This window comes from Cimex lectularius, unplaced genomic scaffold (assembly GCF_000648675.2).
Source record: "Cimex lectularius strain Harlan isolate CLEC.00 unplaced genomic scaffold, Clec_2.1 scaffold2, whole genome shotgun sequence".
Taxonomy (NCBI): domain Eukaryota; kingdom Metazoa; phylum Arthropoda; class Insecta; order Hemiptera; family Cimicidae; genus Cimex; species Cimex lectularius.
This window is the reverse complement of record NW_019394219.1, coordinates 3,830,627-3,892,169: the sequence shown is the minus strand read 5'-3', so window position 1 is coordinate 3,892,169 and position 61,543 is coordinate 3,830,627. Positions and strand designations below refer to the sequence as shown.

The 61,543-nt window shown below is 33.4% G+C and overlaps 2 protein-coding genes across 5 annotated transcripts; one reads left to right on the top strand and one right to left on the bottom strand.

The window, feature by feature from the left end:
* Positions 1-903: 903 nt before the first annotated feature.
* Positions 904-17,211, top strand: LOC106666743 (trithorax group protein osa). Of its 4 annotated transcripts, none has more exons than XM_014394141.2 (10): positions 904-1,813; positions 8,740-8,826; positions 9,206-9,296; positions 9,347-9,478; positions 9,533-9,774; positions 9,842-10,021; positions 10,358-10,685; positions 10,798-10,969; positions 12,687-13,180; positions 17,079-17,211. In XM_014394141.2, the coding sequence occupies exons 1-10, from the start codon at positions 1,259-1,261 to the stop codon at positions 17,108-17,110; spliced, it is 2,313 nt and encodes a 770-aa protein (XP_014249627.1). In that variant the 5' UTR covers positions 904-1,258; the 3' UTR covers positions 17,111-17,211. The 4 variants fall into 4 exon arrangements, with proteins under 4 accessions (XP_014249627.1, XP_014249626.1, XP_014249625.1 ...); XM_014394140.2 differs by lacking the exon at positions 17,079-17,211 and adding an exon at positions 13,510-14,925 and having other exon boundaries at positions 910-1,813; positions 9,353-9,478; XM_014394139.2 differs by lacking the exon at positions 17,079-17,211 and adding an exon at positions 13,510-14,925 and having other exon boundaries at positions 916-1,813.
* Positions 17,212-19,221: 2,010 nt separating this feature from the next.
* Positions 19,222-43,820, bottom strand: LOC106666745 (fatty acyl-CoA hydrolase precursor, medium chain-like). Its single transcript, XM_014394143.2, has 11 exons — positions 43,584-43,820; positions 28,132-28,293; positions 26,397-26,547; positions 22,305-22,493; positions 22,055-22,245; positions 21,812-21,998; positions 21,620-21,709; positions 20,028-20,131; positions 19,811-19,961; positions 19,630-19,750; positions 19,222-19,571 (listed from the first exon to the last, which is right to left on the bottom strand). The coding sequence occupies exons 1-11, from the start codon at positions 43,803-43,805 to the stop codon at positions 19,349-19,351; spliced, it is 1,791 nt and encodes a 596-aa protein (XP_014249629.1). The 5' UTR covers positions 43,806-43,820; the 3' UTR covers positions 19,222-19,348.
* Positions 43,821-61,543: the final 17,723 nt, after the last annotated feature.

The window sequence follows — 61,543 nt, the reverse complement described above, 5'->3', positions numbered from 1 at the left end:
TTGAAATTGGCACAAGAACGTCGAAACGTTACAAAATCAAGATTAAGTAAATCCCAGGCCCTGAAGATGATCTCAATAAAGATCGAAACGTTGGCACGATAAAGAAAATGTTTTTCTGAAACCTACATCACACCAGACCGCATCTCATGATTTCTGAATAATTATGCTTATAAAGCTAAATTTATTTCTAATATATGTATTTTATAAGCTTAAAGCCCTATTTGTACCTTTAAAATAAATAAATGAAATTTCGTGCAACTCTTGGTAGGAAGATTCTGTCCATGCCTATTCGTTTTGTAACGTTAAGGTTTTTGTAACCTACATTTTTCCAGACTCCATCTCACGATCTCTAAATAATCTTTATTTTTGGTATATTTCATTATACGTTTTATTATTATTATTATTGCTGCTATTATTTTACTATGCTTATAAAGCTATATTCATTTCTAATATTATATTGTAAGTGGTTTTAAAGCCCTATTTGTATCTTTAAAATAAATAAATAAATGAAATTTTATACAACTCTCGATATGAAGATTCTGTCTATGCCTATCTGTTTTGTAAAGTTATGGTTTTGGCTGAAGAGATGCAAAGCAAGAAAAAGTGATCCAGGGATTGCTGAAAATTTAATACTACTGATGAGTAAGAAGTGGAGTAAATTTGAAATGAGAGTTGGTTTGGTGGCGGAGCGAGAGATGGCAGTTGAGCCCGTTTTGATATCGATAGCCGTATCCAGTTTTTCCAATTATACAATAGTTATCGTTTAAAAAGTTGTAACCGATCGGTTTTCCAAAAGTTGTTAATTGATTTAATTTGAAGGGTGGAGTTGTTAAAATGTCGGAAGAATTTTTTTTATCACTTTTCCTTCTCAAACGTTTCGGATTTGAAGTAAATGAAGATCGGAGGGCGGCTGAAAGGTGGGCCGGTGACGAGACGGCCAACGTCGGGTTGATCATGAAGGCATTCTTCACTGTAGGACACTATAGTTGGTTAAGAAATTTACTTTGAAGTAAAAATAATTGATATCTAACATTTCCCGTGTCCGTGGCCGGTTTGGAATTGGATAATCGGGTTTGTGCAGTTGAAAGGATATACCTTAAATTTACCCGTGGCGGTAACGAGAGGGAAGATTGTGATTATCGGAAGAGGAGAGAGGACTCGACGAGAGGAGTGCCCACGGCTCGCCTTTCCTAATTGATAAGAAAGGAAATAAGAAACTGGGCCTTCCACTCCAACCAAACATCAATGATTGCCGGCGATGGTTTGTAAAAAAGATGTCCTGACATGGTTTAAAGGATTGAAAAGCTACAAGCGGACTGATCTAATGTGCAGCCTGCTCAATCTCTGCCTGCCAGTCGAGCTCAGGTTTTTGGGCACATGCCTCGAGCACCTCGGGAAGAGGGATTTCCACGAGTTGCGGCAGGCGGAAAGCGAGGCGAACAGCAACCAAGAGCTCAGCTCCCCTGAGACACAGTGTCTCTCCAACCAACAGCTCAGGACGAAGCTCGCCGTCTATGTGTCCGTCTTGTATTCCTGCAACTATTCCTGCAGCAACAACATCTACAAGATCCTCACGAAGAACGAAGACGTAGCCGCCCTGCTCAAGGCGAGCGCCGGAGACGAAAACGCCCTAGACGACCTACTACTCGTTTACATACTCGCCATAAATCACCCGGCCTTCTCCTTCAACCAGAAGCTCAATTTGGAAAAGATATTCAGACAACTGCACGAAGAAGAGGCGAAGAGGCTCCACAACAGGTCGAAATCTTTCAATCCATCGCCTCAGGAACAGGAAAAACCCCAGAACCTGACTGTGAGTACTTGTCAAATTAAAAAAGTCGACACCATTAAAAAAAAATGAAAATAACCAAAAAAATGACCACGAATGAAGAAAAACCCAAACTAAACAATATTTCATATCAGATCTGTTAAAATACGATTTTCCCCACATACCAATTGATAATTAACAGATGTAACTGATAAACGAAAACTAATCTTTTTCTCTCTCATATGAATTTTAAACCGCCTAAAAAAATTGTGAAAACGGATCGAACGGCCGATTAACACAATCAATAACTGATAAATTAATAGAAGAACCCGTCCAAAACTTACTCCTCGTGTTTTTTAAAATAACCTTTGCATGTGGGGGAGGAAACAAGCACGACTATATTTTAAGATTTGTGTCATCTAATCGATGAATTTTTAAATATAAATTTGTTTAAAAAAAAGACCTACAAAATTGATTAATTTGGGTTATTTGCGCAACTAAATATAAGTTAATATAAATTTTAAAACGCGTACTAGCCATACTTTAAAATATGGGGTCGCATATAACTTTGAACAAACACATTTAATTTAAAATAACCAATTATATCCCCGTTTTAATAAAAAATCATTAAGACAAAATACAATAAACTCGGGGAAATTTGGATAATTTTAACTCAATCAATAACATAAATTATTTTAAAACGCAAAACTTGTGTATTATAAATAGACTTTGAATACATATAACATATTAAACGAATTAATTGTATTTTTATCCCATTGTGATGTATATAAAAATCGTGTAAAAAATAACTCGGATCAAATGGGAGAATGGGGTTTATGTTCACATTTGAATACATTAAATTTAGCATAACATGTAAAACTTGTTGTAGCCATGCTTTAAAATATGGACTAGTATATGGCTTTGAATATGCCAACAAAACTAAAATAACCACGTTTTTCTCTCTTTATTTAATAAGTTTTAATCACAAGTTGTTTTAGTCAAGTTGATAAACTCTGAAAACTTATGATAACACACACTCACATGTCACTTTGAACGCATATAATATATTAACCAATTAACCATATTTTTAAACCAGTTTATTTTATAACAATTATTTAAACAAATTACTCGATTAAATGGAAGGAACAATGTGGTTTATTTTTAACATTTGGAATGATTAACATTTAACATAACTAGAAAAGCTTGTTCTAGTCATGATTTAAAATATCTTGTCTAGCATATAACTTTGAATATATTAGCAACACTAAAACAACCACGTTCTTTTTCTATGGATTTAATCAATAAGTCTTTAAGGCAAAAAATAACAACAAACTCCGTAAAATCTGGATTATTTAAACACAATCAATTGAAATTCAAATTATTTACAACATAAAACTTTGTATTATAAATAGACATTTAATACATATAAAATATTTAATGAATTAACAGGATGCTTATCCTATTGTAATGTATGTAAATCTTCTAAAAAATAACTCAATCAAATGGGAGAATGTTTTTTTTTTCATATTTGAATGCATTAAAATTTAGCATAACAAGTAAACTTGTTCTAGCCATGCTTTAAAATATCATGGACTAGTGACATCACATGTGACTTTGAACGCATATAATATATTAACCAATTAACCATATTTTTAAACCAGTTTGTTTTATAACAATTGTTTATCCATTTTACTCAATGAAATGGAAGGAACAATGTGGTGTATTTTTAACATTTGGAACATTTAACATTACATAACTAGGAAAACTTGTTCAAGTCATGATTTAAAATATCTTGGTCAAGCATATAACTTTGAATATATTAGCAACACTAAAACAACCACGTTCTTTAGACATTAATACATATAAAATATTTAATAAATGAACCGGATGCTTATCCCATTGTAATGTATGTAAATCTTATAAAAAATAACTCAATCAAATGGCAGAATGTGTTTTTTTCTTATTTAAATGTATTAAAATTTAGCATATCAAGTAAAACTTGTTCTAGCATGGCTGTAAAATATCAAGGACTAGTATATGACTTTGAATATGTATACAAAACTAAAATAACCACATATTTCACTCTTTATTTAATCAATATTTAATAAGTTTTAATCACAAGTTGTTTTAATCAAGTTGATAAACTCGGAAAACTTATGATAACACAACTTACATGTGACTTTAAACGCATATAATATATTAACTAATTAACCATATTTTTATTCCAGTTTGTTTTATACCAGTTGTTTAACAAAATTGCTTGATGAAATGGAACGGTGTAGTTTATTTTTAACATTTGGAACGATTACCATTTAACATAATAAGTAAAACTTGTTCTACTGATGACGTAAAATATAATGGACTAGCATATGATTTTGAATATATTAGCAAAACTGAAACATCCACGTTTTTCTCTCTTGATTTAATAATGGATAATCAATATTTAATAAGTTTTACTCACAATTTTTCTTAGTCAACTTGATAATCTCAGAAAACTTATATGCAGTAACATACACATGACTTTGAATGTATGTAATATACTAATTAACTGTATTTTTATTCTAATGTGATGTATGTAAAAATTGTGTAAAAAATTATCTCAATCAAATGGGTGAATGTGGATTATTTTTACATTTGAACATATTAAAATGTAGCATAATAAGTAAAACTTGTTCTGACTTTGCTTTAAAATTTCATGGACTAGTATATGACTTTGAATATACCAACAAAACTAAAATAACCATGTTTTACTGTCTTGATTTAATTAGTATTTAATAACTTTAATCACAAATTGTTTTAGTTAACTTGAGAAACTTGAAAAACTTATATGCAGTAACATACACTCACATGTGACTTCGAATGCATATAATATATATTTGACTAATTAACTGTATTTTTATTCCAGTGTGATGTATATAAAAATCGTGTAAAAAATATTTCAAACAAGTGGGAGAATGTGGATTATTTTCACATTTGAACAGATTAAAATTTAGCATAATAAGTAAACTTGTTCTGGCCATGCTTTAAAAAATCATGGACTAGTATATGACTTCAAATATGCCAACAAAACTAAAATAACCATGTTTTTCTCTCGATTTAAATGGTGAATGTGGATTATTTTCACATTTGAACATATTAAAATGTAGCATAATAAGTAAAACTTGTTCTGACTTTGCTTTAAAATTTCATGGACTAGTATATGACTTTGAATATACCAACAAAACTAAAATTACCACGTTTTACTGTCTTGATTTAATTATTTAATAACTTTAATCACAAATTGTTTTAGTTAACTTGATAAACTTGGAAAAATTATGGTATATACAATAACATACACTCACATGTGAATTTGAATGTATATCATATGTTTAACTGATTAACTGCATTTTTATTCCAGTTTCTTTTATAACAATTGTTTAACCAATTTACTCGATGAAATGGAAGGAACAATGTGGTTTATTTTTAACATTAAAACATTAGTTTTGGAACGATTAACATTTAACATAGCTAGGAAAACTTGTTCTAGTTCTAATCTTGGTCTAGCATATAACTTTGAATATATTAGTAACTCTAAAACTACCACTTTAATCAATAAGTCTTTAATAGAAAAAATACCTTCATAAACTTCGTGAAGTTTGGTTAGGGATGGTTAGGGAGTTAACGAATTAACTGTATTTTTATTCCAATCATTTATATAAAAATCATGCAAAAAATAACTCAATAAAATGGGAGAATATGGTTTATTTTCACATTTATTTTAAAATTTAGCATAACAAGTAAAACTTGTTCTAGTCTTGCTTTAAAATATCTTGGACTAGCATATAACTATGTAATTAAAAACTAAAATAACCCCTTTTTTTCTATAGATTTAATTAGTCTTTGACAAAAAAAAAAAACTTCATAAACTTGGGGAAATTTGTATTATTTCAACGCATTCATTTAAAATATAAATTATTATAAAATGCAAAATTTGGGTATTATAAAATATATGTGTCTTTGATGTGATATATTTAGAAAATTTACTGTGTTTTTTCCGGTCTGGTTGTAAAACAAAACTACTCAATGGTATGGAAGTCTATTGTTGTCAAATGTCTATTTTCACATTTGAACGGATTAAAAAAAAAAAAAAAAAAAAAAAAAAAAAAAAAAAAAAAAAAAAAAAAACGAGTTCTAGACAAACATTAAAATATTATAGACTTGCACCTAGCATTTATATAATGTAAAAGTTCAATAATAACTTTTTCTTTCAAATCAATTTGTTTTAAAGGCAAATTATTTTAGAAAATAATTTTATCAACTTGGGAAATTCGTTCGTTGATAGATATTATTTGTCCGAATCTATCATTGAAGAAAAGACAATCAACCAAAAAAGGAAGAGGAGTAATAATTTATTGGGAAATTTGGGTTATTTTAACAAAATCAAGTGCTATGTGAATTTTTATAAAATGCCAAAACTTGTATTATATAAAATAGCACATATTAAATAAATGTATTTTTTTCCAGTTTGATTTGTAACAATAATTTAACAAAATAAATCAATAAAATTTTAAAATATGGTTGTTTCACATTCGTAATATTTAACATAAAATTTAAATAGCGTACTAGCAATTTTTAAAAATATGGAAAATGAAACAGTAAAATAACCACTTTTTCCAGGATTTAATCAATATGTTTTAAAAGCAAATTGCTTTAGTAAATATTTTCATAAACTCGAGGAAATTTGGATTATTTTAACACTCGTATAATATAAAATAACAAATTTGTTAATTAATGGCAGACAAAATTTCCATGTGGTTTTTAAAAAATAATAAGTAAAAACATTATTTAGTAATGTATATAACAAACGTATAATGTAATAGTAGGTAATATATAATTAACATATAACATATATTACAAAAAAACATACACCATGTCACTTTGAGCACATACAATAGACATTTGGTAACAAAATTGCTTGAAATGAAAGAATGTGTTTTATTTTCACATTTGAATGTATTAAATTTAGCATTAAAAGTAAAACTCGTTCTAGCCATGGTTTAAAATATGGATTAGGGTATAACTTTACTTAACTTATATGTTGCAAAACTAAAATAACAACTTTTTTCTCTCAATTTAATCCATAAGTTTAGACAGATTGTTTTAGGCTATGGGAAATAACTTGCTCACCTCGGGAAATTTGGGTTGTTTTAACACAATCAAGTGTAAATCAATATAAAATGCCAAAACTTGTGTAATATGTAATAACTCTAGTCACGCTTTAAAATATTGAACTAGCATTTAACTTTGAATATTTTAACAAAATAAAGTATGTATGTTTTTATCTTGATTTTATCAGTAAGTTTTAAGGACAAGTTGTTTTGACTTACTTAATCTATTCTGGGAAATTTGGATTACTTATCACAATCAAGAGCCATATAAATTATTATAAGCAAAAACTTGTGACTACGCATGTGACTTTGAATATGTATAGTATATTTCACTTCTTAATTGTATTTTTATTACAATTTAATGAAATATGACATATACCGTGACATATTTTATTTTCATAATTTACTAGTGAAACTTCACATTGCATACAAAATTAACGAAAAGAAAAAATTGGTATACTCATAATAATCATATTATACTCTTGTAAGTTTTAATTTTCATTACTTTCTTTTTAACTTTTTCATTTTATTTTTTAATTTTTGTTATCACTTTCCTGTCGGCTGTTTGACGGCAGAGAATTCTGGACCGTTCGGTATCACACATCATAAGTGAATGATTACAAACATTTAATCTATTATTGTATTTTTCCTCTGGTCTTTAAGAGAAAAAAATAGTCTAAAAATAAACCAAATGATCACACCCATTGCTAACATCACTGGGAGATGATCATATTGATCAATGTGTTTTTCTCCTTTTTTATTTTTATATTTGTGTAGATAACCCAAATTTATCAATACTCCTTAATTTTATTAACAGCAATATTAAATTGATACAGTGTTATTAATTTTATTTTCATGAACAAATTTATAAATCATTAATCTCGATTTATAAAGCATAATACGAAATGGTGTCGACTGAGTATAGTTTAAGCAAAAGAAAAAATTTAACAAGAAGTTAAATAAAAAAAAAAAATGTATTATCAAATAAAACTAACTAAATTCAAAGTCGATATTTATATTTTGACAGAAAACTGTTCATGCGCCAGGCTGTACATGCAAGGCTGATTTTATTGAATAATTTACCTCGTTTCCATGATGTTCAATATTTCAATCAATTACTCAGCCGTAAGACGCTGTCCCAAAATCCAAAAGGGGAATGCAAAGCCAGTTTTGCTTTCTTCGGGTATTAAATTGTTATAAGTTCAATTTTGGATAAAGGGGAGAGTAAAGGTATGTATGGTGTTGAATAGGATCTAATGGATCTTCTTACTGAGAACAATACCTACTAGACTCTTTATCTGTCATAATTTCTTTATTTATTATTATCTTTAAATTATATTTATTTTAATCTCAAATCCCTTTATCATTTTTAGAAGAACAAAAGTATAAATAATAAATGCTAAATTGTGTTTTTTTTCCCCAATAAATTTGTCAGATATTCAACTAAAAATAGTTCGTTGGAATGATAAATATACATTTATATTTTATTTTTAAGAATTTTTACAAGAGAAAAAATCTCCTGATTTGATTTGTATCTCATATAAATTTGTCTCTATTTTCCATAATCCAAAATTCCTCTTTTTTAATGCAAATATTCCACATCATTCTCAATACATTTGTTTGTTGTAAGTCTAAATACCAAATATGTCGAAGATTGAATAAAAGAGGAATAAAGGTAAAAATAAACCTATTGACACTATTAGTAATAAATTATAATTCACGAAATTGCATATTCTTATGAATAAAAAACAACAACAATAGAATAAACGAAAAGAAATAAAATTTACTGTGAGTATATAAGTCTATTTGAGTGTTTTCTTATAGATTTTAAATGACCAAGAGAGAGAAAGGTATCTTCGAGTTGAGGCTTGGAAAAAGTTGATATTAAAATCACTTAAAGGAAATACTTTGGTGAGCAAATACATTATTAAAATGAACAGTTGTTGATAGAATTATTAAAGTTGGAAAAATTTATTAAAATTAATAAATATTTTGGCTTTTCACTGTATTTTTGTTTTTATTTAGCTTTTATTTTGTTTGTTTTCCTTAACTAACTTGTATAAAACACAGTCAAAATGTTTATTGTTTTTTTAAATTTACAACTTTTTTCTCTCTCTCACCAACTATTTATTATAACAATATGCCATAATAAAATATTATATTCTTCTTGGTGTCACTGCTTAATTTCTAAATATTTATTTATTTTCAATCAAATAACATTTAATAGTTTAAAATCAGTAGTTAATTGTTAAAGTAGGTGCTTGTGTGTTTACTTAATATTTGTCTTCAGGGTTACCCGGCTTGTATATCACTTGAAGATGGACATATCATTGGGGTTGGGCCCCAGTTACCGAATATGCCTCCAAATCCTCATCACCCTGGTAATTTATAGATTTTTTTTTTACATTTTCCGATTCTAATTTGTGAATAGTTGCAGGAGACCAAGGACTTATAAATGTCCACGATGGAAATGGTGGAAATGGAACTGTGAGGTTAAGTTTTCCACCGGGTGCACAAGTCCCTCCTCCAGGTGCACCAGCTCCTCTCATACTGAATGCAAGCAGTAAGTAAATTTGACACTATGAAACTTTGTTTTTACTAATTAAATTTTGTTCAGGTTGGACAGTCATACAGCCGCCGGCCCCAGGGCCAGGAGGAGATTCGCCCATGGCTAGCAGGACTTCATCTCCAAGCAGTCGTGCCGGCTCTCCATCTCCTCCACATAACCAGCAGCCGCATCAGATCAGGTTGAAATTTGCTTCTCCCAGGGTACCACCGCCGGGCGATGCCCTCAGGGACACCATAGGTAAAGAAATGCCAAAATTTGCCACCCATTTGCAAAACTTCAGCACCGAACAGGTAAAGTCTTTTGTAAGAAATTTACATAACAGTAGTTACATTATCGTTAAAACTTGTACTGTTTTAGCTGTCCCTAATGTCAGATGAAGAACTCAAAGAAATTGGACTGACTCCTTGTGCCATAAATCAGTTGAGATCAATATTGTTAACAAAGCAAGTCATTTTAACTAATGGTATAGGCCCTCCACCAACTCATCATATGCTAGATGTTTCTTCCAAAAAGAAAATGGATGCTGTTGAACAAGATGTTAGTTCTTTTTCTTTAATTAAAGCTTATTAACCCTAAAGAAATAATCCTTATCACTTAAATTCAATCACATTCATTACTTTTTTGATTTACATTAGTGTATATATTTTAAATATTAAAAAGTCTCACCTTTACCATTAACTTAGAATGTAACACAATTTTAAATATATTCGTAAACTTTTAATTAAGAGTTAATAAAAATCTTATATTGTTCAGGTGTATTTGAGATTCAGATATATATTTTTTAAATTCAATTCATGAGTCGAACAGTTCAAGTTCCTCTACATTTTAATTATTATTAAATTAGAATTACTAATACAAATATATTGTTGTTAGAATATGGTAAGGCGGTACCCGATAGAAGGGATGGCAATGTACCCAATTCCTAGTGCGGGTCTTATCTGCCAGCCATCCCAGTGCTACAGCTGTTATGCTTTCGGTCCAAGGAAGTGTCTACCGATTCAACACCATTATCCTCCACATTCTGGAATCGCTCTGGGACCTCCGCCGCCTCCACCGACTACTCTGCCACAACATTTACACCAGCCACACGGCCCGATAAACGATGCAATGAGGAATCTTCGATTAGACAATGAGCAAAGCAGCGCTTCTGATACGGCATCTGATAATTCACCTCCTGATACTCCAGCACCACAACATCCTGGTACACTTTTAAATTACATTCAATTTTTTCCTTGCTTTCAGATGTTCAGAATATATTAGGAAGATAACATTGAAATTTTTTTAAGTTTATTAATAGAGGTTTAAACTTGCAGATGGAACAGTATTGCCTTCAACAGAAGATAGGCTGAGCAGCACAAATATGGATGAACGGAGGGGCGGGGTAAATTCTGGCCATGGTAGATCAAGGGGAATTGGACGCAACAGGAGTAATCCTCCAGGAATTCAAACGTTAACACGTGGACGAGGGCCTAATCATACCCAGAGGTATTTATTTTCCTGGTTTATTAATATTTATTGTCTTTTTGAAAGTTTGTATTAGTTTTGGCAAATTTAAAGATATTTTGACGGTTTATTTTGTGCATTGTGTTGGTTAGCTTGGTAAATCGGTTTTGATGTGGACATTTCTACATGTTAGAAATTGGTAGATAGACAAGAAGTATTGAGCAAGTTATTAAAAAATTAAATTAATTTTTTTTAAACCAAGCAGTTGTTCAAATCACAAAAAATAAAGATATGTATTTAGAAGAGTATGTAGTAGTCAAGAAAGAGTAGAATACGAGAAGTAAAATAGTAATTTGTGTGTACAGATACAAAGAGAAAAAATTGTGTGTACAGAGATTGCTTAATTTGGCGTAACACAAGGCAAATTTGGGGTTTTCAAACTGAAGTAGTTTATAACAACTAGTTTTTATATCTTTTGCATTTAAAAACTTACAAATACAACCAAGCGCCATTTGCACACTCTTTTTGCCTTTTTACAATGAACGAGTACTAAACTGTCAAAAAATGGGATTGATTGGTGGGAGCAGCTATTTGACTGAAAAAATAGAAACCCACTCGAATCACACCTCACTGCATGGTTAACCTCAGTACATTACCTTGAGGTTAAAAAGAAAGTTCACTACAGTATCTTCAGGAAGTAAAGTTAACCTCACTACAGAACTTTGAGGTAAAGATAACGTCACTACAGTACCTTGAGGTAGTAAAGATAATCTCACTACAGTTTCTTGAGATAGTAAAGATAACCTCATTACATTACCTTGTGGTTGGAAAATCTCACTACAGTATCTTGATGTCATAAAGTTAACCTCACTAAATTACCTTGAGGTTAAAAAGAAAGCTTACTACAATATCGTGAGGTTGTAAGCTAACCTCACTATAGTACCTTGAGGTTGTAATGATAACCTTATTACAGTACCTTGGAGATGTAAGAATAATCTCACTACAATTTCTTGAGATAGTAAGGATAACCCACTGCCTTGAAGTCGTAAAGATAATCTCACTTTTGTATCTTAGTAACCTTACTACAGTTCCTTGAGGTTCTAACGATAACCTTCGTATTATATCTTGCATTTGTAAACTTAACCCCATTACAGAACTACGAGGTAGTAAAGGTAACCTCACTACACTACCTGGAAATCGTGGTTTAGCTCTCATCAGACGTTATCTCCTCTATGGGAGGGGGAAAATTTCAGCAGCCTTACATGCTTACATATACTAATTTTTACTTAGATGTTAAGGTGAAAAATTAGTCATAGTAATACGATTTATTGGTGCCAACTATGTAGTCGATTATTGACGTTGGAAAATACCATTATCAGACAAAGTCAGTTTTCTATGGATCATTCATAATTGCAGTATCAATAGATAAGCATACTCAGAATACCAACTGGAAAATGTACCAGCATTTTTACCCCTATATTATATCAATATGTCATGAATAGACATCATGGTAATAATTTCAATTACAAGGTATATTCTACATGTCTGCACCTTAAAAACCCACAAATGATATTCTGCTGTTAACAGGTGCTTTACTTTAGTTCATTTTAAAATTTAAGACATCCCAAGTTAGAATTAGGGTTTTGGTAATTTGTTCTTTCAGTGCATGGTCGAAAAGTTGTAATTATTTTTAATGTGCTTCCCAGTCAGTTAAAATCTTTTATTATGATTTTCATAGACTTGAATTTGCTCTGTTCAGGAGGAGGGATGTAAGTTCTAATATGGTAAATGGAGGAGTGGATGAAAGGAAAATGTACCAACAGCAGGGTGGCAATGGTTCCGGTAGTTCAGTAGTAAACTCGAGTGGCGGCAATGGAGGCTCTGGTGAACCTACCGGAGCTGCTCCTGGAGGCTACTTCAGTTACATGAGTCCTTACCTCAGGCCTGCTTATCCTACTGCATACCATCACCCAGCTGCTTACGTGCGCCATGCGTACCCAACAGCATATCACAACGGTGACCTGGTATACCAATACCCTTCTGGGCCCCCTCCTCCTGGTGCCAACGCAGCAGGCACTTTTCTACCCCCTCCTCCACCACCTCCTTCTTTCTCCCCTGTTGCACCTCCGCCACAACAGCCCCCTCCTCCACCGTCTCAAGTACTCAAGCCACCTTCCTGCTATAACTGCGGAAGTCAAAGTCATGTAGCTATGGACTGCCCTGATCCTACGATAGAAGAAGTTACTAAACAAGGTAAACATTTTGATATCGTTTATTTTATTTCTCCGCAGATTCATGGAGTGCGAAGAATAAAAAAATAGTTTTACTTTCTAATCATTAGTTATAATCTCTGTAAATGGTTGTTGAATAATCTGTATTATATTTTTTAATAATATGTCTAAAAAGATGAATAATGTTTTTTTTACAAAAAATGTGTTTCAACTGTTGTTTTAAGCATCAAGAAGTAACCAGTATGTATGAAATACACCTGGAAACCTACTAACTGATTTTGATTGATCTTATGCATGAAATGTAAAAAAAAAAAATCTAAATCAAAATCAATTCGTCTATATGAATTTCAGGTCAATATAGGATAGACTTCACTACAAATTTCCAAAAGCAGCCTGGTGATGTACCAGGGACGGCTGACAAGTGACACTACCATCCGAACCCAACGTGTAACATATGTACATAGTCTAATTTTATAAACATAGATGATATAAATATATAAATATATGCATAACATATATAAACAATATAAAAAGTAAAAAAAAGTGAGACAGAGCACTTGTCAACTATTCTAGTTTCTTTTTGGCTTATAATGTTAAGGATATTTTCTCAATTTATTTAATATTTGTTTTTGTTTACCAGTTATAGACTTATTCGCTCCTTGTCATTGGTATCGTTTACCGTAACTGTTGATATTTATTGTTGTTCGAGAGAAATTGGCAGATGTGGGCATGGTATCTCGTTAAAACTACCAAAAGTAATACTCACTAAAATTAATTTTAAAAAATAAAATAAAATATCGGTTGTGTGATATATCTTAGAAAATAAAACTTAGTTGATTGCAGAAATGTAGTTAATGTATGCCAACTAATAATCTGTGACGCCTAGCTTTGTTTTCGGTTATTTATTATTATTTTTTTGCTATATTCACTACTAAATCACTTAGGCATTTATTATTTTACATTTTCATATCAAAAAGGAAAACGGTGGTTTTTAAATAAGTTTTTTATTTTAATTTTAATTTTTTTTAATTACAAGTTTTCTTCATTCTTGATTCAAAATGGTGTATTAACATTGATCTCTCATGTTCATGTTTGTGCAGTTCGCAATTTGTTTTTTGATTTAATCAATTTGTCAATGCGATGTCTAGTGAAAACATGAAAATAACAGGAAAAAAGTGAATTTATTATACCATTTTTATACCTCTGAGGCCTAGAAAATTTAATTTAAAAAAGAAAAAAAAGTGCGTTTGTAAACTTTCCGTGTTGTGGTTTTTTTAATACAGTGTAAAACATAGACAATTATTAACAAAAAAGTTAAAATATATATTATAAAGCGCTGGGTCGCTTTAAAATAGGCTTCAAATATTGCTGTAAGTTCTAAATATCCCAATAAAGAAACAAGTTATTAAATATCTTAAATAAAAGTTATTATATATTAATCGTCATATCAAACGCAAAGGCTTCAGCCTTCGTGATTGTATATATACTAAATATTATAAAAAGAAAGACATGATGAAACCTTAGTTTCATTACTGAACTGAATTGTAAACAATCATTTTCCAAATACGTGTAGTACTTAAATCGTTGATTATTAGATTTTTTGTTTTTGAGATATTGTTTTAATCGATTATATATATTACTTTAATATTTATTACATTTTTGATAATGTTATTTTGTCAATTTTCTTACATTCAGAGGATTTGTGGAAAGTGATTTTTTAAAAAAGGTTGATTTCAGTCTTTTATTTATTTATTTATATAATTTTATGTTTTGCCAGTCGAATTGCGGGATCAACTGTGTTTTGTAGTTCCTTTGGTGGAGGTTTTAAAAGCATTTTGTTCCTAATTATTTTTTAAGAAAGAATTGAAAATTGTTTAAAAACAAGGTTCAGTTTACAATACCAATATAATTCAGTCCCCTACATTGTTACTTTTTAAGTTGCCAATTTGCAAAAAGAGTCAATCAAAATTTGAAGTCCCAGAAATATACACAAATTAAAATTTGTTATATTGCTCTTTCGGAAATAATGTTCCAATGCTATCTGTTTTAAAAATTAAAATTAAAAATGCTTTCATTATGGTTCCACACTTTTATAAAAATAATAATAATACTTTATAAAAATTGCATTTACAATCAGTATTGTAAGTATTCTTTTGAGGTACAGAATATCAAAGCGACAGTTGCTACACACATAGCATTTGCGATTACTTGTTCAACAAGAGGAATATATATGTATAAAAAAAAGCAGATGAGAAAACAGTCAATCGAATGCTTAAGAATTGCTTTTATGACATACAGTTATAGCTGTTATTAAATAGGATGAACTGTTAAATTAACAAAGGCAAGTTTTTACAATATTTGTTAAATGGAAGTTGAACTTTGTCGGGAGGTACTGAAATAAAATAAGCATTTAGTTAATTATTAGTTGAAATGTGAATTTTATTAGCCTTGTTTCGGGAATATATATATATGTATTATTTGGCCTTTAAAAAATTTCTTTCCACATATGCTATTAAGAATTTTAATTTTCTGTCATCTCAATAATTAATCGATTTAGTGAAATTTTAAGTTTGCCATTAATTGTACTGGTAATTAGTGAAATTTATATTTTTAAGTAGGCTACGAACAGACCATTAATTTTTCTAATTTATTCATCAGAATTATTAATTTGAAATTTAGCCTATCAAACTGTTTATTTTTAAATGCATTGTATTTTAATTTTGAACTGACAGGTAATTGAACTATCAGAAAATTAAGTCAATAAATTCATAGGCGTAATTTATAAATGGCTGCAGAACAAAAAGTGGATAAACGAAATGGAAAATTTCTCATCTAGAGGAATTAGTGACCTTTATCTGTGTTCATGGGTGTAAATAATACTTCAATTATATTTGTGTAAATAGCTACTATTATAATAATAATGAGTCATAATGGATTATTATAATATTGTTAAGTTGTACTGTGTGGATTAAATATTTTACCTTTGTCTACTTCAGGAAAAAGTAAAAGATGAACGAAAAAAAATTTAAAAAAATAAAAATCAAAAACAATCAAACAAAGACTTTTTCTTCCAAATCCTTTCCCTTCTTTAATAACACATTTTGTGTTCAGGTGGTTTGTCTTGTTTGCTTTATGAAAACTTACCTTTTTTTAAAGTCCTAGTTATGAATTGGCTTGTAAATTAAGTTCCCAGTGTTATTCGATAATTTGATTTTACCATTTTTGTGTTTTGAAGCAATTTGATTCTGTATTTCCATATTGGTTGTACAATAGGAGTACTTTAAATTCACTAATTTCGTGGTCTGCTTGACCAATTAAATCATTACAATTAATTAAGGTTTTTAGTTGAGATGGTGGGGTTGAGATGGGAAGTCGAGCAGCGGCGTATCTAGCCGAAGATCGTGGATTCGAATCCCGCTCATGCCATTGACTTTTTTATCTCAACTAAAAACCTTAATTAATTGTAATTGGTAGGAATAATTACTTGTTGGATAATTGTATATGACAATGGGACCAAGGATGCTGCCTTGTGGGCCGGTGCACTGGCGCAACTGCGGATGTGGCAACTGGGCATCAAGCAGTTGTTGTTCAGCAATCAGGCGCGGGCACTCCCGGGGCCGGAATACAAGGAGTTTAGAGCCGAGGAGTGTGATACATTTTGGCTTGTTGCCTGGCAGCTCAGCCCTCAAAGTAACCACATGGGCTCTACAGTACACTGCCCCTTTTCAGTGTAGGGAATGGAGAGCAAGATGTTCCAATTTGTATGTGAAAGTACCTATCTGACAGATAGAATTTTAGAATATATCAGATTTAGGAGGGGAAAACTTCATGGCTAAATACTAATAACCAATATCAATAATTATGTCTTTTATAATTATAAAGAAACAATTGGAATATGGTGATTTTTTTTCTATTTACAGATGCTTGGAATTTTGTGCTCGCGAAGAAATAAAAGTTAATACTATATTACGAACTTGCATGTTTAATAGAAGATATCGTGCTATGTGAATTAAAAATTTGAGTCAATCAATTGTAATGGTAAGTTATCTAAGAACAACAATTATCCTACCTTATTACCTTAAAAAAATCAATTTTATTGTAAATTATTCCTTACTATTTAAAGAAAAATAACAGTTTTGTATATTAATTGAATTAGTAATTGTAGTTATGGAAAAATAAAATGTGTTTATGTTATGAGTAATAAATTTTTACAATATGAAGCAGTAGTTTTGCACCGTTTCTTTTTGCTGTAATAGGTCAGCAGAAGAGTTTATACCAATCACCAACGGACTATGACCAACACCAACTATGCTGAACATGCAGGTACTTGCCAAATTGCATCACGTTCTGTTAGTACCTGGATGGTTTCCTCCAGGAATACAATGTGCCATTGGATCATTTTTTTTCTTTATGTTTTTACAAATTTCTAATTTTTCTGCGTTACATGGTGCTTCTTTTGCCAATCTGTTGAGTTTGATAAGAAACACATTTTGGTGAAAGAGAGTAGAAATTTATTTAGCGATCGCAGTCAAATGATGTTAAATAAATTAAAATTTAAAAACTTTAATCAATTATATCTTTTGAGGTTTATTTAACGTCTGCAAATTAAATGATGTTAAATAAATTAAAATTAATAATACAACTACTTTACGAAATTTTATTTTTCATGTATGCCTAATGAGGTTTTTAAATGGAAAAACACCCCTGGGGGTTGAATTTTGCGTTTTTGGAAATGATTTTTTTACACTTCATAATGATATTAATTTAAACCAATCTTGGCTAAATTTCATGACTTGGAAGTAGTATATTTTAAACAGTATTTCTAGCTTATTTTGAGGTTTATGAGCTTAATTTTTGCACCAATTGACCTGGGAAGGTTAAATCTATAGGAAACAAGTAAAAATATTTAAAGATTTTTTTTTAAATTCTTGTTTTCTTGCTTTTTTGGAAGTTTATGAGCTTAATTCTAATTAGCTCAGAAGGATTAAGTTTTCAGGAAAGAAGTACAAATATGTAAAAAGAACATTTTTTGTCTGTGTTTTTCTCATTTATTTTGAGATTTGTGACCTAAATTTTCGTGCCAATTGACTTGGTAAGATTGGTTATATACGAAACAAGTACAAATACATAAAACAATTTTTTTTGTCTGCATTTTTCTCGCTTATTTTGAGGTTTACAAGCAAAATTTTTGAGCCAATTGGCTCAGGAGGATTGATCTACAGGAACAAATTCGCAAAAGTTTTTTTTTCTTTAAATTTTTTGTGTTTTCTCACTTATTTAGAGGTTTATGAGCTTAATTCTTGAATTTGAACAGAAACTGCTGGTTAAGCACGAGTTGCTTTTATATTTAACAATTTGCTCCTTAACTTATTGACATTCACTGTTTGATATTGTACTGTAAAGAAAAAAATGTATGAAGGCAAAATGTAATATTGGTGAGAACATTGAGTTTTCATTTGTTTTGGGCTGTTTTTGATATCTGATTGATGTTCAAATATATCAGAGTGTAAACAAAGTAATTAATTTCAATAAAATTGTAGGTAAAACTTGTACTTCACAGTTTGCACTCGAATCATGGATTTGCATTCTAATCCATTCCTAAGCCTATAGATTTATCCCCCTTGAGTTGGCTTCAAAACAAGAAATAAAATACAAACAAAAAATTTTGTTTAATATATTTACACTTGTTTTCTATTAATTCGAACCCTCCTATGTTTTGAGTTTATTTTAGATAGTTATGTGTATGCCTTTAGTTTGTAATAACACCAGCATTTCCATAGTATTTTATTTCAGTAATGTTATTTCTGTTTCATATCTTTTGGTTATTTTTATCCTGTTTCACTTGATGGAAGCTGCAGTAATTTCTATGCTGTGTCTCATTTCAGTTCCATTATATTTTTCAAATAGACAGTTTATAATAAATTTAATGACTTTTGCTAATGTGTAGAAAAATGTTGCTTTAATTATTGAAACCTGAAGAAGAAAAAGTAAGGGATACAAAGATACTTTTATAATTTCTTGAATTTTCTATGGTTAATTAATAAATATATATATATATACACATTTAAGGTAATAACAGTACTATAAATATATATTTACAACCCAACATTATTAGATAATTTAGTATTACCAATGTACGAATGCATCTATATATTTCTTTGTATCACAATTTGATTATAAATTATTTGACTTAAAATAATTCAATTGCTTGTATTATAACAATTGCAAATAAAATGGCTAAGGAAGTGTGTTTTATTGCTGCAGCATCAGTATCAAGGCCTTCTCTTATTGTTACTGTATACTGATCTACAAATGATGTCCCAATATGGGGTACTTTGTCGATTATGAGGTAGGGACCGTCTTGATTAACCATTGGTGGCCAATTATTTACATTCGTCGCTGGGACAGGTTTTCTAAAAATAATTATAATAAATTATCCATTATCAGACAATTGTAATCTATGCTGTATACCCATTTTTGGCGAAATTCGTCCACAGCTCAACGACAGTTTTAGCGATTTGCATCTCACTTTGTGTCAAGTTGCCATCTTTGTGAGGAAACAGATATATGAGATCATCTGAGTGGGCCACTCCTGAAAAAATGACATTATACAAACATTTTCAAGTACGGATCAGTTATAAAAAAGCAATACCTCCTGAAAATGGAAAATTGACCTCGACCCCGTAGCCAAATTTTGTCAAATGTCCTCGATAATTGAATGTGTAGAGGTATGTATTTCCATCCTTAAAATTTTGTCTTGCTTGTTTCAAAACACAAGATTTCAAAAGGGCGCTTCCGCAGAGCTGAAAAAGGCTTTTTAAGATTTCCTGATATGCACAGAGTTGCATTTATTCGTATCAAGCACGTACATCTACTAGACCTGGCACCATCGCCATGAAATTACCCAAGTCTTCTTCCTTGAAAAACTGTTTTGTGAAAATATCAGTTATCAGCCCTGAAGGATCTTTAATACCTACAAATATCATTTTTTAAAGTTTTAATGTATAAAATAATTATGTAATAGTGTTTTAGGTGAAATGGAGGAAAAGGTAATATAACAGAAACAATTTGCTTTTATTGAGACCTCTCAATGTATACATCATTATCACTATTATTGTAGACATGTAATACCACAAACCTAAATAAAATTGCTTTCAGGCCTAGACATCTTTGCAGTTGTCTTCTTCATCTGTTTAGTTCTTGTTGCTTATGTCATACGGATTCTTTGTCAGTTTACTGTCTAAGTATTTAACATGTGTCGTTCCTTGTTATAAACATATAAATGTAACATAACTTTAAATTTAATGTAATTTGAGTGATTTTACTCATGAGCTCAAGGTGCCCTTGGATATTAAAGGTGGCTTGTGTAGGTTGGAGGTTAGGTGGATAAAATTGGAGTATCATCTGTAGGTTGTAGGTATGGTGTTGAGATGTAATGCAGACCAGTAGTCTAAATAGTATAGAGGTTGGGACTAAGAATGCTCCCTTGTTGGACGGCTTGGATCAATCTTGCCGTAGAGAGCTCATTGCCATACCTTACTTTGAAGCAGAGGTCAGTTAATAGGATAATAGGAGTCTAGGATAAGTTAATAAAGTGGGTAGAAAGAGTTTAAGTTTATAAAGGATGTCTTGAGTGCCAGACCGAGTCAAAAGCTTGGGGTTTGTGTAAGAACACACTTGAGCACATTCTGTTTTCTAAGTCAGAGAAGTTTCAACCCAACCAGAGTCTCAACAACCCAACCATAAACCATTGTTGAATCGAGGAATGGCAAGAACGGAAACCAAGTTGCAAAGGAATGGTTGTATGTAAATCTCGGATAGGTATTAGGCGTTTTTGAAGAAATAATTGAAGAATTGGACATTCCTGGGAGAAGGGCAATAGGTCTATAGGAGACATGATTGAGAAGTTTGTGGGGTTAGATATGAGAGTGTTTGAAATATTTCCATAGTAGAGGTAAGTGGGAGGTTTGATTGAGAAGTGTTTAGGAAGACACCCGGACAGTACTGATTTAACTCAAGGGTGGTAGTGATGTTGTCTACAACGCTATGGAATTGGTGCGTGATGGAGTGGTAGTGACGGGAGCCAAACCGGTATCTGGGATAAGGCTTAGGGCATTAAATGGCTTCTAGTTTAATAATGGTTGTGATGGCGAAACACTGAATCAACGAGGATAGGCTGAACAAAATGATAGGAAACAATCAAATTGCATGGTTATAACCTCAAAGAACTCAAGATCTCAACCTCAGTTGAAGCTCAAGTTCAATTTCAATTCATGCCAAACTTCATCTCAATCCATATATAAAAATATCAACTCCACCTTTTCATTTTTATTTCGGAAAATATTTATCATATTAATTAAATAGTTGTAGTTAAATACATAAAGTCAATATATTCAAGTATTCAAATTAGTACATCTTTAGATAGAAAATGTTGAATTTATAAAATAATACGGTTTCTTACCACTGAATTTAACAGCGCTTTCAACAAGCATGTCTCGCAACATTTCTTCTTTTCCAGTGATGTTTCCATCAAGTAGAAAGTCGTACACATCTTAAACAAAAGTACTAAGATTATTCTGCATGAGTTAGCAGCAAAGGGGTGGCTTTTTAAAGACAAATCTTAAGAGAAATGCAACTTGGTTTCGCAACTTACTCCCCACAATGAAGGAACCTTCATCTTTTGTCACACCAATCATCGTCGGGATTTTCATGTATTTCTTCAAAGCGTAGCTTTTTCTGGGGTCTTCTGTGAGGAATCGCTTTTTCCCCGCGGTCTGTATCACAGCGTGGTTTCCTCCAGAGACGGTGATGACTTCTTCGTATTTGTCCAATACGTTACTCTAAATGATAAATGTAAAATGATATGCATTTATTTTTGCTGGAGATTCCGACTTACCAAGAAGTTTGAATGGGCTATGAGGATTTCATAGACGTTCAGATTTTTTAAACACGCGTACAACTCTGAATCAACTTCGGTGCTGCAGTTTGCCAAACGTGAAATGTTCTTCGCGTTCTCGACAGGATTATAGTCGACAGCCCACTGACAAAAGCTGGACCCGCTTTGAATGATCGCTTTGTTGAACAACTCTGAAATAAGAGAGATGATTTTAATATCTTAGAATGCAACTGAAAATACGTCTGCATACTTTCGTTGGCGAGAGGGCTCACGATCATAAGTGAAACGGCAGCAGCGCCAGAACTTTGTCCGAATATTGTCACTTGGTCCGGGTCACCGCAGAAGCTGGAAATGTGCTTGTTGACCCATTCAAGTGCGAGGAGCTGATCCAAAAGTCCCATATTGCCAGAGATATCATCATTTTGTAATGAGAGAAAGCCTGAAATAGATTTTATTTACTTTTGTGAGATTTCCTTATAAGATCTGTGGGTTGATGAATCTATAATTTGGAATGAAAAGATGCACCGAAGAATCCGAAATGCTGACATACCTCTGACAGACAACACAGTCAGGCAGAATTTATAAGAAAATAACTTCAAATTAAAAAAGGTTGACAGACTAAACTTAACGATATATTTATTAAAGTTTCCGATTTGTTCGCACCTACATCAAAACTCTTGGGACCAGTGATGCTCGACTTCGTTTAATCTTTGACAACAATGTGGCAATATCTTGTTCATGGATCCAAAAGATTTCAATGGTTAATGTTCAGTTGTTTTCATGAGAGACGGTTTAGAGTAAATTATCTGGATCGTATTTTTCTTTCATAGTAAAGAGGAGACGGAGATGAAATATATCAGAGACAAAAACCAGACCCCAGACAGTCTATTCAACTTGAGTCTTCCACTAGGATGCCAAACATAACAAACTTCTTTTCTTTAAGAGTGAGCATATCATTGACTAATAATTTTTATTTTTGTGTAATTTGCTTATCTTCTGTTAGTCGTTGTTAAATATGCCGGAAATGCCAGAACGGCATATTTATAGTCAAGATAAATAAACGAATCGCAATGTTTGAATATACAGATTCCGTATCGCTTTCAGTACAGAATTAAACTGTTGAATTGTTTTTTTATACCGACGACCGATTTCTACAATCTACTGATTGGCTTTTATTTGTTCTTTTTTTATATCGAATAAATAATAAAATAATTGTTATCACTTTTTTTGCGTGCCGTGGCGGAATAGAGGCAAAATCTTAGGTCATATCTAGTTTACATAATGGTTCCGATGCAATATCACCCAGGCTAACGGCTATTGTTTTTGTAATTATTTACAGCGGTTGAATATGAAAATATTTGTAAATGTGACGATTGAAAAAGATACTGTACAGATGAGGGGGCAATCTAATTTAACCATCATAGATATGACATTTTGGTTTATATCTTTAAGACGTTCTTCTCATCTCTGATTATTTTTTGTTGCACTTTCTGTTAAGATAAAATCACAAAAACAAAACTGTTCAGTAAAACTTAGTATTATATTGTTATATTAATTACGATATATTTATGAATAAATGAACATACCCGGTCTAATGCTTTAGAGATGTTCCCTTATAAACAATAGCCGGAGATTAATACTTCAACTCAAGGGTGGTAGCGATGGTATTTACAAAGCTATGGACTTCACTTCAGTGGTTGGTGTATGACGATGTTGAAATTAGACGGTCAGACAAGTGGATTTTTGGAAAGTAAAAGGTGATTTAGGTGTATTTAGTTTCGTTAATTTTATTCTCCATTTGCGAGGCCACAATTGGTTATGTTTTAAATAGAGTTAGAGCAATCAGGATTAAGATCAGGATTAGATGAGAGGATATCTATGCCGTCAAAAGGGCATATAATATTGTTGCGGCGATCAGGAATGTCAGCTGTGTAAATTGTGAATAGGAAAGGCTGTAGGATGCTTTCCTGGCGGACAGCCACTTTGATGGGAATGTATGAAGAAAAGGCAGTCCCTTGAGAAATGGGGCAGACTCTCTGTCATATAGGATTTAAAAATTAAAAGATATATTCACTGTTCAGATGGGTTCCGCGTCTGTTGAGCTCTTGCTTGATGTTTTTGTTTAATTGTGCTACGTATGTAAGATGAGTCGAATAATTCTTGTTTTGTTTTCATGCTACTATAATTAAAATAGAATAGATTTATTTAAAACAGTGTCCGAGGGTCGTGCAGAGGATGCAAATTACCCCTTTAAGGCTGCATAATTGCCTATTTTACAGGCATTTTACTAGGTATTTTACTTGTTTGCGGAATGGAGGATTTATTAATATATAATTAAATTAAAATTCCTTATCTCAATTTAAGCAGAATTCACTCTACAAAATATACAATGCTTGTTTAGGTCGTCCTGCGGGAAAGATAAATTTGGGGTGGTTATGATTGATTGACCTAAACCGATGGTCATTTATTTCGTACATTGGCTAAAATAATATTACATATTTATAATTATAAGTGTATAGAAAAAATATAATTTTTGCATGTTTCGTTTGAGGTTAAGAGGTGGAATTTTAGTCGGAAAGAACACATCATTTGTAATCCCCATGGGTTTGAACAAACTCAGTGCGAATAGTTTTTGGTACAGCCGTAGAAAGCTTGGATGATATAATTTGAACTTTATCCATCATGTTGGTCTGCCTTTTCTGGCTGGACTGGTCTTCAGAAGTGTTTCTGCTTTTAGCCATCTTCAGTGGTGACTGTGAGGATAATCGGAAAAGGCCAAACTATATATTTACCTCCCTAAAGACCTAAAGAGGATACAAGGGAAATATCAGTTCTTTCTGTGCGATGGACGTAATGGTAATCGACTTTTTGCTTGTGCTGTATTTTGTATTCGCCAACCTTGATTCTTCATGATTTCTGAGGATAGAGGATAGCCGGGTCATCGGCGAATAGAAATTATTGCGGTAAACGGAAGGTTAATAGTGTAGATTGTTTAGAGGAATGGTGCCTGTATTCACCTGAGAGGACCACCCTAAAAATAGCAGACGTAGAATGACCTTGGGTAACATGAAAGCGACAATCCGCTAAGTAAGATTTGAGGATATGTGGTGTATGTACCAGGTGTACATACCTGGTAAAATTCTTGAGAAATGTCCAAGAAAACAGCTGGACGGTACTATAACTCAAGAGAAAAAGCGATGGTATTTACAAAGCTATGGACTTGGTATGGAGTGGTAGTGGCGGAAGCCGAACTGGTGGTCAGGAACAAGGCCTGAATGATTTGCAATTTTATAACTGAATGTGACTGAAAGTATAAATCAGCGACGATAAGCTAGTCAAAATGATCGGAAGTGACCAAATTACGAGGTTATCACCTCAAAGACCTAAAGACGCAAAAGGCATTTCAGTGACGCTCAAGTTCAATTTACTCGTTACTTGTAGGAATAAGCTTCTCGACATCTTCAGTAGTGGGGTTTGTGTGACGGCATTGAAATGAACAATGGATTTTCAGAGAGTAAAGAAGATCTAGGTGGATTTAGTATCATTCATTTTTATTCTTTGCGAGGCTAAGACTAGATAAGTTTTAAATGGAATTAAATGTTATGACCTGCTAGGGAAGGATCAAGGTTAGATGACAAGTTAACTATGTCGTCAGCAAAAGCGTACATAATATTCTTATGGAGAACTGGAAGGTCGGCTGTATATTGTGAATAGGAAAAACCAAAGAGCTGTCTTGTTGCACAATCGCTTTAATCGGAATATAAGAAGAAAACCAGTCCTATGAATTCATTACAGAATGTATGTACTGTATGTTAGATACAATTTAAGCATTAAAACGTTTGTGAAAGGTAGCCCTTGAGCAACTACAGCAAACTAACGTGCTCCATCTAACTTTGTCTCCAAATTCAAACGCTACGGTGTATGGCATTTTCGTCAAGTTGGTTTTGTCTATGTTTTGTTATGGTCATGCTCTTCAATGCTGTTGTAATTCTTAAAATGTTGTTTGTTGAATTTGTTGTTGAGTTGTCTTTGTTGAATAGATTTGTTAGTTTGGACGTTTTGTACACAGGAGGAAATCTCACAATTTTGGATAAGCTTAGGTCGATGGAAAGGTGCTGAATAATGTATCCGCAGCAAAGAGCGGATACTGTGCTCGTGATTTAGATAGGAGATTTAGATTATCTCACCCAGTTCAATATAATTTAGCTGACTAGTTAAATTAAGAATAGAAATGATGCCTATCAATGAAACCGTAATTCAATTTCCAGGGGAGAATCGTATTCTGGCAGAATCCTAGTTACATGAGCAGTGGATAGTATTATTATTAAAGTTTGAAATTTACCTAAAGGGCCAAGTCTATACTGGATGACAACAAGGACGACGTCTTCCTCCAAGAGATAGTTCGGCCTGAAATCCTTCGCCGATCCTTGTCTGAAAGAACCTCCGTGGATATAAAACATCACCGGCATCTTTTTCGTACATTTCCCTGGAATCTGAATTCATTTTGGTTTAGCAACTATTTAAGATTTAAAAAAGATGCAAATTTTATTTTATGTGTAGAGATTAGTGACCGTTAATCGATAGTTATTCAGATATCGTGAGATGCGGTCGGGTGTGATGTAGGTTTCAGAAAAACATTTTCTTTATCATGCCAACGTTTCAATCTTTATTGCGATCATCTTCAGGGCCTGGGATTTACAAACAATGTTTACATTTAACAAATACATTTAGGATGTGGAAAAATGAATTTATACAATGCAAAATATACTTTATATTCAAACAAAGTATTTCTACTCACTCAAAGTGTTTGTATTCTGTTCCGTCATTAAACACATTTCTCTCGTCCGATAACTTCAAAATAGCTTTCAAAAATTATAAAACAATCCAAACACTTTTTTCCAAAGTTAAAGATCCCATACCAATAACAAATAAATCTGACGTCATCTACAAGATCAACTGTTTAACTTACATCGGTCTTTCATCCCAATATCTGGACAAGAGAGTAAAGCAACATATCTATGATTGCAAAAAACCCAAGCAAAATCCTACAGCACTCGCTACCCACCACTTTGAACACCAACACAATTTTGACTTCAAAAATCCAAAAATATTACATACAGAACAAAACAAATATAAACGTAATTTCTTAGAAATGGTTTATATCAACAGAGATAAACACAGCATCAATTACTGAACAGATACATGCAAACACAGTCGCAGCTACGCCATATCATTAATCAAATACAATATAGATAACATACATATATCATTACATTACATTCCACACATCAAATACTTTTCACATAGTCAAATTTTCCAACAATTTAGCTTTCCTTTTCCTATTTATCCCCTTTCTATATAATCCTGAAAGGATAATCTGGCCGAACTATTACCAACACATTGTTCCCCTTTGTCGGCTTTTTTCACTTCAAAGAAGCCGACGCCTTACACAAAATTGTCTTTTATATACCGACTTCCTTCCCCACCCCTTCAAAACCAAACATATATAAACATAAAACAGCAAAATCTCCCTGGCACTCTCAACACGACACGCAAGGATGGCACAATTACACAGAAGACAAACACTTTGAGTGAGTAGATATACTTTGTTTGAATATAAAATATATTTTGCATTGTATAAATTCATTTTTCCACATCCTAAATGTATTTGTTAAATGTAAACATTGTTTGTAAATCCCAGGCCCTGAAGATGATCTCAATAAAAGATCGAAACGTTGACACGATAAAGAAAATGTTTTTCTGAAACCTACATCACACCCGCCCGCATCTCACGATATCTGAATAACCATTTTATTTTATTTTCAAGTTTTTCAATGATAAACTATCAGTCAAAGAAATACGGAATAAAGTTTTCAACTAATCTCTAAACTACATCATACTATTAAAACGTTTGAAATGTTTAATGTCAACAGTGCATTACGTAAGGTTTAGATAAGACAAATTTTCATTGCGTGGTAATTTATAATAGACTAATCTGTCTTCTTATCTAGTTCCTCATTTCGGTTTTTGTATCTTGAATGAAAAGACAATTTTGTTTAGAAATTTTTTTCACCAACCTGAACAGTGTACACATTGAGGTGAAGACAATCTTCCAAGTCCTCGAATTCCATGCGGGACTTTATGTCGGCCATGTCCTGCTCTGAGATTATCTGAGGACATTGTCTTTTGAAGTGGGTCGCATCCAATTCTCCTTCCCATGGATCTGGGGGCACAGGCTCCTGGAAAGTTCAAATAATTAAAATTTACGACCGCACAGCCTTCTGGGAAACCCTTCAAAAAATCAAAAAGCATGGGATGGTATTTATTTTTTTGATTTATAAATATAGGTGATCAGCTGTCCTCTCAGCGGAAAAAGGCATCCAGAAACCAAGTGCAAATGACAATCAACCCCATTCATAGCTGGACACTTGAATGACATAAACGACCGGAAATCATACATGAAAACTTCACAGATACAAAATTAGTAGGGAAACTAATCGCTTTTAACGATAAATGATAACGATACACCCTAGACTTCAGCCCGCATGACGCTAATAGTTAAATTGGAAACTTTATAGTTACTGGAAAGAAATTCTTAACTATCGATACAAAATAAAATCAACCAAACTACGAGGTTTTACCAACAGAACTCCTAAACACTGGATATTCACGATGGTCTTGAAAAAAAAAAAAAGTTGATACCGCCAATCTTTGGACCTATTTTAATTCATCATCAGAGCCTATATTAATTTCACATTGTGAAAAACATATTTGTACAATTGATTTTACTATCAATATAGCTATATAGAACTTACAAAACAATTCATTATATTCGTGGTCCGATTGACCAAATAACTTCTTTCAATTAATTAATCATTATATAAGGTATTAGTATTATATTATTGGTAATAATAAGGTATTATATTATTGTACATTTATAAAAGCTAGTGTCACAAGCAGGATTCGAACCCACGACCTTCGGCTAAATACGCCGCTGCTCTACCACTTGAGCGATCGTGACTTCGATCCACTCGGACATCAACCTTTCGAATTTTCCCTCCTTTTTGCCATTTTTCAAATGTCGAGTAATCAGGATTTGATTCTCGTCGACAAACGAAATGGCCTCGGAGAGCTTTAGAGAAGATATATTTCCGTTTTACTTATTAAATCCATTGTGTTTCGTGGACCGATTGACTAAATAACTTCTTGTAATTAATTAATCTTTATGTAACGTATTGGTTGAAATGAAAAAGTTAGCCGAAGGTCGTGGGTTCGAATCCCGCTCGTGAAACTAACTTTTTCATTTCAACCAGTACCTTACATAAAGATATTAAGCACAAAACAACCTTAAATATCTAAGTTCTACATATTGATTGTTAAATCAATTGTACAAATATGCTTTTCATAATGTGAAATTAAAATAGATCCTGATGATGACCTTCAATAGGTCGAAAGCTTGGTAGTAGCAACTAGATTTGCTTTCTTTTTCAATACCTTGACCCAGAGTTTCGTGAAAAAGTGGTCGAAACTTCTAATACAGAAAAAATGAATAATGCTAGCATAATACAACTGCTTCTAAATAAAATATTAAGAAATATGATAAAATATAAGGCTATATTACGTAAGCCACCCAAACATCAGGACATCAGCCTGCCAACAGTCAGCGCACATTGTAAGACCACAGAAGACCGAGCTGTTACGATGCCACTCAGCTAAATAAACTAGGACCCCAATGAATAGATTTAAATAAGAATTCGATTCCCGCGACGCTATTTTCATGGAAGATATTTTATAAGATGGTAGAATGTAAAGTTACTCTCTCTTTTGAGAACGACAAATCCCGAACAACAAATGAAGAATATAAGTTATGGAATGTGTAAAGTAAATAGCACACATACATATATGTGTATAATAATAATCAGGATAAGCGAAAAGGTAAAATACCTACGTTTTTGAGGGAAAGGTAAAGTCCCAAACCCATAAAAATACAGAGATGATAAGATGTATCTTTCCTAAGATAAAAACATTAGCGAAAGCAAAATGGATTCTAAGCCCGAATGCTAGGGCTCTCTCTATCCCTCTCACATAAGAGGGTTGATCTGCTCATAGCCTTGTACGGAGGAGCAGCCTGGGGGCAAAAGTTAAAAAGCAAGAGGATAATCATTCTAGAACAAAGCCAAAGAATGGCACTTTTTAAAAGCAAGAACAGCGTCCTCGTCTTCACTACGCCAATTGACTTTGTCTTTGCTGAAAAATGAAGCCTGTCCATTCTGAGTTAGTCGGTAGTAGAGCGGTTTCGAGGCGCACCAAGGAATCAGATTCCAGGCTTCAACTGTGTATCGACAAGCCAAGGTAGATGGGATAGAAGCACAAATGAAGAATATAAGTTATGGAATGTGTAATGTAAATAACACACATACATATATGTGTATAATAGTAATCAGGAAAAGCGAAAAGGTAAAATACCTACGTACTAACCCTTGAATTCTTGCCCCGAAGAAGAGCGACATGGTTTTAACCAAATTGTTGGAAAATAATGGTGGACATGGGAATTTTAATTCTTACTTCTGCCATTTTTTCATAAAAGACAGTCCATTCTATCCCGGCTGGGGGATAGATGACGTCCTACAAAAGGTGTAGGAACGATCTCTAACATCACAGAATTAACGTTAATTGGTTTGGAAAGTAGTTAAAAAATAATAAAATACCCTCTAATCTTTGCCTATTTTTTTTAAATTACATGTTATGAATGAATGAATAAAGGCTTTATTTACACAAAGTATTTACATTAACTTTACATTTCAAAAGAAAAAGCTGAATTGACAATGGCCTTAGCCGTCTGTCGAGTTGCTTAACAATTTTTGAAACTTGAATGAATCCCTATGTTTGTATCTTTAGAATGAACTTTGATTTTAAAAATTGAATTGGTCAACCAGGTATTTTCGGTACCGGTACACAAGGTACACAACAAGCTTCCTCCAGTTATCCCTTCCGTTGAGGATTGCAATGACTTCTTCTACATCCAGGTTCAGTTTCCCAAAGTACCTTTGGCGGAACTCTCTCAGAACGGGGCACACGCCTATGAAGTGGAGAGTGACCTCAGGGACGTTGAGGTTACATAAGGAGCAAATGATGGCGCGGATCTGTCTCCACGGTTGGCAGTTCAGCTGAAGTAATTCACCCCTCGCCCTCAAGACCAGAGACACCTCATAGGCTGTCATATCAGAGCACTCCATGTAGTTTCGCCCTAAGTGAAAATCCAGTCTTACGTACTAGTTGTGATGTAAGCTGTTTCTCGCGCGGGTCTTTCCTTTTGCTCTCCTCCCATTTTTTTTTATCAGGTCCGTGGTATTAGAGGACTTCAGTTCTTCCCTACTTACTCCTACACCGTACAGCCTACCTAACTCTGACAGCTGCCTGTGCCATAATATGCCTTTATTTATTACTACGTCGGCCAAAAACTGCGTCAGTCTGTCAGGTGTGTGATTCAGTACTTTTCTTATATATTTCAAATGCAGGCTCAAAGTGTGACTGTAGAGTGTTGTGACCGAGCACTCAATATATAGGATGTAGTTTGGGGTACTAGTTGGCAGGCAGAGCAGTTTCTTGATGAAGTATTTCTGTACATTTTCTATTCCCTTCAAGTATAAGTAACCCCAGACCTGCGCACCATAGAATAGTACAGACCTCAGGGTGCTGTTGAATATCACCATCTTTTTCTCTAGTGGGATCTTCTTGTTGGTCATTATTTTGCGCCACAGACTATTAACGGCGTACTTAGCGCTGCTGGCCTTCTCTCTGCAGTGATGCTTCATCTTCAAGGACAGTGAAATTAATACCAAGGTGTTGCGTAGCAGTTTACGCAGTCCACTCTTTCACTTTTGAAGAACTATCTTTCGTTTTTCTTAAGTCTTCCGCCTCCCTGCCGCCAGACCATAATTTGGGATTTCAATTTAAGGTTCCACTTGTCGCAATAGTCTTCTAAATCCCTTATCATGAGTTGCAACGATGCAGGTGTAGACGTCACCATGTCGTCTGCATACATTAGTGTCCTTATTTTTCGTCCGTTAATTATTACCCCTCCGCATAGTTCGTCCTCCAGGTCGTTAAGGAAGATTGCAAACAGGACCGGACTGAGTAAGCAACCTTGTTTGACTCCCATTTCGCAGGCAAAGTCACTCGTCAGACCTTTTATCCAGATTCGGGCGTCTGATCCGGCGTAATAAGTTTGGGGATGTTAATAATCTTTGTAGATAGCCCGTAGGTAGATAATTTATAAAACAGTGCTCTCCTTTCTATACTGTCAAAAGCAGCCCGAAAATCTACAAAAAATAAATACACCCTTTCTTTGTCGCATAATTTTACAATGTTGTTCAGGTTGAAGATGTTGTCTATCGTGCTATATCCGGTTCTGAAGCCTGCTTGCGATTCTTTAAGTAGGTTGTGCTTATTTATCCAATTCTTTATTCTCTCTATATATTTAATATTCCTCTATAATTTTTGGCCTGTGTCGGATCACCTTTTTTAAATACTGGGAGAATTATACTTTGTTTAAAACGTTTTAGTATTGACTCTTTTTCCCATATCTTGTTGAATACTTCTTGCAGTACACAGATCAATTCTTGAGGTGCATTTTTTAGGAATTCAAAGGGAATTCTATCATATTCCGGGGCATTCCCGTTTTTGCTTTTTTTCAACACGTGCAAAATTTTTTTTGAGGTAATTTTACTCTCTATGACGTTATCCTTCAGGCTTCCTTAAGGCTCAGCATAGTGGATTGGTGTTGCGGTGAGAGGTGGGTTTAAGAGCTGTACAAAGTGGCTCATCCATTCCCCTATCACCCATCCCTAACCATACCTGAGAATGATTGTGTTTAATAAATATTTTTCAATTTTTCACTGCTTAAAAAAAAAAATTATCCAAAAGGTTATCTATAATTAAATAAGCCTTAAATAAAGAAGGTTAATTCCTACCATTGTTCTACGTATTTATTTAACGAATTTATTTCATCAAGTTGTTCGAATTAAGCAATTTCATATTTATTTTCAGAACGAGTACTGTGACGTTACAATGTAATTAAGCAATTTCGTACAATCACCGGGAAAGGGCCTCCGACCTCACCGTGCATTCTCATAAATATTTCAAACATTTGCTGGAATGAGATAGGAAACCCTTTGGAACTCAGCATACGCCACTGCTAACACTGTTCCAAAGATGAATGTAATTATATTATTATTCATGCGGTCTCTTAACAACTTCTAACCCGATGATAGATCGAATAGTTTCTAACCTCAGTAGTTAAACAATAGAGGGAGATGATAATATGAAATCGATAAAAATCTATCAGTACATTCATAAAACTTATTATTTTTATTTAAAAATAATTGATAAAGTTTGTACATGGACTAATGTGCAGTGTGTAAATAAAAACGTCAATTTCTTTTAACTTGATAGACATATTTGTTTATTCTACATGCTCGATATAATTAATTAGTAATCACTGATCATTCTTCAAAATTATAATTTTTGAATTTACATACGATCAGGATAGAGACAAATTATATAAAAAAAAGTTAGCTTCTTTGTTGAACTTTTCACGAATCACCTTTCGTCAGGAGTATGAAACAATAATCGCTAACTGTTCTTTTTTCGTTTTTAGCTGTTTATTTGTATGATATTTGTGCTTTATTGAACTTCATAGCACTTTTTACATTCTGCTAAAAATAAGAATGGATAAAACAACGGTCAATTGACAGAGGAGGTGATCAGAGGAGCTCGAAAATGCCTTCCCTACAGAATTTAGAAGCTATCGTTGGAGCAGTTTGCGCTTTTCTATCTGCTTATCTAATGTTAAAGGGGTGGTCGTTAGTGGGAGATGCCCTTTCTCAAAAACTAATTTTTTTTTTTTTTTTTTTTTTTTTTTGCGTTATGAACTATGCATATATTAGCCATGTGACAAATTCGTATATGTGTGTTCAAATTTGGGGGGTTATTGGGAAAAAAGGGCCAGGGGCAACGGTGGGAATCGAACCCACGACCGCGGCGTGAGAGTCTCTCATGCTAACCACACAAAAACTAATTTAAGAGTTTAATGAACATGAACATACCTTTTTATCTTTTTTATTTTTATATGAGTAAATCTGCCGAATGTGGTTTCAAGGCGAGGGCACGTAAACTACGGTTGCACAGGGATGTCCACGTTAGATATGTACTGTGTCGAGGTAAATTTTTGTTTTAACTTTTCAGCCATCTGGTGGGTGGGTGCGAGAGTAAGATGGGGTAGTTTAATGTATTAGACTAAGGAGATAAATTAAAATGAAATTTAAAGGTATCTGAATTTGACAAGGTCTAAGGCATGGAGGATATTTTGGTAGTGTTCCAGATTTCCACACTAAACTTTTGATTCATCCTAACCCATACTGCCTAAGTCCTATCTACACTCTCCCATTGTGAGAACATCCTCGTCACTTAACTCTTATATCGAGATAGCGTTGGCCAGTTTCTCTTAGCCTGCGTACTCCGGGTGCTGGCCATAGTGCCAGTGCGAGATAAAGAAAAGCAGATATACGATATATACACACATTTGCAATATTTATGTACAGGATACAAATAAATGATTTATAAAACAATTGAGTTCATCTTCACAAGACATTAAAATAATCCCACTATCCTTGGGTTCTTGAACTTGAACAGCAGACTCACATGGAACCCACACTACACTAAAAATACAACTACTCAATCTAAGATAACTTAGACCTAAATCCTTGTACAAAACAAATTAAAGATATACAAAACATTAATAAAACCTACGGGGTCGAGGTATGGGGTTCAGCCAAATGCTCCCAATATCCACAGAACCCAATCCTTTCAATCAAAAGTCATCCGACGTATCCTCAGCGCTCCCTTTTCGTCATTAACCAAACCATCGTCCACCCTATCTTCCACACCATTTTACAAAACAATGGACTCGCAACCTTCTTAACATAAAGTTCCAGCAATGGCCAACTCCTTTCCCACATCTCCGTTGGCTGACAGCTTCATGCCAGAACTTTATTATTAATGTTCCTCACACTGCCAATTGACTATATGTGCTTTTGTCAAAAAAATATAACTGCAACTTTTTGTTGCCTGCATGATATGAGACAATTTGACTATAGCTTGGTAAATAATTATTTTGCATAGTTTTGTTACAGAACTGGTCATCGTTGATCTGGTTCTATATAAATTGGTATGTTATTCCATTTTTAATTTGACAGAACTTGAAATTATAGGCTTTAAAATATTTTAAAATATATTTATGTTAAAATATATTTTAATATATATATATATATTATATTTCGTAAACTTTTAAATTAATAATTATAGTTTCATAGTCTTGGTATAGGTTGTACATGCCTCGAAAGTTCGAAATAGGAACTGAGTACTTAGTTTCTTTCTAATAAGCCTCATCCGTGTTTTTCTTTTAATATAAAACTTGTCTATACCTTATAATTTTGTATACATACTATTGTGTTTGATTTTTTTTTATCATTGGTGTCTGGATGCATTGATATTTTATATTTGTTTTTTAACTACTAATAAAAGGTACAAAAATAAATAAAAAATAAAATAAAGTGCTAATCAAATGTCTTTAAATGAAAGGTCTATGTGTTGAGGTTATTTCTCAGCGGAAGTGACACCGAAAATATATCGGTGGTGACCGTGAGTATAATCGAGTGGAATTGGCGATGCTCTCGGGTCAGGCCCATTGCCGGTTCGATCCAATTGATTACCGCGGGTGAATCGGATTTTATTTTATCAGATAATTATTGTTTATACATTATGCCTAGTCTTTATTGCAAATCGACGTATTGCATAATGACTAAATTCGATAATAATATTGACACGAAACATTTATTATTTGTGTTGGAGAGCTGAGAAGACGAGTTTTTACCGTTTAATGGAATATATACAATTTCGAGGAGCTTTTCGGGGCCGACTACGGCTCCAAGTAATTATTCATCCCTTTAAAAAATGCATGCAATTTATTTTCCACCGACCCTTGCGGGTGGTATAAATGTGCAATTTTCAAGCGACCCAAGAAAGGTACGGAGGACGGGTCACATGTTCTTTCGTCGAGCATGTAGTATGTTATGTATCGATTCCCGCGTTGAACGTTTTGTCGACCCGTGAAGCGTGCACTGTTGATTTTAGCATGTTGACCTGCGCTTTCTACGAAAGAATTCCGAAGGATTCACTCCCTCGGGTTTATTGTTTGTATCAGGGCCGGTCCAATTAAAGTAATTTATTCCCTTCCCAAGCAGCGCAACTTCAACAGTTGGAGGGATAATAATTATAAAGCCGTTTGTTTGTGGGTGGGGGTGGAATCGTAATTTATACCCGTTATCGTTTGGATTATCCACAGTAGTTTGGCTCCAGCTGTAAATCACACGGCCGGATGTCAGTTATGAAATCGAGATGGATGTGAGCGCAAGAACTTTGCCCCGTCATATTAAAAGAACCGCTGAACAATAATGCAGGCTGTAAAGATTGGTCGTAGGCCAGTAAATCTACTTTTTTTCGTTGCTAAACTAACCGAAATAACGATAATTCACACGATTTTTGCAACAATGCCAAGTTTATATGACAAAGCACTAAGTCTCACAGTTTAACTCCGTGTTTTAAATGTTAACAGCAATGATATTATTTCAACTTTCAATTTATTAATTATTTGGAGATCGTGGAAACTGTCTGGTGTGACGTAGGTTCAGAAAAATTTTTTTTATCGTGCCAACGTTTCGATCTTTATTGAGATCATCTTCAGGGTCTGGGATTTATAAACATTGTTTAAATTATACAAATGCATGTAGGAAGTGAAAACATGAATTTTTACAATGCTAGAAATTTTAGACTCAATGAAAGTATTTCTACTTAATCAAAGTGTTTGTTTTCTGTGTAGATGTGTCATTATTGTGTGTCGTGTTGAGAGTGCCAGTGAGACATTGATGTTTTATGTTTATATATGTTGGATTTCGAAGGGGTGGGGAAGGAAGTAGGGATAGAAAAACATTTTTACATGAGTTTTTATATGACACAACAGAGAAAGCAAAAACAGTGAGTAATAATAAATTCATTTTTAGAGATCACCTGACTATAAAACTTGTAACAATTTCCGCTCCGGGAAAAAACCGAAGTTTTGAGGTATATTGATATAATAAGTGCATGATAGTGGTGTGTTGTGGAAGCTAGGACGTCCCTTCGTCAGTAATAATAATAAGAACTTAATGCTTTAAATCGGCACTATTTCAAAATTAAAATATTGAACATATATAAAGAACAATTATATTTCTAGATTTTTGAAAAGCCAAATTGAGAAGGTCTAGGTTTATTTTTATATGACGTTTTGTCACCCCTGGTGCCCTTATGCAATAGTCATGCTTTATAATTGATTTTATGTTTGAATGTTAATTTATAAATAGAAACAGAAAATAAGCTTAGCCTTAAGTGTGAGTGCAGGACATACAGCGAGAAAGTGAAGCATGTCCTCACGCCTTGAGTGCATATGATACACCATTGACGCTCCATCCATGGAACGCCGTTTAAACCTAGCAGCACGCATCGCAGTCTGAAGTGCAAAGAGAGGCTAGCATCCCTTAGAATTCGGACGAAAGAACAACTCAAATCCATTTTTCTCTTCCATTAATGCTCTACATAACAAGAACCTTCAGATTGTTCCTTTAAATATTGCCTAATTGAGCTGAGTATGTTTTTAAGTTGCCTTGTTCACATAGACTTATTTTCCACATTAAACTGCAAAGAGAACCTTTCACATAACGAAATCTACTTTTAAACCAAGAAATTTTGTTTTTAACGATTTCTGCTATATTGTAGGGAAGACAGTGCTCCGAGTAATCATTACTTTAAAACAATAATCGAAATGCAGTTCCAAGGTATATAGATGCGAGGGATCTATGTGTAACATGTGGTTCGGGGAGGAAAATGAAAGAGGAAATCATTTTTTTAATAAAACAGCGTTGACATTTCTCCACTTGGTCGTAGAGATAGCAACCCCAAAACTGAAATTTCGATAATCCAATTCACTTTTCTTACAGCTAGAGAATAAGGCTGTAATAATGGTTTTACGGTTAAAAATTGATCGAAAAAAATAATTACTGCTAAAACCTGAAAATTATAAATTTTGCAAGATATACAGCTATATTCTGACCTCCTCCCAACCAGCGGCACGTTTTAAAAACTTGTTCACCCTGATTTCTTTCCATGCGTACACACAAGTATGAGATAAAGACAAAAATTCAACGTTGGGATGGAATCAGGTGGGTAAGTTGAGGGAAAACTATTCGAGGAATATTCGATTTTTTGACATTAAAAAATACTCCGTTGTTCTTTGTTTTGGCACCGTCTTTTTTAACTTCTATACACATCGATGTACTATCTCTGTGGTTTTCAGCTGCCTATTTCTGCCTATCTTTTTGCAACTGTTTTAAATAGACCTATTAAATGTAAAATCTCGAAAACATAAATTTGGTCGCTTTCTGTATAGTTGAAGGATTGTGCCTTAACTGTGACTGTTCTTTTACTGTGTAGAATCCGAATCAGATATCAGAAATATCGTGTCATAAAACGATAGAAATTAATATTTAATAAAAAGGTATATCTATAAAGGGTCACAAACTTTCGTTTCATTGCTGACGAAGTGCAAAAATTTGTTGATATATGTAGAAGGTACATAATTATAGTTATTGGTTTGTAGTTATTTTGTAAGTTATTATTTATTATACTTTATCGGAATAACAAATCATTGTAATCGATCAGTATATCAATTCTAATTGCTTTTGAAAAGAAGTGCAATATCGTATCGTTCGCTGCAGAAAGCCTTTCACTGATAGTTTTTGAAATTTTTAAAGTATGCAATTTTATTGAAAACCCAAAATTTTAATATTATTATTTAAAAAAGCAAAAAAGCAATTACTCTAATAGAAATAATAACAATTAAAACGATGACCATTGGGAAGCTGTTGAATTCAGCTTTTATTTTAAACGCAATTTTACAATTTTTAGTGAGAAATGCAATGAGAAAAACATGCGCAAGCTTAATTTTGGTTATCTCAAAACGGGATTTACTGGCGAAAAAATCAAATTAATTCCTTTTTCCTTCTTATGTTCAAGGTCAGTGTTAAATTATCTATAAGGATATAGGTTTTCATTGTTTGTTCTTATCTTATTTACTCTTCGTGTTTCAACACTGTGTATAATAGTAATTCAGATAAAATTTTTATGAGTGAGTCCATGTGCAGACAACACGCCAAATAATTTTTTTGGTTTTTCAATGTGTAGCGTTATTCGTCTACCGTCCACAATTTTGGACGGGTTGCAGTGGCCCAATTGATTAAAAAAAAGTTTCATTTGATTCTGCGCACCAAAAAACCTATACATACAACATTGAGGAACTTACCTCAAACAGCTTGGGTCTTAGTTTTTTCCCGCTTTTTTGCGTTTTAGCACCACTGTACGGAGTACCAAAGGGCAGAGCCTGAAAGTGTGTCAAATACTTGGTACTTATCATACAGTGGAACACCTCCCCTGGGCAATCAAACCACGCCACGTGGAGTTTATTCCAACCTTGACGGTGTACACATTCTTCTTCAAGTGCTCGTGAAATGAGCAACGAGGAGTTAGGGTTACCCCTAAATATTTCAGTTCGTTTAGAGACTGGATTTCCGGTTTTCTAATGTACCATCTTTCGGACCTCGTAAGACGACCACCTTTGCCGAAGACTGAAATATTAGATTTTTAAAGATTTAGCTGTAAGTTCCACTGTGCGTGATAACCATCAAGAATTGTTATATTTCTACGCAATATGGCTAACGGAACTATACTTTGTCGTCGAAGTACATCAAAATGTTAACTCTTATGCTCCCAACACGGATTCCCCCTTCTAACAATTCAGGTAAATAATTTAAAAAGATCGAAAACAGTATAGGACTGAGCATACAGCCTTGTCGCACTACTGGCCACGTCGAAAAAATTTGTTAGCCCACCTCGCACCCTAACAACGGAGGCCGCATGTGAGTGCAAGTTATTATTAAATTAATTTTATATATAATTACTCTACATTGTTCTAAGACTGTACGACCTAATGATACAAACATTTTAAAACTGAATGAAGGCTAATGATTATAACAATTATGAAAAGAGGAAAACTGTTAAACTTGTTAGCAATATATAATACAATTTTTAACATTGAAAAAAGAATGGGAAGGAGGGATAGAATCAAAGTTTTCTTGTCATATTTCACCCTGGTTTAAAAAGAATATAACAAAATGGTGTTAAACATCATCTTTTTAAAATGACGTCAAGAACAAAAATCCAGCAAATTATAAATATAAAAATAAATAAAAAATAAATGTATTATTCCTGTTATGGGGGGACAGAATATGGACCTGACTTTCACGATATTAGAAATCGGTATATAAAACGCCGTTTAATTGCAAGTTTTAATGTTCTTAAATGTTACAGAAAATCTTTTTACGGTACCTTTAACTCCAAAGAAAAGGAAATTGTCTCGAAAGGGAATTTATTCTGATAATAAACTTATCAGAATAAATTTACTTTTGTTTTTTTCCAATGCACAGGTTTTTACGTTTTGTATACTGTTTTTGTAACTTTTAGCATATTAACTAGTCTGCTAATTGAGAAGTTTTGTTTAGTGGAAAAATAATAATTTCTGTGTCATCTTTAATCAAGCTGGGGTAAAATTGTCTCATAACTTACAGAAAACACAAATTTGTGTCCGGCATGAAGAGAAAGGTTGTTCGACGTGTTGCATCTAATTGAAGGGTGTAATTCTTGGCTCCCTATAGAGAGCGCGGAATACCACGCGATGTGAGAATTGTACTTGAGCATGGTAAACTAGTGTCTGGGCCCCCGTTTCGATTTTTGGAGGAAACAGAGTTGTTTTATTGTATATGTATTATGGTAATGTTGACTGTGTATGTATTTATTGGCGTGAATGTATTGTGAGAGGGCCCTCAACTATGTTAGTTAGACAATAGATGTAAAGGGTGATGGAGTACTCCACCACGCTAACTGAAAGAATGGTATGTATATAAAGTAAGAATGTATTTAAGACTGAGGACGAGTGTGAATGGATGTATGAAGTGAATCAGTTGAGGCTGACCTAGCTAGGTGTTGATAGCCCCTGGAGCCTAACCTTGGCGGCTGGACAGACAAGACCGAGTTCTGACTCCAGACAACCAACATCTTAGGGTGATTCTTGAGGCCTATTTATTTCATCATAAATTACAAAAGCTGGAATTGCCCGTGGACTCCAAGAAGAGATACGCTCCACTTTACACGCGTGTATGTATGTACTTGCGTGTGCAGATTTGAGCTTATATAAATTAGTAATCAGGAACACAAAGTTACTTTTATAAATTAATAAAAAAATACAATAAAATAGTGTTGGCCTTTATCTTTCTAACACGATGGCAATAATAAAAATCCAACCATTTATTTAAAAAAATATATCACAGCGATTCTTCTCTGTTCAAAGGGTAGACTATTGACCAGACTTTTACACTATTATAAAACGGACATAAAAAATATATTTATTTAATTATAAGTGCAATCGTTTGTATTTTTAATTTGTCTAACGTACAGTAGTAGAACTGGTTTGTTTAACAATATAACAACAAAGTTAAAGATGTATGAAAATTTGAAGAAACTACGACGTTTAACTTGTTTAGCACATATTATTTTTATACACCTTATACAATGTTTTACTGGTTTTTGTAGTTTTTTTATGTTAATTTTGTTGACCTTCTGATATATATTCTTTTTCTGTGTATGAGAAAACACAGAATATGAAGATAAATAAATATCCATCTACAAAAATCAATAAAAAAATTTAACGAAACTATACAAATTAACAGTACGTATATAATTGTACTGTTTTATAAGTAATAATAATTATTAGGTTTTCTCGATATTTCCACTTATTGTGACTATTGTTACGTTGGTAGCTTATAAAGACAACCAAAATTTTGATATTTACTAAAAGAAAAATTCCAAAGAAAAATAATTTCTCCCAACGTTAAATTATGTCGATTATTGTTAATTATTCAGTTTCACATATAAATTGACGTCGAAAAACAAAATGATGGCTGAAAATTTTAAAGATCAATAACAGTCTAACAGTACATTCAGCGATTCGAGGGTTTTAGGAGGCAGTATTTTCTTAGACGTATAACAACTCTCGTTAAATTTGACTATTTATAACTCTTTTCTTTACAAGACAGCCGACGTAAACTTGCAGATAAAATGGGTTTCCTGTATGGCCCTGAACGCTTGCGGGCGACGTGTGCCCATTACCCTTGATGAACGGTTTACAATGTTTTATTTGCAAGATCGCATTCCTAGGGCAAATAGATAAAAATACGTTCCTAAGGAATTTTACATGCTAGGCTTCGAGAACAAACAAACCTCGGTATACAAATTTTATTTAAAGTGTGTTGTTTGTTAGTTCGTTAGTCTGGGCGTAGGTAAATCCACGCTGAACCGATCATCAGCCCTCAAACACGTTTCTGCTTCACGCCACCTTGAGTGAAGTCCTTAAGAGCTATGATACTAATGACGTCGTGTGAGTGAAACGTAAACTAGCGAGAATAGGCGGTCGCATTAAAGTGATTAGTGTTAATCAGTTCGACATTATTCGGCCACTTCGCCATATTTATGGAGATGCTTTAAGAAACAATTCTTATGGAAGATACTGGGTCTATTTACGCTAGTTTACCTTTCACACATACGCTTTTTGCCTTCAAGCCTTTATTAGTGTCACCATTCTTCAATACTTCACTGAAGATGGCGGGAAGCAGAAACACCCATGGGTGAAACCAAAAAGCGAGAGTAGTTGGAAACGTTAAAGTGATCAGGGTTCATCAGTTCAAATTTTATCTAGTCTATATAATTTTTACTTGTAATTTTAAGAACGAATTGTAGTAACTTTACATTTACTTAGGTGTTAGTTGAAGAAGGGTTTTTGTCATACTGGTAAACCTTAACTTGTTTTAACAAAATCCAACAAAATCAGGATGATTGAATGATGAAGCAACATGTTCAACTTGAAAGGTAGTATATATTTGAGCAATTTCATCTTTGGTCCGCAAATTCTCACTGGTCGTTTTTATTAAAGTACGTTTCTTTCGGTCTTCAGATCTGAATATAACCCTCCGAGGAAAATATGCAAGTTTGATATGATCTCTTGTTTAGAACATCGTTACAAACCTTTTTTAGAGCGTATTGCATTTAAAATTTACGGATGCAGAAGTTTCAAACTCCCTGCCGAGTACAGCTTACCCGTTGTCATAACAACTTTGCAGACACTTCATCCACGCTTTATCCCCGAAAGCGGCAGATTCGAATTGGTTGCTATTGAATATTTAAAAATCTTGATCATTTCTCCGTTTCCTCTTTGGGAAGAGCTGACTCGTTTTTAATCAAACCAAAAATGTGCAAATAAAAAGTCTATCACCTTGAATCGCAAGTCATTTGACGGCGGCTTGGCGTAGGGGATCCCTTGAAACTGGTAGATGGTCGTCCGCGACCATAGGCTCGTGCTGGTGGATCCTCTGATGGCACCGAGCTGCGGCAGATGCACAGAGACGAAGTCCTGAGAAAGGACGGTCTTCAAGAGGACCAAAACCAGGAGAGGACGTTCCATTGAGTTGCCCAAAGCAACACTGTTCCCTCCCATCGATTCCCCCACTCGGGGGGATGTGAGAGGGGGTCCCACAGGGTAGGATTGGGGAGAGAGGAGGTGCCCTAACCCTAATTAGCACGATGGGATAGCTGGTCGCCCCTCTCCTCGGTTAAGACGATGTTTTCTCAATTTCAAATTTATAAAAAAAAATAGAACAAACAAGGCAATGATTTATAAAACAATAAAATTTAATAGAACGAACAAAAAAATTGTAAAAATTTCCTTTGAACATTTTCCTCCCTTTTATCCCCGCTGGAACTCGCCTGTCGCTAATTCTTTTTTAAGTGGTGTTTTACCGAGGGGGAGTTAATAAAAGACGAGGCCGCTGGGAATAACAGACTTCGCATCTGTCTCCCGGGCCGAAACCATTTATTTGGCAACACGCCCGAACAAACGGGGATTTCGCCGTCCTACCAACTTCAAATTAAATCTTCCCAACGGTCGTTTAACAGCAAGATTTAATATTCTTAAATGCTACAGAAAATCTTTTTACGATACCTTCAACTTTAAAAAAAAGGAAATTGGCTCGAAAGGAAATTTATTTTGATGGTAAACTTATTATCTAGTAAGACATGGTTTTTTTATAACAAATTACCTGGGGGTAACGAAGAAAAGTTTGTATACTTATGCTACCCTTTAGTAAGAGAATCATGAAAGCTTATTATTAAACTAGTCTATATGCTAATAGAGAAGTTTTGTTTTGTGGGAAAATAATAAATAGGTTTTGTCTTCTTAACCAAGCTTGTATCACTTGTACTTTTTACCCTTATTCGGTCATAGGGATAACGAGGAGGCCGACAAATGAAGTGCCAAGGAAGGGCCAGGGACAGTTCGATGAAGATGTAAAATTTAATAAAATGATTAGGAAAAATTTTACCCCAACAAAATCCTAACCGTGAAAAAAGGGCCAAGTTCCATTAGCCTCTGAATGTAATGATACCCACACTGTGGTCAAGTCCGTTTTTTTAAGTCTATAACTTGAGAGAACTTATATAAAAATTCCAGACCCTCTCCCAAAAAAGTAATAGATTTTTTCCTTTACTTACTATAAAAACCCTACCTTTTTACCGGATTTCACGTTTCTAGCTTTTCGGGAAGTCCCTTATAATTTTGGCGGTGAGACTATTCCCCTCTTCCCCCCACAGCGGCACCAATTTTGAGAAAATTTCAATTTTCAGATTTTTCCCTTTACTTGCTATAAAAGCCCTACGTTTTTATTTACCAAATTTCACATTTCTAGCTATTCGGGAAGTACCTTTTAATTTTGATGGTGAGACTACACTCTTCCACCCTATATCGGCACAAATTTTGAGAAAATTGTAATTTTCAGATTTTCCTTATACTTACTATCTTTTGTATACCGAATTTCACGTTTCTAGCTATTCGGGAAGTACTTTATAATTTTGATGATCAGTGAGTCGGTCAGTAACAAAAATGCCAATTTTGGAATTCTCTCGTTTTAAACAGGCTTAATATTCAGTGCTCTAATTTTTACAAAGTCCAAAGCGACCTAAGCTTAATGTATTATTAAAATTTTATAATCCCATCTTAAGGGGAAGCAGAGATATGAGGGTGAGAAAAACCGGGTTAATTGGTTCGTGGAAAGATACACATTTACTTCATGCTTGGCGAGCGAACTACTATGCCCTCAGATATTGTTTCCAGCAAATTCTAAGGCAAAAATGAAAAGACTGAAGGAAATTCATTAGTTGCTGATATATTAGAAATTTTGAAGAAGGTACACTGTAATATTTATTTATAGTTATAGATTTTATAAATTATTATAAAATATGGGCAAGGGTAGCCGAGAGGTAACTGAAATGAAGTTACTTAAAGAAAGGGTGATCAATGGTATTGTTTTCTGCACAAGCGCTACTCTTATATGGGTGTTGTTAATTTTTTTTTAAAATTGTAATGTTCTGGCATTTCTTAAGAGTTGTTCTTTACATACTTACGGTGAATAAACTTACACAGTTTTTATTCTCTTCCTAGATCCTTTTCTTTCTACAGGGACGGACCCGCACATTACCCTGGAGATAGAACTGCCTGGCGATAGGCAACTCGAGTTTGAGAATGATTGTAAGAAGTGGAAAACGAATTTTGGAAGGAATGTGTTATATTCGGAATAATAGAAGCTATTTCATCACAAAGTACATTTCTCAAAGCAATAAGCTTATTTCATTGTAGGGAAAGCTATCGGTCCTAAATCCATTTGTCACACACAAAATTGTCAAAATCTTTCATCAAACAATGAGTTAAGAATAAATTCCGGTTCAATACATCCCAGGACAGAGGCATGCAAAAAAAAATCATCAAAAGAATCACGCAGAAATTAACACCAGAACTCTAAACCTAAGACGTTTTAAGATTAGGTTGTTTGTTGTACTACAGGACAAGCCCAGGTGTAAAGAATACACAGGTGTCTTTGAATAACTTTAGGATCAGACAAAAAATCTTAAGCTTAACGAAGAGCTCTATATAATAATGCTGATAAACTTAGCCTGTATAAAGCCTTCAAACCATCAGTGGATATGGCCTGCTGTTTCTTCTCCTTCCAGGCAATACCTGAACAGACTTGATTCCGCTACTCCGAGTTTATACACTTGCCTCTGAAGTCTACAGTGTCCAGTCAGCAGTCCTACTATCATTCCGGTCCTTCCACGTTTTACACTTAGTTTCTGCGATGATCGTTTAACGAACTTTTCCATATGAGTTTGCCCTGAAATACAATCCCATTGATCTCAATACTTACATTTAACCCAATACATGCCGCAAAAGAGTTCAAGACTGATACGTATTATTTATTGTACTTTCCTTTGTCAATTTACCAGCCTCTTCATTGCCTTTCTGCCCTGTGTCCCCTAGTACCCAAACAAGGGTTTTTTTGTTGGCCCATTGTCTGACAGGTCCTTGAGGCGGTCCCAATCGGCTCTGGACTTTGTTACCGAAAGGTTGCTTTTACTGCTGCCTAGCTGTCCTGGTTTCTTTTGACGGTAATACCTATTTTTTTATTTTCCTGGCACAGTTCAATGAACACAGTTTACCCCGACAACGTTCTTGGCTTATATGAATTCTAGTCTTTGGTTTATTCCATAGATACCAGCTTCTGACCCAACATAGTCTTAGGTTCATCTGTATACCAGATATTGCCTGCCCTAACTGGGATCCTTTTCTCCTCACCTGTCCTGTCTGGTATATTTGCAATTGCTTAACAAATCTGAAATTTGGGAGCATGGCGTCAACCGGCATCCAAAAAAATGGTCTGTTTGTAATTCCTCCTACTTTTTTAATTCATTTGTGGTTATAGTTTGCCTTGTTTTTCTGTGGGTTATACCAGTTGATTTCTACTGTATAATGGCGAGAGAAACGCTGAAGCGCGTCGGTTCGAAAGGTCTTGTCCAACCTGGAAATCAAATATGAATTTGCGACCATCTACGTATCGTTTAGCGTCAGTATTAAAAGTACGATTTGAATGTCCAGTCAAACGGTGTGATATTGACCATTACTTAGTACACAGCATTTTCTGATTATATTCCGTTTAGGGGAGACTATTGACATTTCTGAACTCCTAGAGCCCATTGGCAAGAAAGCTCAGACACGTTTCGAATATTTTTCGAAATTGTGTCAACAAAACATGTTTCATTGAAATTGGTGACTTCGCGTCCATAGCCTCCTCTTGAAAGTATTTTTTTTTTCAATGGATTTCTGCCCTACAATTTGTGATCGAAACGGCAAAAGAGGTCTGCTTGAAAGGTAAACGAAACTCGGAAGGCGGACCAGGAGGGATTTACTGATCAATATTCAATAATTTACTAGTCAGCGAAGCCATGCCCCTCTACTTTTAAACTCTTGTGATGAAGACTTCAGTTATTACTTTCTTGTATATGTAGTATCTTTATACCTAAATCCAGTTTAATATTATTACATTAGGAAAAAGACTGAACAGAAGTAGTCTCACAATATGTCCTTGCCAGATTCCTAAGGTAGTCGCTTTTGTTACTTAGCACAAATTAATTTATATTCCAGTAAATATTTTTTGCTGTTCTGCTTTTATAAATTAACCCTAATTTATAAAACCTATATCACTGTCTATATCGTAAAAAGCGCATTCCAATAAAAAAAGACGAATACGGTAAAACATTAGCATACAAGTTTTAATTTGTGTTTATTAGTTAGTTTTTAATTGCTAGAGTTGCCCGGGTCATTTTTTTTTTTAAAGAAGATGAATGATCTGTTCTCAAAATTTGTCAGAGATTTTGCTATTCAATGCAAAAATTAAAGCAGAAATTTTAAAAGAATTAATTCATTTCAACCGAAATAAGGGTTTCCGTTGTTACTTATCTATAATAATCTTTTCCGTATTTGAATATTTTACAATAAAGACAACTGTGACTGGAAAAAGCTAAGAATGGCATATCTTCAAAATAAACTTTCTGGAAAGTTCAAAGCATTTCTTATTGCAGAAATGTAATTACTTCTAATTATGATTAAACATCAATTGGCAATAATTGAAAAGCGATAATGACGCCTTTTAACGAGGTTATTAAGAACTAGATTACGTCTCTTGCTTTTTTATCTCTCGGCCTAATCTGCCTCACACGTCTGACAAGAGTTAACGTAATTCTTAGCTGTTTTGATAACAATTTGATTTGCTTATGTAAATGTTTTACCTACTCTTTATCTCTTCGGTTGTTTATTTGAACGAAATATGAAATTGAACATAATATATGTTCGGTATATTTTAAATTGAAAACAATGCATATGCTGACAGGCTACTCGTATTACAAACTATGCTAGTAGATTCTACATTCCAAATGGAACCAAAAAAGCATAATAAATCATGGCCCGAATCATAACAGTTTCGGAGTTATTTCCTTTCTCTGTTTTTTTTAATATTTCACGACCTGGCTTCAAATAAACAATGATAACTCCAAAACTATAAGCCATTGAAATCTACGTTAAATTTCCAATAAGATGTGATCAACACTAAACTTGTAAACGTTGGTGAAATAAGCGTTTTAGTAGCCAAAATAGATTTTTTTATGACGATTAGGAAACTACTATTTCCAAACCTAGAAACCAGTAAATTTCAAAAACGTACTCTATTTAATATATTTTTAGTGATGTAATTGCTTTTTAAATTACTTTTCCAAAGATGAAGAAATTGATGAAGGAAAGAAAAAACCGAGGGGTTAGTAAGGTGGAAAGATGAAAAGATGAAAAAAATTAATAAATAAATAAAACAACTGAAAGAAATTTTGAATGATTCTACTAAACGTTTTTTAATTTTGGGTTCGAAACCAAAATAGTGCAAGTGTTTACTTATTTACCAACATGACTGCAACTTTGATTAAAAGATTATTGCATTATTTATTATTATTCCTTGGAATAAAAGGGTTTTAAGATTCAAAACTGTTTTACTTATCTATATGATATCTTGTTAACCTGTGGCTACATTTCCAGATATAATTAGGACTTATTGGTTCCATTTTGAATGTAGAATCTACTGGCAAAGTTTGTAACACGAGTGCTATGTGAGAACAGTAGATAATATAACTCACTGCCAGTCTGTTTTAAAGTTTAAGCAGAATTATAACGATATTATTATATCGGTTTAACCAATGATCAGTTTTAGTCTTGAAAAATACTTGTTTTGCACAAAGATCACAAAGTACTCTGTACTAGAATAACAAAGAATATACAGTTATGAAAAAGTAATGAAATATTAATGTAAAATATTAACAGTTATTTGTACCTATATTATCAAGACCAACACGAATATTTTGAAAACGTTTCACATGTAGAAATAGAAAAAGCTTGATCTCTTGAATCCACTTGCAAATCGGAATGAAAAAACGTCAATACAAAAGCAACATAAACTGTATATTTATTAAATATAAAGATTATTTAGAGTCCATTATATGGGGTCTGGTGTGATGTACGTATCTCACGATCTCTGAATAATCATTAGTTAACGGAACAAAATATTGCACAAATAAATATAACGTTATAAAACAATTAGAAGATTTATCAGAGCAAAGGTTTTTAGTGATAAATTGTGACAGCCTATATAAGAAGACGTCATAGTTCTGGAGAGAACAGATGCCTTGAAATGAAAATATTCAACAAATATAGGAATTATCTCAAAGTGAAAAAATATTTACAGGAAAGTTGATTCCGCTACCGATAAACGTGTCAATGATAAAATAGTGGAACGATATGTACAAAAAATATGTTAAAAATTGTGTTGTTTTTTCTTCTTCAAAAATAGAGAAAGTGAAAACTAGTGATAAAACCAGAATAATTTATCAACAATAAAATATCTTTTATCCAATATAAAAACGATTTATCTTTTAGAGAGTTCACGCAAACTTGCATAAATGGTGGGTATGGCGGGAATTTATTAATTTTCTACATTTATACAACAATAATACAAACAAAAACAAAAATAAGATGGAGAAAAATACAATAAATAACAAAACTACATCTTTATTTATTAAAACTATAGAAGGTATAGAATAAAAGAATTAAGTTGGAGAAACAAGCGAACGCAACGAAACAAGCTCATCAGGCCACTCAATAACACTTTATTAAGGACATATTTTGACCAATTTGGTCCGCCTGTGTTAGTGCCAGACTAAAATATATTTAGGTACAAGGCATTTTTTGAACTTCATTTTGGCTGGTTGGACTTCACTAAGATGTAAATAAAATCTGTGATGGTCTATGACATCTGAGATATAAAAATGTAAGTGCAAGGCAGCGGCTTTGTTCACTCCAAAGCAGGCCAAAACCAAAGAATCCTCAGTTGAATCGAGAAAAAAATATGCTAAGCATTTTAAATATTTTTTAAAATATGAGATTGTGCCTTTGTTGTGCATTTCAAGGTAATTATACAACAGATTAGATTTTTTATGTAGGGTAAGAAAATATGCAGGATTGTATTAAATGAGATTAGATATATGGAAAGTTTCTTTTCCTTCCATTTATTAAAACTGCGATTACTAGACCAACCATTAATTTTAAAATAGTATTTATAAAATAAATATTTACATATTCTTGTAAACCCGTTGGTACAATAAGATACACTAGATAGAAGCCCAAGACCGAACTAGCGGTAAACCTAGGCAAGTATGCTACAGTTTTCCAGTCTGAAATCATAGCGATCGAACAATGTGGCAGAAAAATAAAAAGGCTAGGAATACATTCTCGGAAGATAGCATTTTCTCTGACAGCCAATCCATGGAGCCCCTGACGGAAGTGACCCTGACCTGACCCTGGCATGGGTCCCCGGACATTCGGGGCATAGAGGCAACGAAAAGGTTGACATGCTGGCCAAAAAGGGAGCCAACATGGACCAGAAGCCTACCGCAGCCTAGCAGCCTGCCACAAAAGGGAATACATCCTAAAATGAATCCTTAATGAGTCCAAAACCTGGTGGAACAATACGTTAGGTATGAAGCACGCGAAGAGATTCATAGAAGGACCACCCGCAAAAGTTACAAAAGGACTCCTGACGGGGCACTGCATAAGACAAAGCACATCCACCGGATAGGAGTACAGACAGAAGAGACACTGTGCAGATTCTGCCAGGAAGAGGAGGAGACAGCAGAACACATATGTTCCTGTGAAGGTCTAGGTAGGTGCACGTTCTTGCAACTAGGACAAGAAAAACCACAAGCAAGATCCTACACCAACGAACTGCTGGCAAAGCTGTGGAGACTGGTTAATAGCCTGAAGTTGGCCAGTAAGTTATAAATAACAGAGGAGCAAAATAGATCTAGTTAGGTCGAGGTGCAGTACGCCTTGTGGCCGCCTCTCTTATCCCTATCCCCTATCCCCTACACTAGATAGCTCATCACTATTCACAAAATTAATAACTACACTAATTTATTTCTTTTGAACCTTCTAACAATGTTTCGGTTGTGTAAGAGTTTGATTACTTCAACATTTTTGTGCTGGTAGTAAGGTTGGAGCCGCGTCCTGTCAACCATCTTTACCGTAAACATATATTTGTTCTTATTTCTTCACGTGCTCCATCCCAGATGGCATATAAGGTCAATCCCAGATATTTAGCTGTTACCCTGTATGGTGTAATAGGTCTATCGATGTTGTGAGACGGAAAATAATCCAGTTTTTTGTTTGTTAAATTTAAATGTACAGATTTATACTGACTAGGTCTGATTCTCCATTTTTTTGTCCGTTTATTTCTCTTGTTACACAAAGTTGAAGGATTTTGGATCAATGGCTGATGCTAGGTCCTTTCGATATTACAGCTGTGTCAACTGCAAACATTGCAATTTTTACGTCATCCATTTTCGGAAAATCACTGGTTTATGTGTGTAGAAAACAGGACAAATTTGTTTTTCTCAAGGTGATCTTTCTATTACGTCAGTTACTTTTGAATTGCTGAATTTGATCTATTGTCGAATTGTTCGGAATTCACATTGAAGGTCTGGGATAATTTTATCTTTTTCTATTATGGGTTTTATATAAAACGTACAAAAACAAAAAAAATTTCAGTAAAGTTTGGCCAAATGTTGTTTTGTAATTTAAACTATCCCTTAAAGCTTTTAAGTTCGATTTTCTATGCCACGAAAAGAAGAGATTTTTGGGCGGGATTAGCCAAGGACAATTCTAATTTCTCCGATATCTCCTACTTTCCTTTCTCACTTAAAAATAAACTAATTTGAAATTTATTCAACGGTGTTACAAGATTTATTTCTTTTTTCTGTCTAGGCCAACAAAGTTTAAACTTTTCGTCTTAGTATATGAGGAATATAAGAGCTAAATCAGCAAAAATTCCTCGAACGTTTTATTTTATTTCCCCAATAATAATTTATTTTCGGAAGCCAGGTTTATGTCATTACGTGATTAATTTATAGGGTTCTAAATCCTTTGTACCCCATGTAAAGTTTCTTGTAGATCGGTGGAGTTGTTTAAAACGCGTTACTATTTTTGTGTTTGAAAAAAAAAATGAAAGGAATGGAAGCAAAAAAAATTAACATACTTTGGTACATTGCTTAGCCCTAAATTCAATTACAATTTTGGCCAAATATAATTTTTGACGAATTTATTGCCAGACAACGCACAGTCCAAATTTTTGGATCTAAAGGGCTGAAATTCCAAATATGCATGAATAGTAGCTAAGAAATGATTTTTTTCGAAATTCCATTTCTATGGGGATCATTTGGATATTTTTTTACCATGTATAGACCGAAGTGAACTAAAGAAGAGAAGAATTTCGGAAACGAAAGAAAAAGGCCACACTAGCACTATGACGAAGTCGCGGATGAAAGCTAATATCATACATGTAGTCATGGGAGGGGTGCGTGAAAAAAGGGCCAGGTGCAACGGTGAGAATCGAACCCATGACCGGGGTCTACGAGCCGACAGTCAATCACGCTGACCACTCTAAAATTCGACTGCTAATTCGGATAGACGGGTAACTCTCCTGGACATACTTGGAAAGTTAGAACAATAACCTTACTGACCTAAACAGTTACTTGATGACAAAACACCTTTTAATTAAAAATTCAATAATTAATACAGCGGCATTTGTTCATAGGATTCAACGAAACCTGGCAACTTCAATTAAATCCAAGACGTACCCCACGAATTGAAACGTGCATTATCAATGAACCCCTGTTTACGTTTCATACAACATTATAAATAATAGATTTAAAAAAATTCCATTTATAGAATTTTGTTGTAGAACCTGTTGCAATGAACAACACTCAAATCATTCTAATTACTCAAACTTGAACTTTGCTCCTAGTCACGAGTTAACTTCCTAGGTAATGGCCACGCGACCTCCTCTCTCAGAGAGAATATGATATTTTATTAAGTACTATCAATAGATAGGTTCTCTGCTCGTGTACGAACGTCAGATTAAAGGAACACAGTAAAAAAATTACAAATTTAAAAAGTAACCCCATTGGCTCTAATTTCGTTAGGTCAAAGGGGAGCATTTGTAATCGGCAACGCCACGTATCTCTTGGGGTCATTAATACTTGTGATATTTGTAAATGATGCGGATCTCGCAAATGATTTCCTCGATTAGAAGTCACTTATCTTCTAACCGCGATCCGAATCGATAGTTATGTGCTATCTGCACTCGAGTAATCCTTGATAAACTGTAATTATGAGTGGCCGTATACCCCAGGGTGTGAACTTGCCGTAACGCTACGGATTGCGACATTGTTATTGATGATTTTGAAATATTTGCCTAAGGAAATTTTATCTATGTCTCATGTAACCGTCTTTATTTAAAATATTGTATTTCAATCAATCAAAACTTTATCTGGTACTATTTAATAAATGCATTTCAAAAAGTTTTTTAGAACAATTAATTGGAAAACTAACACAAATAGTGTCAATTTTTAAATTGGTTATTCAAGGTAAATAATAATATAAAGTAAATATTTTTAAAGATTTAGACAACACGAGTAGCAAGTTCTAATTTCATATCTACGTAGATGTGGATCAAAAAAGGAAAAATGGGCGACTACCTTAAAATATCATAGTCACATTAAACGATGGCCGGGTTATAAGCAGGGTGAGAACAGAATCTGACTAAGTTTTAGTAGAATTTATCCAACGAGTATGAATAAATTCAAACAGCATGATTTCTTTAGGTGTCGGAATATAAAATTATTTGTTTATCTTAAGCAGACAAGCTCTATTAGGCTAGTGATGCATCTTTGTTGTTGTTATACTTTAGCGAAGACCGGTGACATTTCGATTTCTAAGGGGCATCTCAGTTTTCCACGTGTTTATCTGTTTAATGCCCGTCAAATATCGACGAGAAAAGGTAATGCGAGGGGCAGAAAACCCGATTTGGGGGCGTGCCGTCGGATCCATTAAACTGGTGACAAACTCCTGAGTGTTCACGATAAACTGACTAGCGGGAATCATGTCTTATCACCCGCCGTTATCAACTTACATACCCTTTTCACCATGAAGCTCCTCTCTTCCTCTCTCAAGGGACCAGCCTTTTTCAACTATGATTTTATTTCTCGTTAAAATTTTCCGGCTTCATGTTTCAACCGTATGTATGAGAAAAGCTGATGGTAATAACTGTTGACTAAAATCAATAAGTGAGAATTAATCAGGTTCTAATGTAAGTAAATCAACATGCGTCATAAAAAAAACCATTTTTTCGATTAATTACTGATAGTTTGATACAAACCTTATTTAATGAAAAACGCTCAATTTAAGGATTCAAGTAGCTAAAAATCATTGCTAGTAAATCAAGCATCAAAGAATTTTTGGTGTTCTCTCCTTGTCTCTCTTTCGCACACACTCTCCTCTCTCTCACACTCTCTCCCTCTCTTTGTATCTCTTTCTCTTTTTTTTTTTCTCTCTCTCTCTCTTTTTCTTTCTATTTCTCTCTCTCTCTCTATGTATATATCTCACTCTCTCTCTCTTTGTGTCTTTCTCTTTCTCTTTTTCTCTCTCTCTATCTATCTATCTACTTATCTATCTCTATCTATCTATCTATCTATGTCTACCTAAATATCTATCTAACTACCTATTTATCTATCAATCTGTCTATCTATTTATCCATCTATCTCTCTTTCTCTTTCTCACTTTCTCTCTCCAGGGAATGTTGTCAAATATATAGTAAATGTGTTTTATAATTTTTTCCTTTGTATTTTCTGCATCTATTATTTTCTTTTAAATCGGTTTATCCCAAGGTGATACGCTTGGTACAACGAATTACAACGCACCAATAATATGATACCTTTTGCGATGTCTTGAAACTAAAAAACTGCCGCAGTTCCTCTATATCTTCCAAATAATAAATATTTACAAAAATGTAGATTATTACCAACGAGTAGATTGCTCGGTCTATCACTGAAAGAAGTGGTTGACAAAAAGTAAATGTTGGGAAAAATATGTACAATATTTGATTTCTTTCTTCTAGATTCTTTAAACAAACAAAACTAGAAGTAGAGGTAGTCATTAAACTTAAGACGGTTTTAATTAATACGTATAAAAGAATAGTAATCATACTTATACATAATATTTTTGTATATAATATTAAATTTTACACAGATTTCATTGGGTGCGTTATTAAAACTAGAGAATTGATTTATCTAAATAAATACAGGTACACAGATCAATACAATTTATTAAATTCACTAATTTCGTGGTCCGCTTGACCAATTAATATATTACAATGAATTAAGGTTTTTAGTTGAGATAAAAAAGTCAATGGCACGAGCGGGATACGAATCCGATTACACGACATTTGAAAAATGGCAAAAAGGAAGGAAAATTCAAAAGGTGCGGTTGAGATGGGAAGTTGGTGTCCTAGTTGATCGAGGTCACGATAGCTCAAGTGGTAGAGCAGCGGCGTATCAAGCCGAAGATCGTGGGTTCGAATCCCGCTCGTGCCATTGACTTTTTTATCTCAACTAAAAACCTCAATTAATTGTAATACAATTTATGTTTAATGTGCAACCTGACGGTTTGGATGGAGTATATTGCAGTCTGACCAATTCTGGCTGAATTCAGTCTTAAATATTTCAACAAAGCTAGTTCAGCTGAAAGCGAACTCTAGACTACTTCAATGGAAATTCTGAAAGGACCTGGTCAACTTTGCGAAAAATGCCTGGAAGAGAAAATATGAATTAATAGAGTTAAATTGATAAGGGTTATTTTTATTTATTTTATTTTAATGAATAATCAGTTATAGTATTACTTTATTGGTTAATTGGTTTTTACTTTTATTTTTAGTTTTAAATTTCAAAAAATGACTACTCTGACGGTCTATGACAAAGAGTAAGGTCTGTCACCAATTCTTTTTTAATGTTTAATTGTATTTGCTTCTTTTTTTGTTACTTATTATTACTAAAACAAGAAGAAAAATAAAATTAATTGAAAATAGAACTCTCAGAAGATGCCAGCCATCTTAAATCAATACAAGGTTGATTTTCTTCAAATTATCATCCTACTCTCGCCATGTTTAGCTTTTTACATCCCATTTCATATTTAAGAAGAGCTTCTCTCCTCGTTAGTATGAATAGGAGGAGGCGTTCATTGTTTTTTGTTAGCGGACTTCAGGTTTCATATTGAAGGTCGGATTTTGTTTTGCCACAGAAGCACCTGTGGACCGTCTTGCATAACAGGGAATGAAAGTCTTTAAATATTAAGTTTTTTATTTAAGAAACGTTTTTAAAACAAATAATCATTATGTGTTACATTCCTTCTACTCAAGATTTGCAATTGAAAAAAAGAAGATGATATTCTTGGATAATGTACCTTGTTAAAAAAATCCTTTTTTAAAAAGATAGTTCCTACTCACAGTAAGTTGTTTTGCAACGATCCGGATTTCGAGCCTTTTAGCTCATCGTCAGGTTGAAGGATTTCTACAACCACGTTTCTCGACATGAATTGCCAAAGTGAACCCGCTGATACCGCCTCCAATTAACATCTGATTTTTTTAATGGCGCTCAATTTGAACGTGCGAAACGGGGAAATTATAATACAAATAAATATTATACTAGTAAATACTTAATATTATTAAATTATTATAAAACATAATAACAATTAGAATAATTAGTTTAATTATTTGGATGTTTGATATTATTTATGTGATTTACCTGATGAGCTAAAAGGCTCGAAATCCGGATTGTTGCAAAACAACTTACTGTGAGTAGGCACTATATTTTTAAAAAGGATTGAACACCACACTCACTCCATCATTTATCATTTCTGTTAAAAACAAGGTTAAAAATACTAAATTATTAACATAAAATGTTATTAACGTTATTAACTAAACTCGTACAACGAAATGAAAAGAAAAAAATGAAAAAAGACACAAACACAGAGAAAAATAACAACATAACGTAAAAGTCCCTTGCCATAGAGTTTATTGTGGTAGAGAGCAAAACTCAGATGCCCCCTCGAAATCGAAATGTCACTGGCCTTTTTCACTAATGAATAGCAACAACAAAAATGAAAAACTAGTCATACTTAATACGCTAGTTATAATAATGATACTTACTTATAATACTAATTATATCTATTTGTCTGATTAATATAATCAATAGTTTTAAATCTCGACATTTAAAGAAACATCGGCCTGAATTTTTTCTGGCCAAATATTTTTTCATTAAAAATGATCCAAACGTTACTTTCATAAATGAAAATTGTTAAATATTTAACAATAATAATAAAAGTTAACTATTTGTTTATTACATTTTGATATTTTATATTAAAATCTTTGGGCAATATTTGGATATTTAATTAAACCTGGTCGAAAAATATGACACGTGTCCAAGCTTTCTTACTTATGACCTTAAGAGCATAGAACCATCCAATAATTTAAAATATTGAAAACCATTATAAACATGGTTTTCTTCTTTTGATGTACTTCTTTTTGTTTTTGTTAATTGTTTACCTATTACAAAATAATTCTTGGAACTATTATATATATATGTACACGTCTCTGGCTAATTTTTTTTTCATAAGGCCATTAATAAATAATAAATTTTTTAGACAGAATATAAATAAACTGTTTAACGAATACTCTGGACCACAGCATGGAAAAAAGCAAATTCAGTTGTAACTACTAAGTTTTCGGCATATTTTAAGGTCATCACCAGGGCATATATTGATTGTACATTTTTAAAAACATATTTCTACATTTCATTCAAAAATCCATCTATATAAAACTTCCAGAACAATCCTAAATATGACTACAAATTGACATAATTAAATTTTTCACACGCCATTTCAAAATTCTTTGAAGACCGACTCAGTCCCAAGGCCTCTTTTTAAAATTAAGAAGAATTTCATAAATTGAACTTAAGCTCATAGTATCTGCCTGAATGTTACAACTATTATTTTCCATTTTAGTATGTAGAATCTGTTTTATTCTTCTTCGGAGTAATCTACATTCTTCGGCAATTATTTCAACATTCATAATGTCAAATTTATGACGACTTGTTATGGAATGTTTTGATAGCCCGGTACCAGTTCTCAATCTATTACCACAATCAAAAACATAACCATAAATTCTATTTTTGTGGACCAATATATTTGATTGGACATTCACTACATTTACATTATCCATGAGTTTAGTATGCAAAGAATTCATTTTATTCTTACATTCACACACATTCGATTACACGACATTTGAAAAATGGCAAAAAGGAAGGAAAATTCAAAAGGTGTGATTGAGATGGGAAGTTGGTGTCCGAGTGGATCGAGGTCACGATAGCTCAAGGGGTAGAGCAGCGGCGTATCTAGCCGAAGATCGTGAGTTCGAATCCCGCTCGTGCCATTGACTTTTTTATCTCAACTAAAAACCTTAATTAATTGTAATTTATTCTTACACTTCTGTTTCGCTCCTTTTTTCAAACAAGACGGTCCTAAACCTGAATCCTGATTATTAGGATCTCAAGATAATTGGGACGGGAATATTTTTCATGACCCAAACCTTAAATTTCTATGAATGAATGAATGAAAAATGTACTTTATTCGATAAACAAAAGAGAGAAAAAAATGGTACATAACTGAAAAGAGCGTAACGGCAACGGTTATCAACCGTCTGCCGGAGTCGGACTATAAATTTTTAATAAACAAACAACACATTTCTTCTCAAGGAATAAACGAAAGAGAGAAAAAAAGAACTATATAAATAAACTAAAATAACAACATATCTATGTATATTTACTATTCTATGTTAAATTTCCATGAAATCGCTTCAATTTTAATTTCTAATTCGATTCCGTTTTTGGGTACATTTTCCTTGTTTACAGTTAATCAAATTGAAGGTGGATACAATCCCAGATACTATAATACTGTTATATCATGACGGCGGAATACAAATTTTTGGTCAGAGATTATGTTTGTTTAGTTTTTCTTCTGAACTGATTGCACGGTTGTACGTTAAAACATCACGTTTGTCAGGTTGAGGGATTTAGGGATATTGGGAAGTACGGAGAGTCATGTTAATAAAATTGTTCAGGAAAAACTATAGCTATTTTTAAAATTTTCGAAAGATTGAAGGGTTTAAAATGTCATATTCAGGGTCTTGACATTGGCATGATAAAGAAAATGTTTTTCTAAAAAATACGTCACATCAGACTGCACCTCATGATCTCCAAATTATCATTGCCCGACGGTCACTAAACAATACACATAAATGTGTGGTTATTAGTGACCGTTAATCGATATTTATTTAGAAATCGTGAGATGCGGTCTGATGTGATGTAGGTTTCAGAAAAACAACACAAAATCTCACTGGCACTCTCGACAAGACACTCAAGAATGGCACAATTACATAGAAGACAAACACTTTGAGCCCTGAAGATGATCTCTATAAAGATCGAAACGTTGGCACGATAAAGAAAATGTTTTTCTGAAACCTACATCACACTAGACCGCATCTCACGATTTGTAAATAAAAAAATACACATAAACCCCAATTCTTAACAAGTATCTCATCTATATCAGGTAGAATGCTATTGGAATACCTCTCATTTAAACATTAAAAGAACCTGCTGTATATTTTTCGTTAATTGTGTGGCAATAGAAATAAAACACACGTACAAACACAAATTTCAGGACTTCGAATTATAGGATATTTAAATTTCATATCCGTATCTAAAAAGGATAAAAGGACATCCAGTCTGGTCGAAAGTTTATTAGTTTTCCTCCAACCAGTTTCAGTTAAAACATTAAATTGCTTAGCTTTCCTAAATTTAAAATAAATCTTGGTTTTCATGATGAAATGTCAAGAACTGTCAAAGCACATTCAGCTAAAAAGTATACAAAGTCATGTAGAACTAAATATTTTAATAAAAAACGATTAGTGTGTGTCTTTAACCACTTTCTAATCAATAAATGAATTACTCCGAAAGGGAGACTCAAACAGCTGGACTTAAAAAAATATAACGTCTTTGCAGGACACTTCCCATTAAATTATCCCATAAGAAGCATAAGTTTCTGTTCGGGAGGTTAGAACTGTTCTAGTTCTGGAATGCTATACAGTACCAGCTGCAGCCTTGGCCTACAAAGGGGAAGTCGTCGATATTTATGAAAGGTTCATAAAATATGCAGGATAAAGTCGAAGTATATTAGAAGATTAAAGAAAAACATCCAACTACGAAATACATGACCCGCATTCTGTGTGAGATCTTTAAAACCCAGTATGAGGATAGACGCAAAAGCGCATGTTTCTTCCAGCGAATTCAAAAATTGCGAACAATGAGATTAATGCACGATAATTCACATTATACAAAGAATGCGTGTATCAAACGATGTAAGTGAGAATAAGAAGATTGTGTTGTTCAGCGTCGTTCATACTACAAATTAAACATGAATCGTTTTTTGATTCTGTGTATGATTTTTTTAAAATTTTGAATTCAAGACAGTTGATAACACATATGGTAATTGCACTGTTTGATGGGTCTGTCTTTCCAACTGGAAACAACCATAGTCAGATGGATCAACGTTTGGTTCATGATCGGGGTGAGGCAAAGACCTAAATTCTCCCATTTGTTAAATTTCACGCAAAATAGTAAAAACAGAATAAATAAAACGGCATTCACCATAAACAGGTGGAGGGCGCGGTGTCAGGGAGATAAACAGGAAGAACGTTTATCTCTTAGTAGCTTTGAACTTATTTATGAATAGGTAGCTTTTTTAAACTACTTAATGATACACTAATTTTCTAAAAATCCGAATTTATTTGTAAATCTTGGCGTTAACCTAAT

Coding starts and splice junctions, on each gene's coding strand:
- LOC106666743 (XM_014394139.2), top strand. CDS start 1,259: ATGGTTTGTAAAAAAGATGTCCTGACATGGTTTAAAGGATTGAAAAGC. Junction 10,970..12,686: donor GGGCCTAATCATACCCAGAG/GTATTTATTTTC, acceptor TGCTCTGTTCAG/GAGGAGGGATGTAAGTTCTA. Junction 13,181..13,509: donor AGAAGAAGTTACTAAACAAG/GTAAACATTTTG, acceptor TATGAATTTCAG/GTCAATATAGGATAGACTTC.
- LOC106666745 (XM_014394143.2), bottom strand. CDS start 43,805: ATGGGAGGGAACAGTGTTGCTTTGGGCAACTCAATGGAACGTCCTCTC. Junction 19,962..20,027: donor TGGTGCCAGGTCTAGTAGAT/GTACGTGCTTGA, acceptor AGCCTTTTTCAG/CTCTGCGGAAGCGCCCTTTT. Junction 19,751..19,810: donor CAATTTTCCATTTTCAGGAG/GTATTGCTTTTT, acceptor TCATTTTTTCAG/GAGTGGCCCACTCAGATGAT.